Source organism: Protopterus annectens, chromosome 1.part1, assembly GCF_019279795.1.
Source record: "Protopterus annectens isolate FY-2018-M chromosome 1.part1, PAN1.0, whole genome shotgun sequence".
NCBI classification, from domain to species: domain Eukaryota; kingdom Metazoa; phylum Chordata; order Ceratodontiformes; family Protopteridae; genus Protopterus; species Protopterus annectens.
The window spans coordinates 1,097,713,445-1,097,785,533 of record NC_056726.1 but is presented as its reverse complement, the minus strand read 5'-3'; the positions used below and the strand labels follow the sequence as shown (position 1 = coordinate 1,097,785,533).

General features: G+C 38.6%; 1 long non-coding RNA gene across 1 annotated transcript; it reads left to right on the top strand.

Moving 5' to 3' along the window:
* Positions 1-11,881: 11,881 nt before the first annotated feature.
* LOC122813619 lies at positions 11,882-33,204 on the top strand. Its single transcript, XR_006366714.1, has 3 exons — positions 11,882-12,027; positions 12,120-12,188; positions 32,964-33,204. It is a non-coding gene; the product is annotated as an uncharacterized LOC122813619 (long non-coding RNA).
* The last annotated feature ends 38,885 nt before the right edge of the window (positions 33,205-72,089 follow it).

Sequence of the window (72,089 nt, the reverse complement as noted above, 5' to 3'; positions counted from 1 at the left end):
TTGTACTTTGTAGTGTCTCTGCTTGAACCACATTGTTATTGTTGCTGCATTTTATGCACAACCTGCAATTGTTCTATGCCACACTTTTATTGTTAATTATGATAGTGTGCTCACTGCGCTCACTGTTCATAACAGTGTTGTGCTTTGTAGTGTCTCTGCTTGAACCACTTCATTATTGTTGCTGGATTCTACGCACTACCAGCAATTGTCCTATGCCACAATTTTATTGTTAATTAAGATGGTGTACTCACTGTACTCACTGTTCATAACAGTGTTGTACTTTGTAGTGTCTCTGCTTGAACCACATCATTATTGTTGCTACATTCTATGCACTACCAGCAATTGTTCTATGCCACACGTTTATTGTTAATTATGATAGTGTACTCACTGCACTCACTGTTCTTAACAGTGTTGTGCTTTGTAGTGTCTCTGATTGAACCACATCCATTGTTGCACTTTGTAGTGTCTCTGCTTGAACCACATTGTTATTGTTGCAGCATTCTATGCACTACCAGTAATTGTTCTATGCCACACTTTTATTGCTAATTTTGATAGTGCACTCACTGTACTCACTGTCATAACAGTGTTGTGCTTTGTAGTGTCTCTGCTTGAACCACATCCATTGTTGTACTTTGTAGTGTCTCTGCTTGAACCACATCATTATTGTTGCTGCATTCTATGCACTACCAGTAATTGTTCTATGCCACACGTTTATTGTTAATTTCGATAGTGTACTCACTGCACTCACTGTTCATAACAGTGTTGTACTTTGTAGTGTCTCTGCTAGAACCATATCATTATTGTTGCTGCATTATATGCACTACCAGCAAGTGCTCTATGCCACACTTTTATTGTTAATTACGATAATGTACTCACTGCACTCACTGTTCATAACAGTGTTGTACTTTGTAGTATCTCTGCTTGAACCACATTGTTATTGTTGCCTCATTTTATGCACTGCCAGCAATGTTTCTATGCCACACTTTTAATGTTAATTACGATAGTGTACTCACTGTACTCATTGTTCATAACAGTGTTGTACTTTGTAGTGTCTCTGCTTGAACCACATCATTATTGTTGCTGCATTCTATGCACTACCAGCAATTGTTTTATGCCACACTTTTATTGTTAATTACGATAGTGTACTCACTGCGCTCACTGTTCATAACAGTGTTGTACTTTGTAGTCTCTCTGCTTGAACCACATTGTTATTGTTGTATCATTTTCTGCACTACCAGCAATGTTTCTATGCCACACTTTTAATGTTAATTTCGATAGTGTACTCACTGCACTCACTGTTCATAACAGTGTTGTACTTTGTAGTGTCGTTGTTTGAACCACAACATTATTGTTGCAGCATTCTATGTACTACCAGCAATTGTTCTATGCCACACTTTTATTGTTAATTAAGATAGTGTACTCACTGCACTCACTGTTCATAACAGTGTTGTACTTTGTAGTGTCTCTGCTTGAACCACATCTTTATTGTTGCAGCATTCTATGCACTACCAGTAATTGTTCTATGCCACACTTTTATTGTTAATTACGATAGTGTACTCACTGCACTCACTGTTCATAACAGTGTTGTACTTTGTAGTGTCTCTGCTTGAACCACATTGTTATTGTTGCAGCATTCTATGCACTACCAGCAATTGTTCTATGCCACACTTTTATTCTTAATTTCAATAGTGTACTCACTGCACTCACTGTTCATAACAGTGTTGTACTTTGTAGTGTCTCTGCTTAAACCACATTGTTATTGTTGCAGCATTTTATGCACTACCTGCAATTGTTTTATGCCACACTTTTTTTGTTAATTTCGATAGTGTACTCACTGCACTCACTGTTCATTACAGTGTTGTACTTTGTAGTGTCTCTGCTTGAACTATATTGTTATTGTTGCAGCATTCTATGCACTACCAGCATTTGTTCTATGCCACACTTTTATTTCTTATTTCCACAGAGTATTCATTTCACTTGCTGTTCATAATAGTGTTGTATATTGTAGTGCCTTTTCTAGAACAGGATAAAGCTTTATTTTAACTATTTTTTCTGTATGCTGATACCACTCCTAAGTGGATGTGGGATAGCTCATTGAACACCATTGTATCTTGGTTTTTAGCAACAGTAATTTAGGACCGCCGAAACTACACCAGTTAGCAACTGCTCCCTAACTTTCTACATAGAAGCTGTATCTGACCTATGGTCACAAAATACAATGTCTGCACACAAAAAGGTTGCTACCTGCGACACCCTAAATTTACTGTGCCAATCCCGCAACTGTCAATACCTCCTGAGTGCATTTGTCAGTGCACATAGACATCACAAATATTATTGGGACGTTCTGTTAAAACTCCTAATTGCTTTCCCTTACCGTATTTTCTTTCTGATCTGATGCACACGTAATATCATGAATGGCCACTAGTTGGTGGTATTAAACTACAATATAAGCCCAACATCTATAACTAATAATATCCCTTACTCCAGTTGCTAACTATTCTTTACCCCTTCAAATTTATCATAGTATTTAGATAGTATACAGATTCAGCTAACTTTTGAATACCCTCATTACAGACATATAGCTACAAGTAAATATTGCTTATACTGTTAATTTCCATGCTTAGATAACTTTATTTCTAACCATTAAGCTCAAACAGGGCAACTGTAATTTTTTCAGGTGTAGTATCTGAGCTGCATGCAAGGCTAGACAATATAATTTTAAACCAGTATGCTCAAACTGGGTGACTGCCTTTTTTAGTGTAGTATCTGATCTCCTTACTACCTAATCTGAACAATTGGATTAAGCATTGTTAACATACCTTTCAACCTCATAGAGCAAGGAAACTGGACAAAGCCATAAATAATGAGGGGGTCAAAGGCCACAAAATAGGGACACTTTTTAAATATTGCTCTTACAAACTTAGAAAGTTGTAAGAATAACAGGTTTTGCATTAGCATGATTTTTCTGAATGGTATAAAGTCTGAAATTTAAATGCCTATCATTATTTTCTGACTTCAACCCTCAATAATCTGCCAATAATTTTCCAGAAAACAACAATTTTATAAGAAACAGACCAAAAATATGAGGCATAAATCTGGACATTCTGTGAAAATCTGTGCAGTTGAGAGGTATGATTGTTAATTGTGAACCAGGAACCTCTGTATTAAGCTACTGATAACCTGCATTACTACCTATTAGAGCTCTGCAGGGTCCCACCTATGCATTTGCATGCTGTAAGCCTTGTATATACCATGCAGACAACTAAGTTATTAACCCTTTCTCTCTGTTTCAACTGTCCAGCTAGATCCCGTTATCAGTACTGTATTAAGTTAACATATATTCTCTCTACTCTCATTAGGAGGTACTCCCAAAAACTGGGCTCTCCCTTCACCTCAGCTGATGCAGTGAATTCCAAGCCAAGTCTGGTCCCTGAGAATCTGTAGTTCTATCAGTGGAATCCTGGATCTTGCAGCCTGGAGCCTGTCCTTAAAGAGTGAATGTATGTGCATAAGTTCTGGGCTAGCAAATTACGGACACTGTACCACACCCTCTTACTCCTGATTCCCTTTGTACAGCACTACTCCTGTTCTCCAAGCTCCCTCAACTCCATACTGCACTAATCTTCCCTGCTTCTTCAGCCCAGTACCTCCTTCTCCCTCTAACTGGTAGCTATCAAACAGTTGGCATAGCACCCTGACTATACTTCACTCCTACCTTTACCCCTCTAAATAGGACATCTTAGTTATTAAACGTTTAGCCCTCTGTTCCTATCACCTAGTCTATTTTGCCCTTCTGTCTCTTTCCTGCTAATACCTATAAAGACACCACCCTCTACCCTTTCTTACCCAGTGTTTCAAGCTCTCAAATATAACTCACCTTACTGATTGTTTTTTTTTATATTCTCCTTGCAGTGCTGCACAAGGGTACTGGGCCATCCTACTCCATTCTACCTCGCTTTGCTCAGGGTCACTCCGCTTCCCTACTCTACTCAATTCCCACCCACCCCGATATCAATTACATTTATAGGAAACCGTAACTCTACCCACAATCAATCTACCAAACAACATACTCCCCAGTCAGTTAAATTAAATCCACCTACTACAATATAAGCAATTACAGTATCCCCAATCAGCTGAACTATACACATCTCTAACTAATTTGCCTAATCTTTCTCCAACTGCAAACATTGCCTTCTCTTAGTAGTCTTCTGTCCTGTAATACTGCATTCAACTCAACTCATCATGTCATTACTAACCGTGATATTAGTACTCTTTCCTCTTGCTCTCTGTTTTCTCCTCCTTCTACATCTCACACCACTACATCTTATACATAGACTATCTATAACCATATCCATTACTTCTATCTAACCTTCTAATCACCAATCTTATTCTGAAATATCCTCCAGCCTGTGTGCCAGTAATACATTGCTACTCCTCAAACCTATAATCCTTTTACAGAAACACAATACTCCAAGACCAACACTCCACTCAGCACAGTACAACTGTAAGCATAGACTATCTTTTATACAACTATCAGATAGTGCTACCACTTTACCTCAATGAGGGGACATCCACCCCAACCCTGGACCTACAGCTTTTGCTTCACACTCCGCTAAACCTCACAAATCCCTGAATGTCTTTACCAGTAACCTACAAAGTATCAGAAACAAGATCCCAGAATTCCATGCTTGGATATCCCATTCTAAACCTGATATAATTGCCATAACTGACACATGTCTAAAACCATACATAAGAGTCCAAATTCCTCCCCCTAGGTTTCCCCTGCTTAAGATTAGACAGGCTACACACGAAAGGGGGCAGAGTTGTACTTCTCTACCCCGACACTTTTACCCCTGTTCCCTTCTCTAGCTCTATTCCCCAGTTCTCTGCAGCTGAGGTCATTATTGCTCATACATCTCACTAGGTAATAATATACCCATATTAGAAGAAATCTTAGCCTGGATCTCAACAACATCCACAATGAAAGAATAATTCTAGATGATATCAACATAAACTGGATAGATCTTGCAAATCCCTAGCAAACTAAACCCATTAATATTTATAACTTCACTCAGCTTATTAGTAGTATAACCCAGCCCAAGAAAAACAACAATGGTTCCATCTGAGACTGAATTTTAGTGTCAAAGCCCGACAAAATTTCCTCAGCAGGAACTCTGCCTTGCAATATCAGTAACCATCACCCTGCCTACATAATAAGCAATATGCCCACAACTTTAAGCCAACACCAATACAAATCCACTAGAAATCTAGCTAACTTTAACCCTACAACCTTGAATGAAATACTGAGTAAAACTGATTGGAGCAATCATAAATGTCTATTCTTTGATGAAACTGTTTAATTTTTCAATTCAACATTCCTAAGTATACTCAATAGAACGGCCCTTCTCTGAAACAAGCGAATAAAAACAAATCATGCTATCTGGTTATTTAGAGATATCAAAAAACTATGACTACCAGAGAGAGAACATGGAAAAAATGGCAGAAAGATAAAAAACCCTTAGATCTCCAGCTATATAAACAGCTCCACAATCAAGTAAAATATCTAGTTATTAAAGATAAAAACACTACTACCTTTATCTCCAAAACAATTGCTACCAAAATCCAAAAAAAAAAAATTGGAACTCCGTCTCCACTCTATTAAACCCTGGTACCAAGAGCAATCATTGCCCAAATCCTGACAAAACTCCAACAGAAATAGCCTCACTTTTCAACTCCTATATACTTTATAGAGACTATATCTAAACTTGCCAGCACTTTTCCTCAAACAAGTCACAATCACAACAATAGAAACTCAATACTTCTCAATAAACCCTTCTTCCCGGCTTTTTTCTTTCTCTTCGATTCCTACCACTACCATAACTAAACTTCTGCTAAAGCTCAAACCTGGCACCACTGCCCCAGACAACTTACCCCAGAATATCTACAAATTTCAGCTAGATCTATCAGTTATCCCATTAGCACTCTCATAAACAGATCTATACTAGAATCCTATGTATCCTCCATCTGCAAAAAAGCCTACATCCTCCCCTACACAAAGGCAGTAACTACACTGACATCTCTAATTTCCATCCTATAGCCATACTATCCCCATCTGTAAAATAATGGAAAATGTATTCAAACCCAACTTATGAATTATCTAATCCAAAACCAGCTCCTTTCCACTACTCAGCATGGTTTCCGGCCTGGATATAGCACCACTACTGCTCTCCTATCCTTCTTAAACACTGTTAACAATGACTGTAATGAAGGTAAACATGTATCCGCACTCTTCTTTGGTCTCTCAAAGGCCTTTGATAGCATCTTCCATTCTCTCCTCCTCTCAAAGCTCTCACACCTGGGCACGTCCACTCCTGCTCTAGACTGGTTTTCCAGCTACCTTACAAACAGTCTAGCAAATGGCTTCACTCCTACTCACCTTTCCTCACTACTTCCACAGGAGTTCCCCAAGGGTCCATCTTAGGACCTCTACTCTTTAGCATTATCATTAATAACTTTCACTGCTCTCTCTCTCATAGTTCTGCAGTTCAATATGCAGATGACTCTACAATCATCTGCTCTGCCAACTCAGGATAAGAACTTCTGTCTAAGTCCCAAAACATGTTTTTGACAACCAACATTTGGATAACCAACAACCCTAAAATAACAAAGATCCTTCTTTTCACCCCACCAAAAATATCACTATTAACAAATCTGATTTTTATCATCTACTCTTCTAACAAAACTGCAGGAGAGTTACCTCCCTATACCAAGCTACTTGGCATTACCATATATGAAAACGTAATATTTGATCAGCACATCAACAATAACATTAAAAAATTACCAAAAACTAGGCACCCTTTATAGACATAAACACTTTTTAAAGTACTCCACTAGAAAAACCCTGGACTCAACATTTCTTCTTTCTTGCTTCCTATACAGCACCTCCATTCTAACAAATATCCAGGCCTCCATAAAAACTAAGATGGACACCAGTTATAACAAAATTATCAAGTTTGTAACAAATACAAAATATTCATCCAATTATTGCCATTCACTACAGTCCCTGAACTGGTTAGAACTCCCACAATATCTCACATACATACAACTACCTACAGCACACAAAATTATCTATAAACTTCTTGACTGGCCAGCCCTTGCTCCCCTTCTGACTCCTTACCAACCTAATAGGCAACTCAGATCTGGAAAATCAAGCTCTTATCCAAGTAAACAGACCAAACCCCCCTGCTGGTCAAAACCTCGACTCTTTTACCATAGCCAAACTCTGGAATGCACTTCCACAAGGTCTCCAGACCATCACTAGTGCCTCCTTATTCAAAAAGTCTCTACAACAATATATTTCTACTCAATGGCTCTGCTCATGCACGTCCCAATACTCTATAACCTGATTAGACTATAACGTGAGTAGACTACCTGTCTGACTCCATCAACTCTCCCAACCCAAGTGTCACCCATGAAAAGCACTTTCCAGCTCATTTATGTTCTTCTGGAATAAGAACAATTGTAATACTATAAGTGCATAGTATGTATGTATACATACATACATACATACTATAAGTGCATAGTATGTATGTATACATACATACATGCATACTATAAGTGCATAGTATGTATGTATACATACATACATGCATACTATAAGTGCATAGTATGTATGTAAACATACATACATCCATACTATAAGTGCATAGTATGTATGTATACATACATACATCCATACTATAAGTGCATAGTATGTATGTATACATACATACATGCATACTATAAGTGCATAGTATGTATGTATACATACATACATCCATACTATAAGTGCATAGTATGTATGTATACATACATACATGCATACTATAAGTGCATAGTATGTATGTAAACATACATACATCCATACTATAAGTGCATAGTATGTATGTATACATACATACATGCATACTATAAGTGCATAGTATGTATGTAAACATACATACATACTATAAGTGCATAGTATGTATGTAGACATACATACATACATAAAATAAGTGCATAGTATGTATGTATACATACATACATGCATGCTATAAGTGCATAGTATGTATGTATACATATATACATACATACTATAAGTGCATAGTATGTATGTATACATACATACATACTATAAGTGCATAATATGTATGTATACATGCATACATGCATGCTATAAGTGCATAGTATGTATGTGTACATACATACATACATACTATAAGTGCATAGTATGTATGTATACATACATACATGCATACTATAAGTGCATAGCATGTATGTATACATGCATACATGCATACTATAAGTGCATAGTAAATATGTATACATACATACATACTATAAGTGCATAGTATGTATGTAGACATGCATACATGCATACTATAAGTGCATAGTATGTATGTATACATACATACATCCATACTATAAGTGCATAGTATGTATGTATACATGCATACATACTATAAGTGCATAGTATGTATGTATACATGCATACATGCATACTATAAGTGCATAGTATGTATGTATACATACATACATAGTATAAGTGCATAGTATGTATGTATAGGTTCATAGGTTCATAGGTTCATACTAGGCTATCTGCCCGAGGGCATTTACAAGCCTAGCCCATAGTTTTGTGGCTTACGCCACCCCTTTAGTATGGGGAACTATACCCATTATTTTGCTGTGCCTCTGTCGAGCAGTGACACTGAGGTAATCCCTGGGGTATATCTGCGATCTCCCATCCATTGGTCAAGATTTCTCTTGAACAAGGCCAGCGAGGTGCTCTGCCTCACATATACCGGGATTTTATTCCACAGCATAGGGAGTCTTTGGGTGATGAATCTATGCCTCCAGCACGTCCTATTAATAGCCGTGTTGAGGTTTAAGTGTCCGCCCTTGTGGCTCTGACGGATCTAGATTTTTGAGGTGAAGCATATTCATCAAATCTGGGTTTGACATGGCCTTGTATGTTAGGCAAGGTCACCTCTGAGCAAGCGGTGGCGACTGAATAGAGCTGGAGTTCTTTCAGTCGGGCAGCATAGGACAGATGTTTGAGACCCTTTATCCTTTTGGGAGGAACTTTTGTGGCCTCTCCAGCTGCTGCAAGTGTCGGGTCAGATACATTCCGAATGGGGCATTGTACTCAATCATTGGTCTGATGAGTGATGAGTATAGGGAGACTATGACCTCCCTTGATCTAGATGAGAATCCCTTCATGATAAGGTGGGCAATATAGAAGGTCTTCCTAACTACTTTAGCTACATGGGTGTCGAATGACAGACTACTATCAACCTGGGTCCCCAGGTCCCTGATAACTTCTTCTGTGCTCAGTGGATTGCCACCTATTTGGTAGCTAGGGGTAACCTTGTTTTCCCGAAGGGTATGACTATGCATTTTTTGGCATTTAACTTTAGGCCATGGCTCTGGCACCAGTTATCCGTTTCTGTGAGACCCTTCTGAAGGATATCTGTGTCAGATGTGTTTTCTACTATGGCGCCCAGTTTGCAGTCATCTGCAAACTTTGTCAGCCATAACCCTCCTGTGTTTGCTTGTACTGGAAAAGTAGATGCCAAACAAGAGTGGGCCCAGGACTGAGCCCTGTGGTACACCACTTGTGACAGGCTTTGAGTCTGACATGGCGCCAGCAACTCTGACCCTGTGGGTTCTGTCACTCAGCCAGTTTGCAACCCATCTTGTGATGTATGCGTTAACATTTAAGCTGATGAGTTTTTCAATGATACCCGAGTGGGGTATTGTATCGAAGGCCTTCGCCAGATCGAGGTAGGCTGTATGGACTGCCTTTCCTCATCAATGGCTTTGGTGACTGTTTCAAAAGTCAACCAAGTTTAGAAGGCATGATCTGCCTTTGACAAAGCCAAACTGGGATGGATCCAAAGTCTGCAAATTCCCTATGTCTTTATTTATGAGGTCCATTATGATCCTCTCCATGGCTTTGCAGATAAGGCTTGTGAAGCTAATGGGCGGTAATTTCAGGGTCGGTGGAGGCACCGCCTTTGTGAAGTGGGACCACAGTTGCAGTGCGCCACTCCTGGGTGCGTATCCAGAGGTAAGACTATGATTAAACAGCTGTCCTAGCTGTGGGTTTAATTCCTCGTTGAGTTCGTGGAGCACACAGCCGGGACACCATCAGGTCCCATGGATGCTGTGTTTTTGATTTGGAGAGAGCAGTTCTCACTTGGGCGTTGGAGATGTTTGGGGGCTGCAATCGCTTGGTATAGATATCTCTCCTTTGGGGAGGGGAGAAGTTTGCACTGAACCTGTCAGCCAGTATGTTGGCAATGTCTGTAGGATCAGTAATCTTCACATCATTTTGAACTAGTTCTGAGCATATCTGGGAGTTTCCTCCCAGGTTTCTAACATAGCTAAAGAAGGCCTTATGATTGTCTTTTGAGTCTTTAGCTATTTTTCTCTCAAAATTTGCTTTGGATGATTTTATGAGAGCTCTTAGTTTTTACTTATAGTGATCAAGGGTGTCTTACCTTTTAAGGATTTTGCTCTATCTTGTAGTAGCTTCCTCCTTTTGTTGTAGAGTTTGTTTATGGCTGGGGTCCACCAGACTGGACGCTTGCCTTTGGTACAAAGAGTCTTTGTTTTGCTTGGGATTGCCTTATCCATGCAGTCCTGCAGGTGCTGGTAGAAGGCATTTGTAAGTGATTCAGCGGCTTGAGTACTGTTTTCCGCTGCTCAGGGGCCTTAAAGGAGACCACACTAGTCTTTAGAAGTGTGAAGTCGGCTTTTGAGAAGTTCTTTACTGTGGTCTTTTTTATTTCAGGTGGGGGTGGGATGAGGACCTCCAGCAAGATTAGTTTGTGATCTGATCTCAGCAGTGAGGGGTATACTTCCGGTGTTGAACATTGTGCTCCCATGTTCGTGATGATGAGATCAAGTATGTTTTCTCCTCTTGTGGGGATGGTGACTAGTTGTTCCATGGCATTTGAGTTTATGAATTCCAGGAACTTTTGGGCTAGGGTGTTTGGGCTTGAGTAGTGTTCCCAGTCTATATTAGGGTAATTGAAGTCACCTAGTATGATGGTGTTTGGTGATACATACATGCATACTATAAGTGCATAGTATGTATGTATACATACATACATACTATAAGTGCATAGTATGCATGTAGACATATATGCATACTATAAGTGCATAATATGTATGTATACATACATACATACTTTAAGTGCATAGTATGTATGTATACATATATACATGCATACTATAAATGCATAGTATGTATGTAGACATGCATACATACTATAAGAGCATAGTATGTATGTATACATACATACATACATACTATAAGTGCATAATATGTATATATACATGCATACATGCATACTATAAGTGCATAGTATGTATGTAGACATACATACATACTATAAGTGCATAGTATGTATGTATAGATACATATATACATACTATAAATGCATGGTATGTATGTAGACATACATACATGCTATAAGTACATAGTATGTATGTATACATGCATACATGCATACTATAAGCGCATATGTTTGTATACATACATACATACATACATACTATAAGTGCATAGTATGTATGTTTTGTCTGCTCAATTTTTTTTGTACTGTTTATTTTACCATGAGTCAAAAAGTCTTTTTAGCCACATAATTTGTATAAATGTTTCCAGAGAGTTTTATGTAGTTAACCTTCGTAATCCTTGTTTAACTAATGACTACTATCTTGTACTTTGTTTCTGGAGCTTTTCTCCCCAGCCCTCCACTGAAAATGGGTTCACTTCAGCACAGTGGATTTGGTCAACAAAACAAATAAAATACATACACAGGCTTCCAACGTAAGTCTGAAGCCTGGGATAGTTTGGCCAGGATCCTTACCAATGCGACTGGTATTCCCCTGCACTAGGGAGCAATGTCATCACCACTATGATGATCTGCACTACAGAAAAAGGAATACCCTTGATTGCTGGATCAGGGAGTGTCAGGCAGGGCACACCGCAGACATGTGCATGTATGCTTTCTATGTATTTCTTGTAAATATTCAATCTGAATATGGTAGAAACTGGTATTCATAATGCTTTTTCTTTTTCTCTTTTTCCACAGCTGCTGAAGAGTGGTCCTCAAATGTGAGGTCCCATGCCACCAGACTGGCCAGGATACAACAAGCATGTGGTAAGTGAGCATAATTATATAAAGTACTGTTATTGCAGCCTTAACAATTATAGGTGGATTAGTTGCTATATCATACAGTTGTATGAACTTGGGAATGCATGTCTGAACTGTAAAAGCAGGTATGCATGCATTACTGTGTAGCATAGCTTTCAAATGGACTTATTTCTGCTGAATACCCAGATTTAAGATTAACTGTTGTAAGATCCATGGTTGTCTGGCAAGTAACTTATATTGAAGTCAATAAATAAAGAGCATCAAAATGTATGTTAACACAAATCCTGTGCAGCTATCCATACGTATAATAGCAATATGTGAAATATGTTCCTAGTTATGGGTTATAGTACACCCATTAATTTATGATATGTGAAGGTATCCTGCTCTAAAAGGTGGATAGGTATGGTCTGTAACACAAGGCAACAGTTGCACATTCTCAGATAACAGTTGACTCTATAAAGTGTAAAAGAAAAGAGTGCTTGCTTTATGTTGTATTCCAAATGAAAAGTACAGTAATACAGTAGTCATGGCTTGTGGATTCTAATACTACACTCCCCAAATGTAAAGCTCAGGTGATTTCAATACTGTTTTAGCTTGTAATCAATAAAAGCTACCTTACTGTTAAGTAATCATCAGTATAGCATTTGAAAGGCATACCCTTAGGCCTCTATCTTGAGGGGTCTGCTCTCAGGTGTAATCCCTGAACATCTTTCCAGGTAATAAAAGAAAGTTTTTAGCCGTTGGTATTGTTATCAGTAGAATGTAAAAGACTAGAATACCTTAATTGTAGAGAGTATTGCATATTATATGTGAGGTTACTAATGTTCCTCGTTTTTCTCTCACCCCACCCCTTCTCTTTTTTTGGTTATTAATGGATGTTTTATATATATTTTAATTGTAGCATTGTATTATATATAAAATCAAATTATTTATTATTATATGAATTTTTTACATCTTTTTTTGTTTATTATGTATAATTTCATAATTTTTGTTTTGAAATACATTTTCTCATTTTTATGATTTATCATTCCATATTAATTGAAACTATTTATGTTGCTTTATAACTGTTTCTTTATGTTGCAGTTTTTCATTTAATTTATGTTTTATTTACTGTTTTGTTTAAATTGTATTTATATTATTATTACAGCACAGCAGGCTAGGCCGGTTCCCTGTGATCCACCTACACTCACTTCACCGTCTGAAGCACCAAGCCACAGCACTTCTGGGCTGCAGACTGGTGACAAACCCTCTACTGCCCCTGCCCTTTCTCGACCTTCAGGTCGTTCTACCCCAGGGGCCAGGCCTGTGGTTCACTCTGAGAGCAGAGGTAGAGGGGGTGTGTACATCAGCCATACAGAGTTGCTAACTGTGGTGCATAGGATTGTGCAGCAGACCATGGGCACATGCTTATGCTTATGGCAGATGGAGAGCCTGCTTTTCATCCTGGTATGGCAGACCAGGCATAGCTGCAGACATCAGCCACTGCAGCCAGTGGTGCAGTGATGCGACAGTGCTGATAGTCCAATGGGTGAGGAGTTTAGTTGCACTGTTACCGTGCTGATGTCCATGGGACCTCGAACCCCCCACCCCCACCCAATCCAAGGTGTTCATACCCCCTCTTGTGACCTTCCCCAACCCTGTCTCTTTTCTTGTATGTGTTGTCTGTCTGTAGATGCTTCCTCACCTTTCCAACTTTCCTGCCCCAGACTTGCCTATGTCCCTTGCCCAACATTCGACTCTCCTTAAAAAAAAATCATCCCATGTGTAGCTCTCAATTTCACTCACGTGTCCTGACACAAGTGCAATTGGTTCTACAACACAATTACATTGGGGTCACCTATGTCTGTGGTGGTGACAGTCCAATTTTTTTTGTTTGGACAAATATCCTTTTTTTTTTTTTTTTTCAGGAGAGAGTGGAATGTTGTGGGAGGGACATGGGCAAGTCTGGGGCAGGTGAGGAAGAACTTGTAGACAGACAAGACCTACAAATCAAGATACAGGGTCAGTGAAGGACATAAGAGTGGGTGAATACCTAGGATGGGGTGAGAGAGGAGGGATCACTGACCTATGGACATCATGTTTGGTGATAGTGAGAATCGAGTCCTCACCCACTGGACTGTCTTTACTCTCACCTCACTGTGCAATGGCCACAGTGTCTGATGTTTACATGTCCTGGCATTTATCAGGATGATGATGAAGAGGGGTGAGCACAACCCTATGCATGAGACCTGGCAGTTCAGCTCGGGTGATCTGCCCCTGCTCCCAGAAGGAATCACAAGCCTATCCTCTGGGGCAGAACTACCTGAAGGTCCAGGTAGCAGGAGGGGTGTCACAAGACTGCAGCCCAGAACTGCTGGGTCTTGATGCCGTAGCCAGTGGAGGGAGTGTAGGTGGACCATGTGGAACCAGTCTACCCTGCAGTGCTCTAGTAATAACATAAATACTATGGAAAAACCCATAACAAAATAAAACATAACACAAAAAATGGGCATAATAACATTAAATAAAATTTAAGTATATAATAATAATAAAGGAATACAAAAGTAATAAATAATAGAATTACAAACAGAATGAAAAATAATATGAAATGAAAATGTATTTAGCAGTAAAACAAGAGAAAATTATAAATAATAAACAAACTATAAGTAAAGAAAGAAGAATTATGATAATGAAAAATATGATTATATACATTAAATACTAATAACATTAAAATAATAATAACAAATATGAATAACATAAAAACAAGCAGAGAAAAAGGGTGGATTAGCAAAAAAATAAATAACATGAGTAATCATACAGATAATATATAAAAATATCGACAAATAATGTACAGTATTCTGATACATTTTACATACAATAACACAAAATGCTAATAACTGCATTTACTACTTTGAATGCTGCCCTGTTGACAACACAGACACAGTATAAAGCAGATCATATCACATCCAGCAATCATTCATGGGGGCAAATGTTGCACATATGCATGTTCCATGTACACTGATTACATTTGACACCAGGTCACATGAGCCACAACTATAGAGGTCTGCACTTATAATACTATCAATATGAATAAATAACAGTATTGTATTTTTATTGATGATATCCTAAAACAGTATTCTAAACAACTTTCCTTAAAAATGGGGAGTGTGGTATATGAACCCAAAAGGAGTGCTTATTGTAATACTGCACCCTTCTTTTGTAATACAGCATAATGGCTGCACTCTTTCCTTTTACACTTTATAGATACAGGTTGACTGTTATAATGATAACAATCTGCAGTGCCTTCTTGTTGTCTCTGGTATATAGGTCATCTTATAATAATAACAATCTGCAGCATGCTCTTGTGGTCTGTGGTATATAGGGCATGTTATAATGATAACAATCTGCAGCATGCTCTTGTTGTACCTGGTATATAGGTCATGTTATAATGATAACAATCTGCAGCATGCTCTTGTTGTCCCTGGTATATAGGTCATGTTATAATGATAACAATCTGCAGCATGCTCTTGTTGTCCCTGGTATATAGGTCATGTTATAATGATAACAATCTGCAGCATGCTCTTGTTGTCCCTGGTATATAGGTCATGTTATAATGATAACAATCTGCAGCATGCTCTTGTTGTCCCTGGTATATAGGTCATGTTATAATGATAACAATCTGCAGCATGCTCTTGGTGTCCCTGGTATATAGGTCATGTTATAATGATAACAATCTGCAGCATGCTCTTGTTGTCCCTGGTATATAGGTCATGTTATAATGATAACAATCTGCAGCATGCTCTTGTTGTCCCTGGTATATAGGTCATGTTATAATGATAACAATCTGCAGCATGCTCTTGTTGTCCCTGGTATATAGGTCATGTTATAATGATAACAATCTGCAGCATGCTCTTGTTGTCCCTGGTATATAGGTCATGTTATAATGATAACAATCTGCAGCATGCTCTTGTTGTCCCTGGTATATAGGTCATGTTATAATGATAACAATCTGCAGCATGCTCTTGTTGTCCCTGGTATATAGGTCATGTTATAATGATAACAATCTGCAGCATGCTCTTGTTGTCCCTGGTATATAGGTCATGTTATAATGATAACAATCTGCAGCATGCTCTTGTTGTCCCTGGTATATAGGTCATGTTATAATGATAACAATCTGCAGCATGCTCTTGTTGTCCCTGGTATATAGGTCATGTTATAATGATAACAATCTGCAGCATGCTCTTGTTGTCCCTGGTATATAGGTCATGTTATAATGATAACAATCTGCAGCATGCTCTTGTTGTCCCTGGTATATAGGTCATGTTATAATGATAACAATCTACAGCATACTGTTGTTGTCCCTGGTATATAGTTCATGTTAAAATGATAACAATCTGCAGCATGGTCTTGTTGTCCCTGGTATATAGGTCATGTTATAATGATAACAATCTGCAGCATGCTCTTGTTGTCCCTGGTATATAGGTCATGTTATAATGATAACAATCTGCAGCATGCTCTTGTTGTCCCTGGTATATAGGTCATGTTATAATGATAACAATCTGCAGCATGCTCTTGTTGTCCCTGGTATATAGGTCATGTTATAATGATAACAATCTGCAGCATACTCTTGTTGTCCCTGGTATATAGTTCATGTTAAAATGATAACAATCTGCAGCATGGTCTTGTTGTCCCTGGTATATCAGTCATGTTATAATGATAACAATCTGCAGCATGCTCTTGGTGTCCCTGGTATATAGGTCATGTTATAATGATAACAATCTGCAGCATGCTCTTGTTGTCCCTGGTATATAGGTCATGTTATAATGATAACAATCTGCAGCATGCTCTTGTTGTCCCTGGTATATAGGTCATGTTATAATGATAACAATCTGCAGCATGCTCTTGTTGTCCCTGGTATATAGGTCATGTTATAATGATAACAATCTGCAGCATGCTCTTGTTGTCCCTGGTATATAGGTCATGTTATAATGATAACAATCTGCAGCATGCTCTTGTTGTCCCTGGTATATAGGTCATGTTATAATGATAACAATATGCAGCATGCTCTTGTTGTCCCTGGTATATAGGTCATGTTATAATGATAACAATCTGCAGCATGCTCTAGTTGTCCCTGGTATATAGGTGTTGTTATAATGATAACAATCTGCAGCGTGCTCTTGTTGACCCTGGTATATAGGTCATGTTATAATGATAACAATCTGCAGCATGCTCTTGTTGTCCCTGGTATATAGGTCATGTTATAATGATAAAAATCTGCAGCATGCTCTTTGTCTCCCTGGTATATAGGTCATGTTATAATGATAACAATCTGCAGCATAGTCTTGTTATCCCTGGTATATAGGTCATGTTATAATGATAACAATCTGCAGCATGCTCTTGTTGTCCCTGTTATATAGGTCATGTTATAATGATAACAATCTGCAGCATGCTCTTGTTGTCCCTGGTATATAGGTCATGTTATAATGATAACAATCTGCAGCATGCTCTTGTTGTCCCTGGTATATAGGTCATGTTATAATGATAACAATCTGCAGCATGCTCTTGTTGTCCCTGGTATATAGGTCATGTTATAATGATAACAATCTGCAGCATGCTCTTGTTGTCCCTGGTAAATATGTCATGTTATAATGATAACAATCTGCAGCATGCTCTTGTTGTCCCTGGTATATAGGTCATGTCATAATGATAACAATCTGCAGCATGCTCTTGTTGTCCCTGGTATATAGGTCATGTTATAATGATAACAATCTGCAGCATGCTCTTGTTGTCCCTGGTATATAGGTCATGTTATAATGATAACAATCTGCAGCATGCTCTTGTTGTCCCTGGTATATAGGTCATGTTATAATGATAACAATCTGCAGCATGCTCTTGTTGTCCCTGGTGTATAGGTCATGTTATAATGATAACAATCTGCAGCATGCTCTTGTTGTCCCTGGTATATAGGTCATGTTATAATGATAACAATCTGCAGCATGCTCTTGTTGTCCCTGGTATATAGGTCATGTTATAATGATAACAATCTGCAGCATGCTCTTGTTGTCCCTGGTATATAGGTCATGTTATAATGATAACAATCTGCAGCATGCTCTTGTTGTCCCTGGTATATAGGTCATGTTATAATGATAACAATCTGCAGCATGCTCTTGTTGTCCCTGGTATATAGGTCATGTTATAATGATAACAATCTGCAGCATGCTCTTGTTGTCCCTGGTATATAGGTCATGTTATAATGATAACAATCTGCAGCATGCTCTTGTTGTCCCTGGTATATTGGTCATGTTATAATGATAACAATCTGCAGCATGCTCTTGTTGTCCCTGGTATATAGGTCATGTTATAATGATAACAATCTGCAGCATGCTCTTGTTGTCCCTGGTATATAGGTCATGTTATAATGATAACAATCTGCAGCATGCTCTTGTTGTCCCTGGTATATAGGTCATGTTATAATGATAACAATCTGCAGCATGCTCTTGTTGTCCCTGGTATATAGGTCATGTTATAATGATAACAATCTGCAGCATGCTCTTGTTGTCCCTGGTATATAGGTCATGTTATAATGATAACAATCTGCAGCATGCTCTTGTTGTCCCTGGTATATAGGTCATGTTATAATGATAACAATCTGCAGCATGCACTTGTTGTCCCTGGTATATAGGTCATGTTATAATGATAACAATCTGCAGCATGCTCTTGTTATCCCTGGTATATAGGTCATGTTATAATGATAACATTCTGCAGCATGCTCTTGTTGTCCCTGGTATATAGGTCATGTTATAATGATAACAATCTGCAGCATGCTCTTGTTGTCCCTGGTATATAGGTCATGTTATAATGATAACAATCTGCAGCATGCTCTTGTTGTCCCTGGTATATAGGTCATGTTATAATGATAACAATCTGCAGCATGCTCTTGTTGTCCCTGGTATATAGGTCATGTTATAATGATAACATTCTGCAGCATGCTCTTGTTGTCCCTGGTATATAGGTCATGTTATAATGATAACAATCTGCAGCATGCTCTTGTTGTCCCTGGTATATAGGTCATGTTATAATGATAACAATCTGCAGCATGCTCTTGTTGTCCCTGGTATATAGGTCATGTTATAATGATAACAATCTGCAGCATGCTCTTGTTGTCCCTGGTATATAGGTCATGTTATAATGATAACAATCTGCAGCATGCTCTTTGTCTCCCTGGTATATAGGTCATGTTATAATGATAACAATCTGCAGCATGCTCTTGTTGTCCCTGGTATATAGGTCATGTTATAATGATAACAATCTGCAGTGTGCTCTTGTTGTCCCTGGTATATAGGTCATGTTATAATGATAACAATCTGCAGCATGCTCTTGTTGTCCCTGGTATATAGGTCATGTTATAATGATAACAATCTGCAGCATGCTCTTGTTGTCCCTGGTATATAGGTCATGTTATAATGATAACAATCTGCAGCATGCTCTTGTTGTCCCTGGTATATAGGTCATGTTATAATGATAACAATCTGCAGCATGCTCTTGTTGTCCCTGGTATATAGGTCATGTTATAATGATAACAATCTGCAGCATGCTCTTGTTGTCCCTGGTATATAGGTCATGTTATAATGATAACAATCTGCAGCATGCTCTTGTTGTCCCTGGTATATAGGTCATGTTATAATGATAACAATCTGCAGCATGCTCTTGTTGTCCCTGGTATATAGGTCATGTTATAATGATAACAATCTGCAGCATGCTCTTGTTGTCCCTGGTATATAGGTCATGTTATAATGAAAACAATCTGCAGCATGCTCTTGTTGTCCCTGGTATATAGGTCATGTTATAATGATAACAATCTGCAGCATGCTCTTGTTGTCCCTGGTATATAGGTCATGTTATAATGATAACAATCTGCAGCATGCTCTTGTTGTCCCTGGTATATAGGTCATGTTATAATGATAACAATCTGCAGCATGCTCTTGTTGTCCCTGGTATATAGGTCATGTTATAATGATAACAATCTGCAGCATGCTCTTGTTGTCCCTGGTATATAGGTCATGTTATAATGATAACAATCTGCAGCATGCTCTTGTTGTCCCTGGTATATAGGTCATGTTATAATGATAACAATCTGCAGCATGCTCTTGTTGTCCCTGGTATATAGGTCATGTTATAATGATAACAATCTGCAGCATGCTCTTGTTGTCCCTGGTATATAGGTCATGTTATAATGATAACAATCTGCAGCATGCTCTTGTTGTCCCTGGTATATAGGTCATGTTATAATGATAACAATCTGCAGCATGCTCTTGTTGTCCCTGGTATATAGGTCATGTTATAATGATAACAATCTGCAGCGTGCTCTTGTTGTCCCTGGTATATAGGTCATGTTATAATGATAACAATCTGCAGCATGCTCTTGTTGTCCCTGGTATATAGGTCATGTTATAATGATAACAATCTGCAGCATGCTCTTGTTGTCCCTGGTATATAGGTCATGTTATAATGATAACAATCTGCAGCATGCTCTTGTTGTCCCTGGTATATAGGTCATGTTATAATGATAACAATCTGCAGCATGCTCTTGTTGTCCCTGGTATATAGGTCATGTTATAATGATAACAATCTGCAGCATGCTCTTGTTGTCCCTGGTATATAGGTCATGTTATAATGATAACAATCTGCAGCATGCTCTTGTTGTCCCTGGTATATAGGTCATGTTAGAATGATAACAATCTGCAGCATGCTCTTGATGTCCCTGGTATATAGGTCATGTTATAATGATAACAATCTGCAGCATGCTCTTGTTGTCCCTGGTATATAGGTCATGTTATAATGATAACAATCTGCAGCATGCTCTTGTTGTCCCTGGTATATAGGTCATGTTATAATGATAACAATCTGCAGCATGCTCTTGTTGTCCCTGGTATATAGGTCATGTTATAATGATAACAATCTGCAGCATGCTCTTGTTGTCCCTGGTATATAGGTCATGTTATAATGATAACAATCTGCAGCATGCTCTTGTTGTCCCTGGTATATAGGTCATGTTATAATGATAACAATCTGCAGCATGCTCTTGTTGTCCCTGGTATATAGGTCATGTTATAATGATAACAATCTGCAGCATGCTCTTGTTGTCCCTGGTATATAGGTCATGTTATAATGATAACAATCTGCAGCATGCTCTTGTTGTCCCTGGTATATAGGTCATGTTATAATGATAACAATCTGCAGCATGCTCTTGTTGTCCCTGGTATATAGGTCATGTTATAATGATAACAATCTGCAGCATGCTCTTGTTGTCCCTGGTATATAGGTCATGTTATAATGATAACAATCTGCAGCATGCTCTTGTTGTCCCTGGTATATAGGTCATGTTATAATGATAACAATCTACAGCATGGTGTTGTTGCCCCTGGTATATAGGTCATCTTATAATGGTAACAATCTGCAGCATGCTCTTGTTGTCCCTGGTATATAGGTCATGTTATAATGATAACAATCTGCAGCATGCTCTTGTTGTCCCTGGTATATAGGTCATGCTATAATGATAACAATCTGCAGCATGCTCTTGTTGTCCCTGGTATATAGGTCATGTTATAATGATAACAACCTGCAGCAAGCTCTTGTTGTCCCTGGTATATAGGTCATGTTATAATGATAACAATCTGCAGCATGCTCTTGTTGTCCCTGGTATATAGGTCATGTTATAATGATAACAATCTGCAGCATGCTCTTGCTGTCCCTGGTATATAGGTCATGTTATAATGATAACAATCTGCAGCATGCTCTTGTTGTCCCTGGTATATAGGTCATGTTATAATGATAACAATCTGCAGCATGCTCTTGTTGTCCCTGGTATATAGGTCATGTTATAATGATAACAATCTGCAGCATGCTCTTGTTGTCCCTGGTATATAGGTCATGTTATAATGATAACAATCTGCAGCATGCTCTTGTTGTCCCATGGTATATAGGTCATGTTATAATGATAACAATCTGCAGCATGCTCTTGTTGTCCCTGGTATATAGGTCATGTTATAATGATAACAATCTGCAGCATGCTCTTGTTGTCCCTGGTATATAGGTCATGTTATAATGATAACAATCTGCAGCATGCTCTTGTTGTCCCTGGTATATAGGTCATGTTATAATGATAACAATCTGCAGCATGCTCTTGTTGTCCCTGGTATATAGGTCATGTTATAATGATAACAATCTGCAGCATGCTCTTGTTGTCCCTGGTATATAGGTCATGTTATAATGATAACAATCTGCAGCATGCTCTTGTTGTCCCTGGTATATAGGTCATGTTATAATGATAACAATCTGCAGCATGCTCTTGTTGTCCCTGGTATATAGGTCATGTTATAATGATAACAATCTGCAGCATGCTCTTGTTGTCCCTGGTATATAGGTCATGTTATAATGATAACAATCTGCAGCATGCTCTTGTTGTCCCTGGTATATAGGTCATGTTATAATGATAACAATCTGCAGCATGCTCTTGTTGTCCCTGGTATACAGGTCATGTTATAATGATAACAATCTGCAGCATGCTCTTGTTGTCCCTGGTATATAGGTCATGTTATAATGATAACAATCTGCAGCATGCTCTTGTTGTCCCTGGTATATAGGTCATGTTATAATGATAACAATCTGCAGCATGCTCTTGTTGTCCCTGGTATATAGGTCATGTTATAATGATAACAATCTGCAGCATGCTCTTGTTGTCCCTGGTATATAGGTCATGTTATAATGATAACAATCTGCAGCATGCTCTTGTTGTCCCTGGTATATAGGTCATGTTATAATGATAACAATCTGCAGCATGCTCTTGTTGTCCCTGGTATATAGGTCATGTTATAATGATAACAATCTGCAGCATGCTCTTGTTGTCCCTGGTATATAGGTCATGTTATAATGATAACAATCTGCAGCATGCTCTTGTTGTCCCTGGTATATAGGTCATGTTATAATGATAACAATCTGCAGCATGCTCTTGTTGTCCCTGGTATATAGGTCATGTTATAATGATAACAATCTGCAGCATGCTCTTGTTGTCCCTGGTATATAGGTCATGTTATAATGATAACAATCTGCAGCATGCTCTTGTTGTCCCTGGTATATAGGTCATGTTATAATGATAACAATCTGCAGCATGCGCTTGTTGTCCCTGGTATATAGGTCATGTTATAATGATAACAATCTGCAACATGCTCTTGTTGTCCCTGGTATATAGGTCATGTTATAATGATAACAATCTGCAGCATGCTCTTGTTGTCCCTGGTATATAGGTCATGTTATAATGAAAACAATCTGCAGCATGCTCTTGTTGTCCCTGGTATATAGGTCATGTTATAATGATAACAATCTGCAGCATGCTCTTGTTGTCCCTGGTATATAGGACATGTTATAATGATAACAATCTGCAGCATGCTCTAGTTGTCCCTAGTATATAGGTCATGTTATAATGGTAACAATATGCAGCATGCCCTTGATGTCCCTGGTATATAGGTCATGTTATAATGATAACAATCTGCAGCATGCTCTTTTTGTCCCTGGTATATAGGACATGTTATAATGATAACAATCTGCAGCATGCTCTTGTTGTCCCTGGTATATAGGTCATGTTATAATGATAACAATCTGCAGCATGCTCTTGTTGTCCCTGGTATGAAGGTCATGTTATAATGATAATAATCTACAGCATGCTTTTGTTGTCCCTGGTATATAGGTCATGTTATAATGATAACAATCTGCAGCATGCTCTTGTTGTCCCTGGTATATAGGTCATGTTATAATGATAACAATCTGCAGCATGCTCTTGTTGTCCCTGGTATATAGGTCATGTTATAATGATAACAATCTGCAGCATGCTCTTGTTCTCCCTGGTATATAGGTCATGTTATAATGATAACAATCTGCAGCATGCTCTTGTTGTCCCTGGTATATAGGTCATGTTATAATGATAACAATCTGCAGCATGCTCTTGTTGTCCCTGGTATATAGGTCATGTTATAATGATAACAATCTGCAGCATGCTCTTGTTGTCCCTGGTATATAGGTCATGTTATAATGATAACAATCTGCAGCATGCTCTTGTTGTCCCTGGTATATAGGTCATGTTATAATGATAACAATCTGCAGCATGCTCTTGTTGTCCCTGGTATATAGGTCATGTTATAATGATAACAATCTGCAGCATGCTCTTGTTGTCCCTGGTATATAGGTCATGTTATAATGATAACAATCTGCAGCATGCTCTTGTTGTCCCTGGTATATAGGTCATGTTATAATGATAACAATCTGCAGCATGCTCTTGTTGTCCCTGGTATATAGGTCATGTTATAATGATAACAATCTGCAGCATTCTCTTGTTGTCCCTGGTATATAGGTCATGTTATAATGATAACAATCTGTAGCATGCTTTTGTGGTCCCTGGTATATATGTCATTTTATAATAATAACAATCTGCAGCATGCTCTTTGTCTCCCTGGTATATAGGTCATGTTATAATGATAACAATCTGCAGCATGCTCTTGTTGTCCCTGGTATATAGGTCATGTTATAATGATAACAATCTGCAGCATGCTCTTGTTGTCCCTGGTATATAGGTCATGTTATAATGATAACAATCTGCAGCATGCTCTTGTTGTCCCTGGTATATAGGTCATGTTATAATGATAACAATCTGCAGCATGCTCTTGTTGTCCCTGGTATATAGGTCATGTTATAATGATAACAATCTGCAGCATGCTCTTGTTGTCCCTGGTATATAGAACATGTTATAATGATAACAATCTGCAGCATGCTCTTGTTGTCCCTGGTATATAGGTCATGTTATAATGATAACAATCTGCAGCATGCTCTTGTTGTCCCTGGTATATAGGTCATGTTATAATGATAACAATCTGCAGCATGCTCTTGTTGTCCCTGGTATATAGGTCATGTTATAATGATAACAATCTGCAGCATGCTCTTGTTGTCCCTGGTGACTATGTCATGTTATAATGATAACAATCTGCAGCATGCTCCTGTTGTCCCTGGTATATAGGTCATGTTATAATGATAACAATCTGCAGCATGCTCTTGTTGTCCCTGGTATATAGGGTATGTTATAATGATAACAATCTGCAGCATGCTCTTGTTGTCCCTGGTATATAGGTCATGTTATAATGATAACAATCTGCAGCATGCTCTTGTTGTCCCTGGTATATAGGTCATGTTATAATGATAACAATCTGCAGCATGCTCTTGTTGTCCCTGGTATATAGGTCATGTTATAATGATAACAATCTGCAGCATGCTCTTGTTGTCCCTGGTATATAGGTCATGTTATAATGATAACAATCTGCAGCATGCTCTTGTTGTCCCTGGTATATAGGTCATGTTATAATGATAACAATCTGCAGCATGCTCTTGTTGTCCCTGGTATATAGGTCATGTTATAATGATAACAATCTGCAGCATGCTCTTGTTGTCCCTGGTATATAGGTCATGTTATAATGATAACAATCTGCAGCATGCTCTTGTTGTCCCTGGTATATAGGTCATGTTATAATGATAACAATCTGCAGCATGCTCTTGTTGTCCCTGGTATATAGGTCATGTTATAATGATAGCAATCTGCAGCATGCTCTTGTTGTCCCTGGTATATAGGTCATGTTATAATGATAACAATCTGCAGCATGCTCTTGTTGTCCCTGGTGTATAGATCATGTTATAATGATAACAATCTCCAGCATGCTCTTGTTGTCCCTGGTATATAGGTCATGTTATAATGATAACAATCTGCAGCATGCTCTTGTTGTCCCTGGTATATAGGTCATGTTATAATGATAACAATCTGCAGCATGCTCTTGTTGTCCCTGGTATATAGGTCATGTTATAATGATAACAATCTGCAGCATGCTCTTGTTGTCCCTGGTATATAGGTCATGTTATAATGATAACAATCTGCAGAATGCTCTTGTTGTCCCTGGTATATAGGTCATGTTATAATGATAACAATCTGCAGCATGCTCTTGTTGTCCCTGGTATATAGGTCATGTTATAATGATAACAATCTGCAGCATGCTCTTGTTGTCCCTGGTATATAGGTCATATTATAATGATAACAATCTGCAGCATGCTCTTGTTGTCCCTGGTATATAGGTCATGTTATAATGATAACAATCTGCAGCATGCTCTTGTTGTCCCTGGTATATAGGTCATGTTATAATGATAACAATCTGCAGCATGCTCTTGTTGTCCCTGGTATATAGGTCATGTTATAATGATAACAATCTGCAGCATGCTCTTGTTGTCCCTGGTATATAGGTCATGTTATAATGATAACAATCTGCAGCATGCTCTTGTTGTCCCTGGTATATAGGTCATGTTATAATGATAACAATCTGCAGCATGCTCTTGTTGTCCCTGATATATAGGTCATGTTATAATGATAACAATCTGCAGCATGCTCTTGTTGTCCCTGGTATATAGGTCATGTTATAATGATAACAATCTGCAGCATGCTCTTGTTGTCCCTGGTATATAGGTCATGTTATAATGATAACAATCTGCAGCATGCTCTTGTTGTCCCTGGTATATAGGTCATGTTATAATGATAACAATCTGCAGCATGCTGTTGTCCCTGGTATATAGGTCATGTTATAATGATAACAATCTGCAGCATGCTCTTGTTGTCCCTGGTATATAGGTCATGTTATAATGATAACAATCTGCAGCATGCTCTTGTTGTCCCTGGTATATAGGTCATGTTATAATGATAACAATCTGCAGCATGCTCTTGTTGTCCCTGGTATATAGGTCATGTTATAATGATAACAATCTGCAGCATGCTCTTGTTGTCCCTGGTATATAGGTCATGTTATAATGATAACAATCTGCAGCATGCTCTTGTTGTCCCTGGTATATAGGTCATGTTATAATGATAACAATCTGCAGCATGCTCTTGTTGTCCCTGGTATATAGGTCATGTTATAATGATAACAATCTGCAGCATGCTCTTGTTGTCCCTGGTATATAGGTCATGTTATAATGATAACAATCTGCAGCATGCTCTTGTTGTCCCTGGTATATAGGTCATGTTATAATGATAACAATCTGCAGCATAATCTTGTTGTCCCTGGTATATAGGTCATGTTATAATGATAACAATCTGCAGCATGCTCTTGTTGTCCCTGGTATATAGGTCATGTTATAATGATAACAATCTGCAGCATGCTCTTGTTGTCCCTGGTATATAGGTCATGTTATAATGATAACAATCTGCAGCATGCTCTTGTTGTCCCTGGTATATAGGTCATGTTATAATGATAACAATCTGCAGCATGCTCTTGTTGTCCCTGGTATATAGGTCATGTTATAATGATAACAATCTGCAGCATGCTCTTGTTGTCCCTGGTATATAGGTCATGTTATAATGATAACAATCTGCAGCATGCTCTTGTTGTCCCTGGTATATAGGTCATGTTATAATGATAACAATCTGCAGCATGCTCTTGTTGTCCCTGGTATATAGGTCATGTTATAATGATAACAATCTGCAGTGTGCTCTTGTTGTCCCTGGTATATAGGTCATGTTATAATGATAACAATCTGCAGCATGCTCTTGTTGTCCCTGGTATATAGGTCATGTTATAATGATAACAATCTGCAGCATGCTCTTGTTGTCCCTGGTATATAGGTCATGTTATAATGATAACAATCTGCAGCATGCTCTTGTTGTCCCTGGTATATAGGTCATGTTATAATGATAACAATCTGCAGCATGCTCTTGTTGTCCCTGGTATATAGGTCATGTTATAATGATAACAATCTGCAGCATGCTCTTGTTGTCCCTGGTATATAGGTCATGTTATAATGATAACAATCTGCAGCATGCTCTTGTTGTCCCTGGTATATAGGTCATGTTATAATGATAACAATCTGCAGCATGCTCTTGTTGTCCCTGGTATGTAGGTCATGTTATAATGATAACAATCTGCAGCATGCTCTTGTTGTCCCTGGTATATAGGTCATGTTATAATGATAACAATCTGCAGCATGCTCTTGTTGTCCCTGGTATATAGGTCATGTTATAATGATAACAATCTGCAGCATGCTCTTGTTGTCCCTGGTATATAGGTCATGTTATAATGATAACAATCTGCAGCATGCTCTTGTTGTCCCTGGTATATAGGTCATGTTATAATGATAACAATCTGCAGCATGCTCTTGTTGTCCCTGGTATATAGGTCATGTTATAATGATAACAATCTGCAGCATGCTCTTGTTGTCCCTGGTATATAGGTCATGTTATAATGATAACAATCTGCAGCATGCTCTTGTTGTCCCTGGTATATAGGTCATGTTATAATGATAACAATCTGCAGCATGCTCTTGTTGTCCCTGGTATATAGGTCATGTTATAATGATAACAATCTGCAGCATGCTCTTGTTGTCCCTGGTATATAGGTCATGTTATAATGATAACAATCTGCAGCATGCTCTTGTTGTCCCTGGTATATAGGTCATGTTATAATGATAACAATCTGCAGCATGCTCTTGTTGTCCCTGGTATATAGGTCATGTTATAATGATAACAATCTGCAGCATGCTCTTGTTGTCCCTGGTATATAGGTCATGTTATAATGATAACAATCTGCAGCAAGCTCTTGCTGTCCCTGGTATATAGGTCATGTTATAATGATAACAATCTGCAGCATGCTCTTGTTGTCCCTGGTATATAGGTCATGTTATAATGATAACAATCTGCAGCATGCTCTTGTTGTCCCTGGTATATAGGTCATGTTATAATGATAACAATCTGCAGCATGCTCTTGTTGTCCCTGGTATATAGGTCATGTTATAATGATAACAATCTGCAGCATGCTCTTGTTGTCCCTGGTATATAGGTCATGTTATAATGATAACAATCTGCAGCATGCTCTTGTTGTCCCTGGTATATAGGTCATGTTATAATGATAACAATCTGCAGCATGCTCTTGTTGTCCCTGGTATATAGGTCATGTTATAATGATAACAATCTGCAGCATGCTCTTGTTGTCCCTGGTATATAGGTCATGTTATAATGATAACAATCTGCAGCATGCTCTTGTTGTCCCTGGTATATAGGTCATGTTATAATGATAACAATCTGCAGCATGCTCTTGTTGTCCCTGGTATATAGGTCATGTTATAATGATAACAATCTGCAGCATGCTCTTGTTGTCCCTGGTATATAGGTCATGTTATAATGATAACAATCTGCAGCATGCTCTTGTTGTCCCTGGTATATAGGTCATGTTATAATGATAACAATCTGCAGCATGCTCTTGTTGTCCCTGGTATATAGGTCATGTTATAATGATAACAATCTGCAGCATGCTCTTGTTGTCCCTGGTATATAGGTCATGTTATAATGATAACAATCTGCAGCATGCTCTTGTTGTCCCTGGTATATAGGTCATGTTATAATGATAACAATCTGCAGCATGCTCTTGTTGTCCCTGGTATATAGGTCATGTTATAATGATAACAATCTGCAGCATGCTCTTGTTGTCCCTGGTATATAGGTCATGTTATAATGATAACAATCTGCAGCATGCTCTTGTTGTCCCTGGTATATAGGTCATGTTATAATGATAACAATCTGCAGCATGCTCTTGTTGTCCCTGGTATATAGGTCATGTTATAATGATAACAATCTGCAGCATGCTCTTGTTGTCCCTGGTATATAGGTCATGTTATAATGATAACAATCTGCAGCATGCTCTTGTTGTCCCTGGTATATAGGTCATGTTATAATGATAACAATCTGCAGCATGCTCTTGTTGTCCCTGGTATATAGGTCATGTTATAATGATAACAATCTGCAGCATGCTCTTGTTGTCCCTGGTATATAGGTCATGTTATAATGATAACAATCTGCAGCATGCTCTTGTTGTCCCTGGTATATAGGTCATGTTATAATGATAACAATCTGCAGCATGCTCTTGTTGTCCCTGGTATATAGGTCATGTTATAATGATAACAATCTGCAGCATGCTCGTGTGGTCCCTTGTATATAGGTCATGTTATAATGATAACAATCTGCAGCATGTGCTTGATGTTCCTGGTATATAGGTCATGTTATAATGATAACAATCTGCAGCATGCTCTTGTTGTCCCTGGTATATAGGTCATGTTATAATGATAACAATCTGCAGCATGCTCTTGTTGTCCCTGGTATATAGGTCATGTTATAATGATAACAATCTGCAGCATGCTCTTGTTGTCCCTGGTATATAGGTCATGTTATAATGATAACAATCTGCAGCATGCTCTTGTTGTCCCTGGTATATAGGTCATGTTATAATGATAACAATCTGCAGCATGCTCTTGTTGTCCCTGGTATATAGGTCATGTTATAATGATAACAATCTGCAGCATGCTCTTGTTGTCCCTGGTATATAGGTCATGTTATAATGATAACAATCTGCAGCATGCTCTTGTTGTCCCTGGTATATAGGTCATGTTATAATGATAACAATCTGCAGCATGCTCTTGTTGTCCCTGGTATATAGGTCATGTTATAATGATAACAATCTGCAGCATGCTCTTGTTGTCCCTGGTATATAGGTCATGTTATAATGATAACAATCTGCAGCATGCTCTTGTTGTCCCTGGTATATAGGTCATGTTATAATGATAACAATCTGCAGCATGCTCTTGTTGTCCCTGGTATATAGGTCATGTTATAATGATAACAATCTGCAGCATGCTCTTGTTGTCCCTGGTATATAGGTCATGTTATAATGATAACAATCTGCAGCATGCTCTTGTTGTCCCTGGTATATAGGTCATGTTATAATGATAACAATCTGCAGCATGCTCTTGTTGTCCCTGGTATATAGGTCATGTTATAATGATAACAATCTGCAGCATGCTCTTGTTGTCCCTGGTATATAGGTCATGTTATAATGATAACAATCTGCAGCATGCTCTTGTTGTCCCTGGTATATAGGTCATGTTATAATGATAACAATCTGCAGCATGCTCTTGTTGTCCCTGGTATATAGGTCATGTTATAATGATAACAATCTGCAGTGTGCTCTTGTTGTCCCTGGTATATAGGTCATGTTATAATGATAACAATCTGCAGCATGCTCTTGTTGTCCCTGGTATATAGGTCATGTTATAATGATAACAATCTGCAGCATGCTCTTGTTGTCCCTGGTATATAGGTCATGTTATAATGATAACAATCTGCAGCATGCTCTTGTTGTCCCTGGTATATAGGTCATGTTATAATGATAACAATCTGCAGCATGCTCTTGTTGTCCCTGGTATATAGGTCATGTTATAATGATAACAATCTGCAGCATGCTCTTGTTGTCCCTGGTATATAGGTCATGTTATAATGATAACAATCTGCAGCATGCTCTTGTTGTCCCTGGTATATAGGTCATGTTATAATGATAACAATCTGCAGTGTGCTCTTTGTGTCCCTGGTATATAGGTCATGTTATAATGATAACAATCTGCAGCATGCTCTTGTTGTCCCTGGTATATAGGTCATGTTATAATGATAACAATCTGCAGTGTGCTCTTGTGGTCCCTGGTATATAGGTCATGTTATAATGATAACAATCTGCAGCACATTCTTGTGGTCCCTGGTATATAGGTCATGTTATAATGATAACAATCTGCAGTGTGCTCTTGTGGTTCCCTGGTATATAGATCATGTTATAATGATAACAACCTGCAGCACGCTCTTGTGGTCCCTGTTATATAGGTCATATTATAATGATAACAATCTGCAGAAGGCTCTTGTCATCCCTGGTACATAGTTCATGTTATAATGATAATCTGCAGCATGGTCTTGTTGTCCCTGGTATATAGGTTGTGTTATAATGATAACAATCTGCAGCATGTGCTTGTTGTCCCTGGTATATAGGTCATGTTATAATGATAACAATCTGCAGTGTTCTCTTGTTGTCCCTGGTACATAGGTCATGTTATAATGATAACAATCTGCAGTGTTCTCTTGTTGTCCCTGGTACATAGGTCATGTTATAATGATAACAATCTGCAGAAGGCTCTTGTGATCCCTGGTACATAGTTCATGTTATAATGATAATCTGCAGCATGGTCTTGTTATCCCTGGTATATAGGTCATGTTATAATGATAGCAATCTGCAGTGTGCTCTTGTGGTCCCTGTTATATAGGTCATGTTATAATGATATTAATCTGTAGCATGCTTTTGTGGTCCCTGGTATATAGGTTGTGTTATAATGATAACAATCTGCAGCATGTGCTTGTTGTCCCTGGTATATAGATCATGTTATAATGATAACAATCTGCAGCAGGCTCTTTTTCTCCCTGGTATATAGGTCATGTTATAATGACAGCAATCCGCAGTGTGCTCTTGTTGTCCCTGCTATATAGGTTATGTCATACTATAGGTCATGTTATAATAACAATCTGCAGCATGGTCTTGTTGTCCCTGGTGTATAGGTGATACTTTACATTGTAATATTTTTGTCAAATTAAATGAGTACTGTTTACTTTGGACATGTTGTTTTCTAAATTCCCACCCCGTCTACTCTGTAATACTGTACTGTTGTTCTAAGTAACATACTAATGCATCCATCCTTTTACTTTACAATGGAAAATGCATACTCAACCTGATACAAGATTTTAGCACAATAAGCTGTATTTACTCCTATAGTGCTGTATTTACTCCTATAGTGCTACAATAACAGTACTGCTTGAAAGCACACGTACAACTTGCATCTCTCATCCTTCTCATTCTTTCTTCATAGGTTTGCACATTCAGTGCCCTGTCAGTATCAGCTGTGGGAAAAACTCCAAAAAGCCATGACAAACTGTTGAAATTAAAAGCTGGAAGATGTGAAGCCCAAATGCAAAAACCACCGCCAAATTTAAAAACACGAAACTCTTTAATGTAAGCGCTTTCGGAAGAAATGGTATTCTTCCTTCTTCAGACAAACAACTTTACAAACATAACGGTCTTTAAATAAACTTTCAAGTCATGTGATCAGATTGCCAAAATAATTGAATAAATGATTGATTAAATAATTGATTAATTAAATGCATTCTTTTTACCTACTTTTGAAGCATATACGTTATTTTACGCATAATGTTATGTATACAATAATAATAATAACACTATATTGAAACACTGTATTAAAACAGAACTTCCAAAAAGTGTTAATAATTAAATTGGTACATAATTTTAACTTTGATTTTAACCAAACTATTCAAACGTTCGAAAAGCCTTGTTGTTATAGGCTTTATATATTCTAAAAGAGCTTTATAGGCTTTACTATATTCATGACATAAAATATAAAATATAGGAAATATGTGGGAAAAACAGAACACATCAGAATACCATTAGGAACACCAATAATGAACACATGCAGCTGTTACCCCCTCAAGCAGTGCCTGTAAGTTATCCTTACACATCGGTGGGGTCCCATCATTCCTGCATTCCTCAATCCAATGGTCAAGGGTATCCCTCTTCCTCATCCTGAGGTCTCGGTAGTGATTTCTACACTGTTCCCCAGTGCAGTGGATACTGGTAACACTGGGCAGATCCCAGTCCAAACTCTTCCATGTATCTGATTTGTAATCTGATTCATTATAGTGCTCCTGCAAAAGCCAGGGACCATAATCCTTCACTACGAGTCCAACAAACACTTTGGACTCCTGCAATCCCCAGCTTTGAGACCGAAATCTCAGAATGTCTCCCTGAACAACAGACATGTCCAGTGTAGATGAACACCAGGTATAATGACTTTTCCCACCAATTCCAGTTATGACAGGTAGTGAGAATGCTCATAACTGGAATTTGCAGCATTTGAAAATGGTGTGCACTGCTTAGCATCATGCAAACATGCTGCCCCTGTTTGCACGATGGGAAACAATAAGATGAAGTTCATTAACACAGTTATTATCATATCATTACACAACTGATAATATTAATGCATCATGCATCAGGTAAATACTTAGGACATGAGAAATACTAGGAAACTATAATGTGAGGTGGGATACTATTGAAAAAATAGAGATGTCTGCTGTAGCAGATACATGGACCTTATACATGGTACTCCTACACTCACAACTATTGCCTGTTGAACGATTAAAGAATACATGTGTACATTTAATTACATTGCAATGTGATGCAAGAAAACATTAGTAAACTACAAATTCCAATCCTTGTATCAAAACCCAGGGCCATGTGAACTTCTGGCCAAAACTTAACATCCACAGCCACAGGAGAAGTTACATAAAAATGTACTGCATTAATATTTATCCTGAGGTTCTCACTGTCACTCAGAGAGCAATGGCACTTACCGGATTTCTGCTATGCAGACTGACATTATGTGAATGCATCCCAGGTCTATTTTTAGATGTCTAATTTCCATCAGCTACCTGGGTGGTCCACTTCTACAGTTTGTACACTGCCGCTGTGCATGTGAACCAGCTGTACATAGCAGATGTCATTTGTGGTACATGCAGCAACGTACAAATGCCAAATATTGAGATAAAAAGAAGTGATAATACGAAGAATACAAAATCAATGGTTCACATGCACTACTACACTATGCGGGTTTATATTATATATTCGAAGCTCAAAATTTCGAACCTCACATGTTCGGCAACATATGAGTGAAACTTGGATCTTTGAATATATTAAAAATGTAATACAAACAACACTTACCATAATGCTCTGAGCAGGGGGGAAAGCCCCCCTGACCCCCCACACCCCCACTTAAATATACCAACTCAAAAACCGCACTTCAGTGCAGAAAAGGGAAATTTTCCCATTCTGTATGTATGGAGCTATTGCCTTTCACCTTCTAACTTTTCAAAGTTCGATCATATGGTGTTCACCATATGACATTCGAACTTTGAAACGTTCGATAATTTAATAGGGACTCGTTCCATCCAACTACACAGGAAATATCCCCACATTGCTCCACAGTCCAATTCACCATCCCATGCACATGTCAAACACAGAATGGGTACCTTAATCCTGTGTTTCACACATACACCTTTGAAGAAAGCAACAATAGGCATCCAGCACCATACCTCTCAACCTGTTTGAGCAAGGAATCTGGACAAAGGCACAATTAATGAGGGGACAAGGACCTGTAAATAGGGACACTCTTTAAATATTGCTGGACATACTTAGGAAGTAGACAACATAACAGGTGGTTATGCATCTCTCCTTTTGTAATTTCTCCAAATCTTTTGGGATTCTAATACAATGACAGGAATGAATCCCATTCCTAAGTCAAAGTACAATTAAAGTTCATGAAATTAGTATTGTTTCAGTCATTGATTTCAGGCAAAAGTGCTCTTTGCAGCACCCACAATGTGCCCAGTAATGATTCCTTCTGCAATTCGTATGGAGTTACACGTACTGGTAACATAGCTAAATATGATTGTAAATTCTTATTTATAAAACCTGTTGCTCCTACTGCTATTGGAGCTGTCTGGGTATTTTTCTTCCACACATTGCTCTCATTTCTGCCTGCAAATCCTGATATTTTATGACTTTGTGTCTCTCTGTACCCAGGACACTGTAGTCACTGGGTGTGGCAATTTCAGTGATCAAGGCTATCTTTGTTTTCTTTTCTTGGACCACTATATCTGTTTTTCCTTGCATCTGTCTTTTGAACTGTTGGTAATGGGTGATCTCATGTGATATAAACTTCATCATTTTCTATGATGCTTTGTGGCTCATGTTTCCAGTGTTTTTCAGCCACTTCTGGACCATAATGTTTGCACAATCCCCAGTGCAACTGTCTTGCCACATTATTATGCCTTTCAGTATACAGTCCTTCTGCCATTAGTATGTCGCAACCAGCAATGTGGTGTGCAACTGTTTCCAATTCTGTTTTATAAAACCTTCATTTGTCTGTTTCCCCACATGCTCAATGGACTTTGTTAACCAACTTGTATGTAGTCCACTGTCTTGGGCCACCAGTATTAACCTTTCATCTCTTGGTTTAAATTCACCTCTCTTTAACTATTCCTGCATTTGTTCCTGATCAACATGAGGTTCTTCCAGATGTTTTATATACTTGCAACTATAATTATGCATTTAACACATTTCTTGCCTTTTCATCTGGCCCTTCACCTTATATTCCTACTTTTCTTTTTTGGACCATTCAGTTGCTGCCTGATTTTTATCTACTTCTGGTTTGATTTCCATTCCTGCTTGACACCAATATGCTTCTGCTAGCCTAAGCAGGGAAGTCATCTTAGATTTATACTCCTCATGTTTCAAAACTTTCACTTCATTTGGATGTTGTGAGGTCAGCAGATACGTGTTGAGTCTCCCAATTGCAGATCTATACATGTAGTCAATTTCAAGGAGGCCCATCCCTCCTTCAGACTGGGTCATCATTAAATTGCTTATTTTGTGCTTTTCCTTTATATTTATCTGCGTATCTTCTAAGTGTTTCTGCCTGTGCTAATATTTTTAGTTTATTTGTAATAGTGCATGATAGATCCTGTTCTGTTATAATATTGTGCATTGCCTTTATCACGTCTATCTTTCTGAGTATTTTTGTTGATCTGTTCCCTCTTCTATACTTCTCTGACAGTGACACTTCTTGTCTTATTTACTTTGCAGTTTTCTCTATTTGATGCTTCCATGATGGTATTCAAGTTCTCCCCTTTCTCTCCCTCACTACCCTATGTTATTGTGGTAGAACTTTATCAGTTATTAATTTAGCTGCACAGTAATATATCCTGTTTATTTCTGTTATATTACATGGATCTCTATGGACAGTCCTAATTACTGTGTTCATTTGTTTTATCAAACTTCTGATTTTTTTTTTGGTTTTATTGATCTTCTGTAGTCTATTTCTTTCATTGATCTTAATATTTCTATCTCCATTAAGTCAAGCAATTCTTCTCTTAGCTCATTTTCTTCTAAACTGAGGGCACATTTTTTGTTTTCCATTTTCTGCCGGATTCTAGAGAAAGTTATATTACATCTTCCTGTGGCACATTCTCCTCAGTTTCATCCTGTGCCATCTGTTGCTCTATCATATGGGAACTCACTGGTCTATCACTCCTCAACATTAACTGCGTCAGAGTTTCCACAGTTTCCTGTTCCTTCCCTTGCTGTCCAGTTTCAAGTGAACATTTATACTGGTTTCCTGTGGAAGGCTGCAAAATATCTTCATATGGCACCTGACTGATTGCTTCCAGTTCCTCTGGTTTCCCCTTAATTTGGAGGTCCATTGCTCTATCCTGTTGTGGTGCTTTCTGGTTTAGATTTTCTATACATAATCCATCACTTTGGAGGTACTCCATAACCTCAATTTCTATTTATTTAACTTCTCCATTATTAATCTCCTTTTCTACTTTTCATCTTTGTCTTCTTATTTTTGTATTGTAAAGTTTTCCATGTGCAGATTTTTTTGCCTGTATTTCTCTTCAAATATCTTTGGTGCTGTTCTATTTTTATTGATTAGTTTTGCTTTCTCCTTTGTATAAATATGGCACCATATTAAATCTCATTTTCTTTCCGAAGTCCATGTTTCCTCTTCTGATGTCTCCTGATCTTCCTGTATCTCCTTACTTCGGGGACTTGTTCCATCATGCTGTGATGTAACCTGTTTTAGACCTTCTACATTAAATCCTTCACTTCGCAGGCACTCCGTAACTTCAACTTCTATTTATTTAACTTCTACATTAATAATCTTCTTTTCTACATTCCCTCTTTGTGATATTATTTTTTATTGTGAAATTTTCCATATCTAGATGCCTTTGATTGTATTTCATCTTGAATATCTTTGGGGCTGCCTTCTTTATGTTGATTAATCTGGCTTTTGCCTTTGCATAAATAGTGCACCATATCAAATCTCTTATTCTTTCCTATGTCCATATTTCTTTTTCATACTTTTCAAATATCTCTAGGTTTTGGTGTTTATATTTTCACACTTCCTCAGATGCTCCTTTTTTCCAAACAGATCAAAGTTTCTTGGTCTATATACTGTTTTTCACAAATCTGTTGTATTAATGACCACAAATTTTTATTTGAAGCGTCTGACAGTTTTTCTTGTGGAACTGTTTTTCTTTCCTCTAATTTCTTTCTTAATCTTTTTGTATATCTTGTGTCTAGAAATTCTGGGCTTTTTGCATAATAACAATAATACATAATTTCTTTCTTATCAATTGTCCACCCTATTGTCTTTATGGCTCCTCTTTGTCCTACCATTTTTTGTAATTTTTGTGGACTGCTACTTCTTTCTACAACAGGGGGCCATCCTCTCCATGGGCCTGGCCTGGTCCCATTGTAGGAATGTTTCTGTATTTTGAGGATTCTACACTGTCATTTTTTCCAGTCCTGGCACCAGGATTGGGCACTTTTTTTATCCTGGGTCTTGTGCACCCAGCGATCTTTTTTAAATTTTTACCTACTTTGGTCCATGATATATGCTATATAATTGCAGTCTATATATCAGTGTTGCCTTGGTGAGATTTTGTGGGAAAAAAAAAAACAGGGTCCACTTTGTGAAGGTACTCACCAAGACTTGAGGATGAATTCAGTTTCAGCAATATTACTCTCCTTTTCTTGCTGACTTTTCATCTCTCCATTCAGACCCCAGTTATGCATTGACATGACAGTCCTGATAGATATGAAGTCTGAAACTCAGATCTGTGCCATCAGTCGATGACCTCAGTCCTCAGTTATTTGCTAGTGATTTGACAGACTGCAACAAAAGAATGAGACACAGACCAGATATATGAGTCCAAAATCTGGACAGTCAGTGCAAATCTGTACATTTAAAAGTGAGCTCTCGGATTATGTGGACCACTTAGGTTTGACCCTAGCCCTGAGCAAAATCCTACTGTCGCCCAGAATGATACCGCAGTACAAGAAAAAAATGATTGACTTCAGCAGTTGGCTAAGTTTCTGGTGTCATTCTTAGGGGCTCCAGTATCTGTCTGCTTGAAATGACATGATTGTCTGACCTTGATGCTTTGCCAGAGATGGCCTGCATCTGTAACCCCTGGTTTTCTGGATACTGGCTAAGGTTCTTGCCACTCCTATAGTGTCTTTTTTTAGGAGATGTTCCATAGACCAAATTACCACCATAGCAACTATAAATAAATGCAATCATGTTGCCCAATGTTAAAAGTCTAAATCTCAAGATGCACTTTCTCAAAGTACTCCTCAAAATGGAGAACATCCACATTTGTGCTGTAACAGAGAAAGCACCCCTGCACTACCAAGCTATAAATCATTCCACACCTTTTGGCCCCAGAATATGCACCGAAGCTCCAAAGGCGATGGTGTCTCTATATTCATAAAACATTTTCACACCCCCTGACTAGTAGCCCAGCATAATGCATCTGAGATACTTCAGGTGCAATTAACATTGGATAAGATGGGGATTCAGGTCATAGCCTGCTATAGGTCCCCAACCATGTCCCAAGATTCTCAGTCCATGTTCCTAAGCACCCTGGAAACTTGTAGGGTCCAACCCAGCACTCTCATACTAGGTGACTTCAACTACCCCTCCATCAACTGGGAAAACTGCTCATGCACCAATACACGGGCCCAACCTTTCCTGGAAATCAACATTTCCAATGGCCTGGACCAGCTTATTCTTACCCCCACTAGAGGAAGCAATATCTTTGACCTAGTTATTACAAATGTGGCCAACCATTACTCTACACCAATAATCAATTCCTCCCTGGTTAGATCCAACCACAAACTAATCACCATGGAAATCCACATCTCACCTACACCCCCACAAAAGTAACCACCATGAAAAACTTCTCCAAAGCTAACTTTGGGCTCCTAAAAACAGAGATGGCTAACTTCACGGCACACACGTCAATGGAAAATAGATGCATGACTGCCAAATCATACACCAATGCACTGTACGAACACATACATAAATGTATGGAACTAGCCATACCCAACAGAACCAAGATGCTCTACTCCAAAAAAGGAAGCCAATCTGGTGGTTCCCTGCCATTAATAAACTCTACAACAGAAGGAAGAAACTGTTGCAGAAAAAGGTGAAGTCCCAAGATTGGAAAAACTCCCTTATTACCCTCAACAAAAAGTTGAGATCCCTTATCAAAACCTCTAAAGCCAATTATGAAGGCAGAATTGTGGCAGACACTAAAAAAAAACACAACGCCTTCTATAGTTATATCAAGAATCTCCATGGCTATACCCAGGTTTGCTCTGCATTACTGCACAATGGTACCTCCTATACTGAGCCAGCAGATATTGCCAACATACTGGTCGACAGATTCAGTGCCAGCTTTTCCCCTCTCTCTCCCAAAGGTCCAATCACAATACTGGACGAATACCAGACACCCAGCATTACTGCAGCACAGATTAAAGCTGCATTGTCCAAGGCCAAGAATACAGCTTCCATGGGACCTGACAATAGCCCTGGATGTGTTCTACATGGACTGCAAAGTGAACTGGCACCACATCTGTGTGCCCTGTTCAATCACAGCCTCACCTCAGGCTTTGTCCCTACAAAATTGCACACTGCTACAGTCATCCCTCTCCATAAAGGGGGAGCAACTACAGATCTTGGGAATTACCACCCCATTAGCCTGATGAGTCTGATATGTAAGGCTATGGAGCACATCATCATGGACCTAATTAACAAGGATATAGGGAATCTCCAAACTCTAGATCCCATGCAATTTGGTTTTGTGAAAGGTAGTTCATGCCTGCTCAACCTGGTTGACTTCTTTGAGTCAGTCACCAGAGCTGTGGATGAGGTCAAGGCAGTCATACAGCTTACCCGATCTGGCCAAGGCCTTTGATATCATTCCCCACTCAGGAATTATTGATAAACTCACCAAGCTAGTCATCAACCCCTATATCACTAGGTGGGTTGCAAATTGGCTCACAGGTAGACTCCACAATGTGAAAATAATGGACTCCAAGTCAGACTGCTGACCAGTCATGAGTGGAGTCCCACAGGTTGTGGACTTGGGTCCTCTCTTGTTTGGCATCTACTTCTCAGAAGTCCAGGCCAACACGGAGGGACTGTGGCTGACCAAGTTCGCAGACAACTGTAAGCTGGGAGCCATTATTAACTCCCCAAGTGATGTAGACATCCTACAGAAAGGCCTCACTGAGACCAATGACTGGTATCGAAACCATGGCCTTAAGCTTAATGCCAAAAAATGTGTCATCATCCCCTTTGGGAAAAACTCAGTTCCCACTAATTACCACATCGATGGGAGCCCACTGAACACTGAAGGTGTTATAAGAGATCTGGGGACACAGGTTGACAGAAACCTCTCCTTCAACCACCACATTGTCACTATGGTCAGAAAGTCCTTCTGTGTGGCACATCTCATTATCAAGGGTTTTGCATCCAGGAAGAAAGAGGTCATCTTCTCTCTCTACTCTTCCCTCATTAGGTCAATCATCATGTAAAATGCCCCATTTGGCATGTACCTCACTAGACACATGCAACCGCTAGAAAGGCTACAAAAGTACATCACAAAGAGAATCCTAGGCCTTAAACACATGTCCTACACAGACAAACTCAAAAAATTCCAGCTATTCTCTGTCTCATATCATCTTCTAAGAGGTGATCTCTGCTTGACTTACAAGCCATGTCTGACCCAGATCTGTTAGAAATGCAACATCTAAAGTAATCCCAATCCCTCCACACTCCAGAGATGTCAACCTCATTACCACAATCAACAGAACATACTGGAGGGACAGGTTCATAACGCAGAGACTGCCCATGCTCTGGAATAGACTTCCCATACATTTCAAGCAGAGCACCTCACTGGCCTTCTTCAAGAGAAATCTTGATGAGTGGATGGTAAATAGAAAGTTCACCCCGGGGATCACACCAGTGGCTCTACTTGATAGCAGCACTGGGAACTAACTTTGGACGGCACAATGCCAGGGCACTTCTATGGGCTAGGCTTGTAAAGGCTCCATGGTCATTAGCCTAGTACACACCTATGAACCTATGAACCTATGATTGTCAGCACACAATCAAATTGAAAATAATATAGAGTGGTAACAAAATTTTGCAAATTACATGCACATTTTGTGGCATGTTTCACTTTTACAGTACTGGAGTAACTGATTACACACATCATTATGATGTTCACTTGGAAATATACAGCACTATTTTACATGTCTCTATTTCTTAGTCAGTCATCAGTTATCTGTCCAGTAGTCTGGGACATACAGTGTGTACACCATTCAGTATCATTGCATTTACAATGTCAAATGATATTGTGTTGGACTAATATAATATGCAGCTGCTACTAAGGAAAGACAGGTTGGATGTCACAAGCAAGCTTTGACTGTTCTTTTGGGGGTGGGGGTGCAAAGATATGTGTCTGCTATGGCACTAACAAGACTGTGTTTTTCTGGTTGGTCTACATGTCTGGCATCCTGCCTGTCATATGATTTAGTTATGGTTGAGAACTGTCATCTGTAATGCACCCCTACTACAGATGTATAGTAGGGTGGTTTTAGCCTCCTAGATGTTGAGTCAGTCATGCTATGGCTTGCCTCATAACCAATGCAGGGACTTACTGATCATGACTAAGTCTGCCTATGGCTACACCTGCTGCTGGTTCCTCCTTCTGGTCATCATTGGCCTGTGGCTGTTGCTAGGATGTGTTCCCCATCTCCTTAATTATTTATTTATTTACATTTGTTTACCAGGAAACTCCGACCAATGATCTTGCTGCAGCTGTTTCCACTATATTAACTTGCATGTCATAGCACATACTATGAGTACTGAGGGATATATCACTGGATTGTAATGGTAACCTCAGACAGAGGTATGTAGGTACTGGCACTGTGACGGCAGTAGCTGAAAAACATGCTCTGTGGCATTACTGGTTGGACTGTGGTCTCATTGAGTGTGTGTGTGTGTGTGTGTGTGTGTGTGTGTGTGTGTGTGTGTGTGTGTGTGTGTGTGTGTGTGTGTGTGTGTGTGTGTGTGTGTGTGTGCGCATCATTGATGGGTTTCCTTAGCTATGAGTCTAGTGCATAGCATGCATGCATACCTAAGTGAGCCTTGAAGATACCCCCCCATAGGACACATCTGATGCAATTGATTAATGTGGCACATATGGAAGTCGTGCCAACTGTAAGGGTTCCCAGCAAACACATACCACATAATTCCCATGATATTACACATGACTTGGCAGTTGTTTGATTGGTAGACCTTAAGTTTAATGTATACCCTACCCTGTTCCCCAGGTGTTGTCATCTGTGCATGACTGTAATATATGGCACACATTACTGGAGAGTAGTGTGATATATGTTACAAATGTAACATACTTTTGACCCTCTCATCTGAACTTGTGTTAAAATATATGTTCCCTCTGCCATGTTGTAGGACAGCATGCAGAAATGTTTGGATGATCCCAGATGCTGATGCCTATGAAACACCAAACATGTTCCCTGGTAGTCTATTAAGGGTACCTGTAGCTAACATGCTAATTTAAACACATACCTTATATTCCAGTATGACGGGTTCCCTGCATTTGGCTTTATATCCGAATCAAGGCTGCCAGAGGTCCTCCATTTGCTCTACTATGTTGTCCGTCTGCAAAGCCTTCACCTCCCTTGTCTATGGCTACTGGCACCAGCAGCAACATCAGCTTCAGCCTGTAGCACACAAATGTATGTAAAATGTAGCAGCCACTAACAATCTGTCAGTGGTTACATTGTACCTGTACTCCACTATTTCCTACCTGCACATATAAGAAGGGGCATGGTGTCTACATTGATGACTTATATTTTGTTGAGTAGCTTTATGTGTCTGGTTGATTAGCATGCGATTCAGCTGTGCCTGCTGCAATTAGTATCTAGAAGGCACAGACAGTTTTTTACACCATTATAAAAAGGCAAATGTGCAGCTAGGCAAATGGATGTGGATGAGAGTTGTTTCAAACTCAGTGACACATTTATTTTTGGAAAGTGTGTTTTCACAGAGGAGTATTGCACTCCATTAGGTATGTATGCATTTTGTTGACTAAGTAATACATATGTTGGAATGTACTTAGTAAAACACAACTAGGTTCCCCAAAGGACCAGGACTGCATTCCGAAAAAATGTTATTACTTAAACTCAAAACATAAAAAATAATAAAATCATAAAGTAGTAAGGTTAAGCGCTTTCGTCTTGTACATTAAAAAGACATCTACAGAAACATTACTAACAACATACTAATTACTTACACACCCTCATTTTTTTCCAACAAAACAGACCACTGTAACTAATTCATAACTTAAAGGAATAGCAGCAGAACTGACATTCTACTTAACACTAGTATACCTGAAACAAACCACACGGAAAGTTAACAGTATAGAATTTTACACAAAACTACATAGGGCAGTGTGCAAAAAAATGTTAAATTGTGTGTGATCTCTTCTTTAGTTCACTAACAATAGAAATATTTTTGTTTAATCCAGGAGGAACAGTTGCATTAAATCTAAGTTGCCAGAACATTTCTTTATGCAGAAGTTTGTTTTTCCAATCCCCTGAGTAAGCTTGTGCAGACATTTGTTCCACAGTCAAGAATTTGAACTTAACAAAATTAGTACATGCCAATGAGTGCCTAGCTAAAGCATTATTACTGACACCCTTTTGTATGCTATAAGTGTGGTGGTAAATTATCTTATTGAAAGCATTATTGCTTTTCCCAATATAAAATGGCTGACATGAGGAACATATTGTAAAATAGATAACTATTTCAGAGGTACAATTAAATTTACCATTCTAGCATATCTCCTAATTTTTTAATTTAACCAGCTGTTGAGATGAGTTTCAATGAAACTACATTGGTTACATCACCCACATGTTTGTGTTATAGAAAAGCAACCCTGGTTACAGGGAGGTGGAGTCTGTAAAATATTTTTAAAATTACTCCTCTTTTTATAAGTAAAAGTGAGTTTTGTACTATCAAGTTTTTTAGTGTTTCCATCACAATTAAATATGAACCAATTTTTAGATATGACTTTCTCAATACTTTTTGCATCCAACGAATAGTGTAGCACACTGTTAGTGTTAAAATCAAGGTCCTGTTAAGTCCTGTTTAATGTTGGGACTTGTATCTGGTAGTGCAATAGTGTAGTGGTTATAAAAGCATATGCTTTGCAAGCAGCCATTCCCAGTTAAATCCCCACTGTAACCAATTCATGTTTTGGGGTTAGGAGGGTGGTCTAATGGTTAAGGCATTTGCCTTACAAACACAAGCAGCATTTGATTCTCACAAAGGATAATTGGCTAGGCTTAAAATGGCTCACAAGGGCAGTTAGCCTAGTACTAATCTATGAATTTATTAATTTCAATTTTAATAATAGGGCCATATACACCTGCCATTCACTCCATACCTTCCCTGCAATCTCGTCAATTAGATGGCTGGGATAGTTTCATTCCAGAAACATCCTTCTTAGGAGGGAGAATTCTTCTGCACATACACTATCATCGGAGGTTAGCCTTGATGCTCTAATAAACTGGCTTTTGACAATTCTTTTTTGATGATAGGGGTGACAGCTAGAATAAGAAAAGAAAGGTGTTACAATAAGTAGGTTTTCTATAAACTTTTGTTTCAAAGACACCAGTATTGGATCACATAATTTTAATGTCCAAATAATTAATTGCTGTGGACTCAATATGATGTGTAAACTGCCAAAAATCGGTACTTAATTCAACGTGCCCTAGAAATTCTTTAAATTCATCTAGGGTACCTTGACATAGAATAAACCAATCAACAAGATATCTGTAATATGCCCTGCATTGTTGGAATAGTTGTAACTGAAAGAGACTATCTAATTCCCATTTATGTAACACCCCGTTTGCAAAAATGGAAGCACAAATTGCTCCCACTACAACACCTGAACATTACTTGGAAAACTCATTACCAAACACAAAAAAATTATTCGATAGGATAATGTCCATGAATTCCTGTGTAAGCACTCCATTATTTTCAGGTAATCTTCCAAATCTTTTAACAATGTCATCGAACCATAAAAGGCCCTGCTCATGAGGAATAACTGAAAATAGTTTTTTAATGTCACATGTAATCAAATAACAAAAATTACTAGCAATTTTGTGCAGTTTGTCAAGTAGGTTGCAAGAATCATGGACAATATGCTCAAATGGCTAAAAAATGTTCTTAAGTTTCATGTCAACAAACTTAGCAAAAGGCTCAGTAACAGAGCCTGCTGATGAAACGATTGGTCGTAGAGGTGGATCACACAAATTGGAATGCAGTTTAGGTATACCAAAAATCCTGGGAATCATGGAATCACGTACTGTTAAAAAGTTGCGCAAATCCAAGGAAATATGATTAAATCAAAGCAGCTCATCCAGTGCTACCCTAATCGCTCTATACGCTATATTAATCTCATTGAGAGAAACGGAGCTGTAAACATTGGTATCAGAGAGTAGTCTAAACATTCATAATGTAGTATGTTTCAGGTATACTGGTGTTATGTAGAGCATCATTTCTGCTGCTATTCCTTTAAGTTATGAATTAGTTACAGTGGTCTTTTTTGATTGTAGAAAAATGAGGGTGTGTTCCTGGCACTTTATTTAAAAAGTAGTTAGTATGTTGTTAGTACTGGTTCTGAAGATGTCTTTTTAATGTACAAGATGAAAGCGCTTAACCTTGCTACTTTACCATTTTATTATTTTTTATGGTTTGGTGTTAAGTACTAACATTTTTTTTGGAATCCAGTCCTGGTCCTTTGGGGCTCCTAGTTGTGTTTTACTAGTTTGATTTCTACAGGGATTGTTTTTGTTCTTTTTTTTTTTTTTAAACTTTTTTCCAGCACAGTTGGGATTCCAGTGTATGTTAATGTGGATTTAACTTTGCTTATACAACAGCTGACACAGCAAGTAACCTGCCAAGTCACCAGTGTTGCATGTCAGAACTGCTGAACAATGGAGGCTTGCATGAAGCTGATGCTGCTAATATTCAAAATAGAAAGAATGGCAATTTACAACAAAACGTGGAAAAAGACTGAAAGAGATCTGTCCATCTCAACTCAAGAGTTGGTTGGATGCACTTGTTTTAGAATGTAGAGATAATGAAGTTATTGCAATGGTAAGCACTTGACCCTAAGTGAGCAAATTTATGCACTTGGAAAGCACCTTGTTATATATAAATTGGTGCAAATTGACAATGCTTTTCTAGGGGAAAGTGTTAAAAGGGGTCATGTGCCAGAACTCCTCTGTGTGTGGAAATATCCACAAGGGGTGGAGCCAAACAGTGTGTTCCATTTAGAGCTCCTTGAATTATTTGATCGGACAGGCCTTGATCTTGTTAAAATTATTATGAGTGTGTTCCATTTAGAGCTCCTTGAATTATTTGATCGGACAGGCCTTGATCTTGTTAAAATTATTATGAGTGTGTTCCATTTAGAGCTCCTTGAATTATTTGATCGGACAGGCCTTGATCTTGGTAAAATTCTTATGAGTGTGTTCCATTTAGAGCTCCTTGAATTATTTGATCGGACAGGCCTTGATCTTGTTAAAATTCTTATGAGTGTGTTCCATTTAAAGCTCCTTGAATTATTTGATCGGACAGGCCTTGATCTTGTTAAAATTCTTATGAGTGTGTTCCATTTAGAGCTCCTTGAATTATTTGATCGGGCAGGCCTTGATCTTGTTAAAATTCTTATGAGTGTGTTCCATTTAGAGCTCCTTGAATTATTTGATCGGACAGGCCTTGATCTTGTTAAAATTCTTATGAGTGTGTTCCATTTAGAGCTCCTTGAATTATTTGATCAGGCAGGCCTTGATCTTGTTAAAATTCTTATGAGTGTGTTCCATTTAAAGCTCCTTGAATTATTTGATCGGACAGGCCTTGATCTTGGTAAAATTATTATGAGTGTGTTCCATTTAGAGCTCCTTGAATTATTTGATTGGGCAGGCCTTGATCTTGTTAAAATTCTTATGAGTGTGTTCCATTTAGAGCTCCTTGAATTATTTGATCGGACAGGCCTTGATCTTGTTAAAATTCTTATGAGTGTGTTCCATTTAGAGCTCCTTGAATTATTTGATTGGGCAGGCCTTGATCTTGTTAAAATTCTTATGAGTGTGTTCCATTTAGAGCTCCTTGAATTATTTGATCGGACAGGCCTTGATCTTGTTAAAATTCTTATGAGTGTGTTCCATTTAGAGCTCCTTGAATTATTTGATCGGACAGGCCTTGATCTTGTTAAAATTCTTATGAGTGTGTTCCATTTAGAGCTCCTTGAATTATTTGATCGGACAGGCCTTGATCTTGTTAAAATTATTATGAGTGTGTTCCATTTAGAGCTCCTTGAATTATTTGATTGGACAGGCCTTGATCTTGTTAAAATTCTTATGAGTGTGTTCCATTTAGAGCTCCTTGAATTATTTGATCGGACAGGCCTTGATCTTGTTAAAATTCTTATGAGTGTGTTCCATTTAGAGCTCCTTGAATTATTTGATCGGACAGGCCTTGATCTTGGTAAAATTATTATGAGTGTGTTCCATTTAGAGCTCCTTGAATTATTTGATTGGACAGGCCTTGATCTTGTTAAAATTCTTATGAGTGTGTTCCATTTAAAGCTCCTTGAATTATTTGATCGGACAGGCCTTGATCTTTTTAAAATTCTTATGAGTGTGTTCCATTTAGAGCTCCTTGAATTATTTGATTGGGCAGGCCTTGATCTTGTTAAAATTCTTATGAGTGTGTTCCATTTAGAGCTCCTTGAATTATTTGATCGGACAGGCCTTGATCTTGTTAAAATTCTTATGAGTGTGTTCCATTTAGAGCTCTTTGAATTATTTGAGCGGACAGGCCTTGATCTTTTTAAAATTATTATGAGTGTGTTCCATTTAGAGCTCCTTGAATTATTTGATCGGACAGGCCTTGATCTTGTTAAAATTGTTATGAGTGTGTTCCATTTAGAGCTCCTTGAATTATTTGATCGGACAGGCCTTGATCTTGGTAAAATTATTATGAGTGTGTTCCATTTAGAGCTCCTTGAATTATTTGATCGGACAGGCCTTGATCTTGGTAAAATTATTATGAGTGTGTTCCATTTAGAGCTCCTTGAATTATTTTATTGGGCAGGCCTTGATCTTGTTAAAATCCTTATGAGTGTGTTCCATTTAGAGCTCCTTGAATTATTTGATCGGACAGGCCTTGATCTTGTTAAAATTCTTATGAGTGTGTTCCATTTAGAGCTCCTTGAATTATTTGATCGGACAGGCCTTGATCTTGGTAAAATTCTTATGAGTGTGTTCCATTTAGATCTCCTTGAATTATTTGATCGGACAGGCCTTGATCTTGGTAAAATTATTATGAGTGTGTTCCATTTAGAGCTCCTTGAATTATTTGATCGGACAGGCCTTGATCTTGGTAAAATTATTATGAGTGTGTTCCATTTAGAGCTCTTTGAATTATTTGATCGGACAGGCCTTGATCTTGTTAAAATTCTGATGAGTGTGTTCCATTTAGAGCTCCTTGAATTATTTGATCGGGCAGGCCTTGATCTTGTTAAAATTCTTATGAGTGTGTTCCATTTAGAGCTCCTTGAATTATTTGATCGGACAGGCCTTGATCTTGTTAAAATTCTTATGAGTGTGTTCCATTTAGAGCTCCTTGAATTATTTGATCGGACAGGCCTTGATCTTGTTAAAATTCTTATGAGTGTGTTCCATTTAGAGCTCTTTGAATTATTTGATCAGACAGGCCTTGATCTTGTTAAAATTCTTATGAGTGTGTTCCATTCAGAGCTCCTTGAATTATTTGATCGGGCAGGCCTTGATCTTGTTAAAATTCTTATGAGTGTGTTCCATTTAGAGCTCCTTGAATTATTTGATCGGGCAGGCCTTGATCTTGTTAAAATTCTTATGAGTGTGTTCCATTTAAAGCTCCTTGAATTATTTGATCGGACAGGCCTTGATCTTGGTAAAATTCTTATGAGTGTGTTCCATTTAGAGCTCCTTGAATTATTTGATCGGACAGGCCTTGATCTTGTTAAAATTCTTATGAGTGTGTTCCATTTAGAGCTCCTTGAATTATTTGATCGGACAGGCCTTGATCTTGTTAAAATTCTTATGAGTGTGTTCCATTTAGAGCTCCTTGAATTATTTGATCGGACAGGCCTTGATCTTGTTAAAATTCTTATGAGAGAAAACGATAGGCTTTTAAAAGAACTTAAAGACACAGTGCAGAAACGTGTCAAATCTATTACACAAGACTTGATTTTCTTTCAATATAAGAGTCAATATGAGAAAACATTACACAGGGCAGAGCAGAAAATTGCTAAAAAGTAAAAAAGCTGATACGTGATGACACTGACTATCAAACCCCTTAGTCGGATCACTAATGCAGCTTTTGACAATGTTATTTTGGATAAGGAAAGTGAGCAAATGGAACAAGATGAGGACTCATGTACCCCTTTAGGGGATGTACCACCCAGATGTTTTGATTGTATAGCCCATCAGCAGAGGCAATCCACAGGTGCTAACAACTATGTAACACCCAGGAGAGGCCAGCCAGGTCAAAACCAGCAGAAACAGTGGGGCAACAGGAACTACCTGAGAAGAAGGTGATTACAGAAACAGCACATTCTGATCTTACAGGTACTGTTAAAATTATTTCATATCAGCAGTTTAATATTTACAACTTTACTGAATTGCTGATTGAACCAGACCACCACAGACTTTTTTTAAAGGGTTTAATTTTGTACCATCTAATCAGGCCAATGTTGAGCACACTTTACTAGATTTAAAACTGTTCTCACATAAATTGAACCTTGATCTTCTGTTAAGTGGGGACAAAAATGTTATGGAAGTGAACATGAATCAGCTTAAAAGAAAAAGTACAGCAAATCCTCCCTTGCACCCGGTAATTCAAATGTTTGAATGAGTGGGTGAGACAGAAATTAGAGGCCTTTTACAAAGACAATGTGTAAATCAGTTTTACAATCTTTCACAACATGATAAGGAAGTGCTCACTTCTTTAGTCCATGATGCTGACATTAGATGTATGCGCCCTGATAAAGGTGGTGGATTGATAATTATGTATAAATTGGATTATCAAGGCTGAATACTTAGACTACTCTGTGATACCAATGTTTACAGCTCCGTTTCTCTCAATGAGATTAATATAGTGTATAGAGCGATTAGGGTAGCACTGGGTGAGCTGCTTTGGTTTGATCATATTTCCTTGGATTTGCACAACTTTTTAACAGTATGTGATTCCATGATTCCCGGGATTTTTGGTATACCTAAACTGCATTCCAATTTGTGTGGTGCACCTCTATGACCAATCATTTCATTAGCAGGCTCTATTACTGAGCCTTTGGCAAAGTTTGTCGATGTGAAACACAAGAACATTGTTATGCCTTTTGTGCATCTTGTCTGTCATTCTTGGGACGTACTTGACAAATTCTGCAAATTTGATAGTAATTTTTATTATTTGATTAAATGTGACATTAAAAACCTCTTTTCAGTTATTCCTCATGAGCAGGGCCTTTACAGTTCGATAAAATTATTAAAAGATTTGGAAGCTTACCTGAAAATGATGGAGTGCTTATACATGAATTCATGGACATTATTCTATAGAATAATTTTTTTGTGTTGGTAATGAGTTTTCCAAGTAATGTTCAGGTGTTGCAGTAGGAGCAATTTGTGCTTCCATTTTTGCAAACGGGGTGCTACTTAAATGGGAATTAGATATTCTCTTTCAGCTACAACTATTCCAGCAATGCAGGGCATATTACAGATATCTTGATGATTTGTTTATTCTATGTCAAGGTTGCCTAGATGAATTTAAAAAATTTCCAGGGCAGGTACCAATTTTTATGCAGTTTACACATCATATTGAGTCTACAGCAATTAATTATTTGTACATTAAAATTATGCACTCCAATACTGGCGTCATTCAAACAAGGGTTTATAGAAAACCTACTTATTGTAACACTTTTCTTTTTTACTCTAGCTGTCACCACTGTCATAAAAAAGGGGAATTGTCAAAAGCCAGTTTATTAGAGTATCAAGGCTAACCTTCGATGATAGTGTATGTGCAGAAGAATTCTCCCTCCTAAGAAGGATGTTTCTGGAATGAAACTATCCCAGCCATCTAATTGACAAGATTGCAGGGAAGGTATGGAGTGAATGGCAGGTGTATATGGCCCTATTATTAAAATTGGAATTAGTAAAATACCAGATACAGGTCCCAACGTTAAATAGGACTGTGATTTTAACACTAATATGGTGCTACATTATTCTTTGGATACAAATAGTATTGAGAATGTCATATCTAAAAATTGATTCATATTTAATTGTGATGAAAACACTAAAAAACGTGGCAGTACATAACCACTTTTACTTATAAAAAGAGGAGTAATTTTCAGAATATTTTAGAGAACCCACCTCTCTGTAACCAGGGTTGCTTTTCTATAACACAAAAATGTGGGTGATGTAACCATTGTAGTTTTATTGAAAGTCAACACATATGCTAGATATGCTAGAGGTGGTAAATTTAATTGTACCTCTGAAAAAGTTATCTATTTTACAATATGCTCCTCATGTCAGGCATTTTATATCAGGAAAAGCAATAATGCTTTCAATAAGAGAATTTGTCAGCACACTTATAGCATACAAAAGGGTGTCAGTAATAATGCTTTAGATAGGCACTCATTGGCATGTACTAATTTTGTTAAGTTCAAATTCTTGACTGTGGAACAAATGTCTGCACAAGCTTACTCAGGGGATTGGAAAAACAAACTTCTGCATAAAGAAATGTTCTGGCAACTTAGATTTAATGCAACTGTTCCTCCTGGTTTAAACAAAAATCTTTCTATTGTTAGTGAACTAAAGGAGAGATTGCGCAAAATTTAACAATTTTTTGCACACTGCATATGTACTTGTGTGTAAAATGTTGTATTATTAACTTTCCATGTAGTATGTTTGAGGTATACTGGTGTTATGTAGGATGTCAGTTCTGCTGCTATTCCTTTAAGTTATGAATTAGTTACAGTGGTCTTTTTTGATTGGAGAGAAATGAGGGCGACTTCCTGGCAATTTATTTAAAAAGTAGTATGTTATTAGTAATAGTTCTGAAGATGTCTTTTTAATGTACAAGATGGAAGCGCTTAACCTTACTACTTTATGATTTTATTATTTTTTATGTTTTGGTTTTAAGTAATAACAATCCAGTCCCGGTCCTTTGGGGCTCCTAGTTGTGTTTTACTGGCTAATTTTTACTGGGATTGTTTTCGTTCATTTTTTTTTTTTGGAATGTACTTAGGAATGATGTGAAGTAAATCAGGAAGCATTTGTTAGAACTGTACTCATGACATGGCCTTGTTTACCAGCCATCTGGAGAGGTACAGATGATGTACAGTAAGCCAAATGTCTAATGCTGTGTGGTAACTATGCAAACATGTTTAATGGATAGGTCCTTTGAAAGCACCTTTAACATTACACTGCTGATTGGTTATCATGTTTGTCTCTTAGCCTGTTATATTGTTTTTTTGTGTGTGTGGGGGGGAGGATAAGTTCCTGCTTTGGCACAAACTAGAATGGACTGTTGTGTTGGGTGTGTGAGCATAAATATCTGTAATGGCACAAACAAGGATGTGTTTATCATTCTATTCACTTTGTTATGTAGCCCCCATGTTATTTGCTGACACTGTGGAATCTTTAAATTGCAATCAAGTGTTGAATACTGAGAGCCATCCTGTACTGCCTTATCTGTAGACAGTTTATTTTTACTTATGTGATCCTTATATGTGTTATCATTAATTTTGTCTTTCAATAAACAATATACCCACTCGGAGTAGGGCACCTTTTTCAGAGGCAGCGAATCACCTTCTCATTGAAGCATTAAGGCAGCATCATGCAATCCTTATGTCTAGGGGTTGGGCCAATATGTCACAATGTGCAGCCCTTTGGAATGAATTGGTACAAGGGATATATGCAGCTGATCATCAAAATCTCAGCGTTGAGCAGGTGTGACACTGACCACGGACATGATTCATGCTGCAAGGAGGTGTGCTGCTGAAGTGGTACATGATCATCACGTCACTGGTGGTGGACCGACAGCAGAAAAAACACTCACTGCCATTGAGGAATTCCTCATAAATATTGCCACTCAGGAAAGCTCCCAGAAATCCATCAACCAGAATGTTCTGGATGTGGGTGCCACTCCTGCATCTCAGGAGGAGCTTCCAGGCAGGCTTTGTTAGGTCATAAGTAGAATACTGTTGCATTCATTATATAATAGTGTTTATAGTTTTAATGTGTGGCAGGTTGCTTTTTTGGTGGGTGCATGTAAGTTGGCTGCTGTTTTCAGGCCCTTTAGAGGTTGTCAGTCACAATCTTGTTAACACTGCAGTTACTGTAGATATAGATTATTGAAAGTATTACCCAATGTTATACTGCTAAATAAGATGCTGTTGCTTTCCAGGGCCATCAGGAATTTAGAGATCAAAGCCTTCTGCAGTTGGTAACAGAATACATTTATGACAGTAATTTAGAAATATTCCAACATATCAGCTAAAGTATCATCTCAGGCCTGCTGTATGGATTGCTTTTCTGTTTGCATACTTGTCAACTGTACAGATTTTTGCAGAATGTCCAGATGTGTGACTCATAGGTCGGGCTGTGTTTAACACCATAATTATTTGGTTGTAAACTACTGACAGGTCATTATAGAGGGTAGACATAAAATAATGATGGATCTCACATTAAAAATGCATACCACTCATTAATGTCATGGTGAAGCATTACCTGGTATTCTATCACCTTTCTAGGTTTGTAAGGGTAATATATCACAATGGTGCCTTTTCTTGGACCTTTGTCCATCCATGATTCATGACTTTGTCCACATTCCTTGCCCTAAGAGGTTGAGAGGTATGAATGTCTGTAATAGCAACAGTTGTCTAAATTGCTTAACATATATTGTAGCACAGTAGTGCGGGTTGTGACAAATGGAGATACTGCCAGCAGAGTTAGCTGGAATATTGTAAATAATTACATGACATTTGTGAATATCAAACTAATTGATACAAGATACTGGTGTTACAAATGCAGAACTGTATGTCAGATAAGATGATTGTGTTATAAATGTATTAGAACTGTATGTTGTGCATATCAAACCTCTCTGTACAGATGTTTATGTTGAAAAGGTATTTGCAAAGTGCTTGTGTTTAAAATGTATCCACATTGTGCCCTACTGGAAGAGAACAGAAATATGCATGTGCTATTGTAACTGTTTAAATGTATATGTTAACAGAGGAAACTGGAGGGTTAACTTCAGTCCAGCAAATTTAAGAAAAATATTTGAAATTAAATCACTTTATAGGCTAGGTCATAAAAGATGAATGCCGCCAGAGACACAAAGTCTGTACTAGGAAGCTTTCTGTATTGTCTTTGGAGTAAACTAATCACTGCTCTGAAAGTATGGAGAATGCAATTGTTTTATGACTTCCAGCATCTGTCCAAGATCTGAGCAAAAGCTCTTGTCTGTATATTTTTACAGGTAGATGCTAAATGCTGCCAGCTTCCAGCAATGGAGATTTTGCCTGGGAACTACAAGTCAGATGACCAGAAATTATGTCATTCTGCAAGCTAGCATAGCAGTAATATTTGAGATATTATTTTGAGACGTCAGAGACACAGAATTTTGTATTCTCTCTTGGACCTGACAACAGCAACAGGAAAAAACATTCACCACATCTTTATTTATTTTATTTACTTTACATTTGTTAACCGGGATAGTCCGACTGGATACAAGTCCATTTTCAGCAGAGGCCCAGGGAGAAAAGCTCCACATTGCAAATAATTGACACTTAAGTATGTAGTTACATAGAAATCAACACATTTAAGAAATCACTAACAATTTATAGTCAAGGTTCCATCTAATTGAAGCAAACATTGTGGGTTTGTGGTATTCCTATAGAGATAACATTATACATGTTTGAAGTGTGTAAGACAGAAAGACATGTATTTCAAGGTTGAATGTAATGATGACAGTTAAGATAAAAGGTGGTTAGCTAAGAAGGAAAGTTTTTGTGAATAGAATATAGAGGGGGAGAAGAGCGTAGGCTCAGAATGGGTAGGAAACAAGCTATCTTCCTGATAATAGGATTCTAACGTTTGTAGAGAAGTGTATGTTGTTTGGGTTGGGGAAGGTTATTAATGGGTCACCTCTGTGAGCTAAGTTTATCTTACCTTTGTCTTTTTTTGGGGGTTAGTCTAGGTGGAGACATGGACATAACTATGTATTTTCTTACCTATTTGTTATTTTTTGGTAGTCTGGGTTAAGACATGGACATAGCCAATCCCTGTTTAGATAGATCTTTAGGGATGTTTTAAATTGGGGCAGGGAGGATGTAGTTGTTAGTTCAGCAGGAAGTGGGCTCCATTTTTTTCCAGCAGAGTTGGAGAATAAAGATTCACCAGCTGAGTTGTTGGCTTTGGTTGTTTGTACTAGCATTCTGTTAGATGAGCAGAGGGATGCTAGGTTGCTGTAGGGGGTAATAATATTAGTCAGAATGGGAGTTCTGGTAGGTTGGTAGAGGATATTATGAATAACTATGAGTTGGTTATAATGGAGCTGATTGGGTAATTATAGCCAGCATAATATGTGAAGATTTTGACAGTGGTGGGTTCTATAGGCTGACCATGTGGCAAATCTAGCTATATTGTTATAGGAGGTAGTGATTTTGTTAAGGTTTGATTTACTTAGATTTGTAAGGATGGGTGAGGCGTAGAGAAGGGTTGACAGCAGATGTGTCCGAGCTATGGCAGTTCTGGCAGATGGGGTTAAGAATTGTTTAATCCTATACAAGGAGCCTATTTTTTGTTAACTGTTTTTATGGTTTTGTCTATATGGGCGTCATACTTCATATTATTGTCAATGATTACTCCAAGTAGTTTAGTGTAAGGTTCAGGGAAGATTATGGTGCCATTGTTAGATGGAATTGTAATTTTTGGTAATGTTAACTTACGGGTAGGTGAGAAAAGAAGAAGTTTGGTTTTGTTTGGGTTAAGCAGGAGGTGACGATTATTCAGCCAGTTCTCTACTTTACTGAAGGTGATTTGGGATAGGGACTGTAGTTCTGTGTGAGTGGAGGCAGAGCAGATAAGTGGGGAGTCGTCCGCATACTGCATACAAGTTGTATCTGGGATAACATTGGGTAGGTCATTTATAAAAATAGTGAAAAGGAGGGGACCCAGTATAGAGCCTTGGGGTACTCCAAGGTTGACAGGTAGAAGGGGGGATAGATTGTCTTTCCATAGAACAGCTTGTTGTCTGCCATGGAGGTAAGAGTGGAGCCAGTTGATTACTGGGTTGTCTAAGGAAAGTGATTTTAGAGAGTCTAGGAGTAGGTGGTGATTTACTATGTCAAATGCTTTTGAAAGATTGAGAAACAGAGCAGAAGAGAACTTATTTTGATTACGGTTGTGATTTATTGTGTGAGAAAAGGAGAGAAGGGCAGTAGCTGTACTATGTGCAGGTCTAAATCCGTGCTGGGTTGGTGCTAGTAGTGTATTCTGAGTAAGGTGTGTTAAAATTTGCTTGTGTATGCATTTTTCCATTATTTTGGCTAAGGGAGATAGTATGGCTATAGGTCTGTAGTTAGAGAGTTCTGTGGAGTTTCCCCCTTAATGAAGAGGAATAATGTGAGAGATGTTCCAGATGGAGGGGATGTAGGATTTGTGTATAGTACAGTTGATTAGGATAGAGATAGGGTATGCTATTTCATTAGCAGATTTTTGCAGAAACTCTGTAGGAAGTAGGTCTGCTGCCAGAGTGGTGGGTTTTAGTTTCTTAAGCAATAACTTAATATAGTCTGTGGGTATAGGACCAAATTTAAAGGGAGGGATATTTGCCTGAGTGGGTGCGGTTGTAGTAGAGGAGATGGGAGATAGGTTGTTAGCTAGGGACTGGACTGTTTCTGTGAAGAAAGTATTAAAGGTCATTGCAACACTCTTAGGAGGTAGCTGTAGGGTAGCTGAGGGGGTGGGGGTTGCGGATTTGCCTGGGTGGAGCAGTTTATTCAGACATGACCAGAATTTTTGGCGTTGATTTTGGTGTTTTTGCTGTAAATTTAAATAGTAGTTTTGTTTGTCTAGCACAATAGACCTTTTTGTTTAATTTCTCATTTTTTTGTATCTAATGTGGGCTTGTGGGCATTTGGTGGCTCTCCAGGAGGTCCATGCTGTGTATCTAGCAATAAGTTTTTGACTAGTACTATTGGTTAGCCATGGAGCAGTTTTGTTTTTGGTTTTGATTGTTCATGTGGGAGCATGCCTGTCTAAGATGGCAAGGAATCTAGCATTGAATTCTGAGACTGCTTCGTCAAGGGGAAGTACTTTAAGATTGACCCATTTGCATGAGTTAAGTTTGGCTTGGAAACAAGTTAGGTTAAAGTTCTTTGTATACCTAAGGGTTTTAAAGGTAGTTTGTTGAGACATGGCATCCTTTTTTTCTGATTATATAGGTTAAGAGGTGGTCGCTCATGTCCTCAGGTAGGGTACCTGATTTGTATAACTGAGGGTTGTTATTTATTAAGATCCAATCTAGGATACATTCCTTATTGTTGGGTTTATTGATTCTAGTGGGGGAAGTAATTATCTGGGAGAAACCATGTAAGTTCATATGGATGGTGGGGAAGTTTGATGAACATGTTAGCCAGTTGATATTGAAGACATCTGCCTTGATCTATGAAGTAAGTTTTTAGGCAACATTATTATTCTCTTAGATTCAGTCATGAGTATAGTGAAGCTTGGGTTAGATTGTGTTTTTGTTTATTTGTTTAGCCTGTACTGCAATGTTATTTTAAATATTTCCTGTGGTTTTGATATCTGATGTTTTGAGAATACTTGCATATTTATTTTGTGACACTGTGTGGGCCACTCCTAATAGTCTTGATCTTAGTCAAACTACCATTTGTATTAGTAGTAGTAGGTTGGGAGGGTGGCCTAATGGTTAAGGTGTTTTCCTTACAAACACAAGGTGCAGGGTTTGAGTCTCACAAGGGATAATTGGCTAGGCTTAAAATGGTTTGCAAGGGCGGTTAGCTTAGTAATAATCTATGAACCTATGAACCAAGTAATATTACACAGTAAAACCCTTTGTTAAGGGCCTTAAAGTAGCAGATAAGGAGTGACTGGTGGCAGTGGTACCTACATTATAGTCTAGGCAGAAGGGGGGCATAGCTAGTAAACTTGTGCCAGCCTTTCCCATGGGTTTGTGTGTCTGTAAATCAAACCTCAAAGAGTGTGTGTCTGTCAGCTACTTGGGCAGGGACACAAAGCATGGGTTGGACAGACAGGGTGCTGGAGATCTTGGCTTGGTCACTCAGTTGAGATCTCAACTCTATAGTGGTGCCAGTGGAGAGTCTTACTGGGGATATGGAGGCAGAGGGAGAAACCAGCCCCAGACTGACTGTGGACTCTGTGTGCTCTTAAGGGAAATTGCACTTGATGCAGAGAGCTGCATTTGGAAATACTGTTTGTATACCATTTATCTCCCCAGTGAATTTCCCCCACTGTTGCCATTGTGACAATTGAGGCTCTTTGATTTCTGGGCCAGTGGTGGGTTGTCACACTTGGTTGGCAGTGGTGGGATGAACACATCACATATTGGGATTCAGTGGTGTGGATATTGACCGCCTGTAGCCTTTAAACAGTGGTCTCTGAAGGAGGTGTTTGTAGTATCAAGCAGCCACATCATGGTAGACATTCCGAATTTCGTATCACAATAGTTTTATTTATTTGTTGTTGGCTTAGTTAATCGGGGAGAGCAGGCAAGGATGCCAACAGAGGATTATGGCAAGCTGACAGGGAGCCAGTTGGCTGAGATGTGCCAAGCCAAAGGACTGGTGCATGCCGACCTGATTAAAGTGGAAATGGTTGTAGCCTTAACCACAGTTGTATCATAGACCAGCAACCAGGAAGACAAACAGACTGGCCTTGGGAAGTACACCTCACAGAAAATGCACAGTTCATCTCTGCCTCAGAGGATTTAAAAATCCCTCTGAAGTTAACTGGAGGCCAAAAATTTGAAAACAGAATCAGCAGAGAGACTGAGATGTCTGGAACCCAAAGAAAATAAGAGGCAGAGGCAACATGAACAGGAAATGATGACTCTTCATCAGGGTCATGGAGGTAATGGGGAGGGGAATAACTGAACCCCAGAAGCAATAAAGGTCAATAAATTTCTTCCACAATTTACAGAGGGTGAGCATTTTGATAGTTTTATTCATATGTTTGAAAGGATATGTAAACAGTATAATGTTGACTAAGGACTCTGGGTAGGGTTCCTGACCCCATTACTCCATGGTAAAGCTGTAACTACTGTTTCTAAATTGTCTGATACCGATTCCTTAGACTATAATACAGTTAAAATTGTTTATTAGAGTGTTTTAAATTAACACCTGAAGCGTATAGAAAAAAGTTTCATGAGCATAGACCCAAGGCAGATGAAAGTGTGTGAAATTATATTGCTGAGTTAGGCACCTATTTTCATAGGTGGGTGAGTGAGCGTCAGGCCACCACTTTTGAAAAGCTGGCAGACCTTTTGGTGAGGGAACAAGCTCTTAGCAATTTGTCTGAAGACATGATAATCTGATTGGCACATAGAGAATGCAACACTGCAGCTGAGTTGGGGGAAAAGGGGAGACCTATACCTAGCAAACAGGGCATTACTGCACAAGAAAGGGGTACCCAGTGCTGCACATGGGTATAAGGTGACCCATGTTGGGGAGCCTAAACTGCCCCAACAGAGTCTGCCAGTAACTGGGGAAGCCAAACGTTCAGGTACATGGCCAGGATCAAGGGTTAAATGTTTTAAATGCAACCAGTGGGGCCATGTAGCATATAGATGTCCATGGAGGCAAGGTGGGGAGCAAAAGATAAGGGACCAGCAAGTGGGAGTGACAGAATACTAATGGTAAGTAGTCTGGAGACAACAAAGGTACCAGATGCCCCAAGAGGTTATATTCTGTCTTAGTAGAGGGGAAACAGGCCTCTGCTAAGAGACACACAGTTTCTGACCTAACTGTTGTGAAGCCTGCAATAGTTAAAGGGGAGCACTACTTGTCTGGGCAGTCTACTCTAGTTAGAGCTTTAGGAGGGACTCCATTCCAAATACCTTTGGCTAGTGTTCACCTTGACTGGGAGGGTGGAAAAGGAAGCAAGCAAGTTTGATGATATGCCTGCAGCTGTCCTGATAGGGAATGATTTTGATAATGCAATACCTCATGTGCATGCCATGACAAGCAGTCAGACCTGGAAGCAGGCATGTTGGTCTGGTAGACTGGGGGGACAAGACAGACCTCACACTTGAAACCAGGACTTGTGAGGTGGCTACTTCAGGGAGGGAGCTACACTGTAGCAGTGAGACTGAAGGTGAGTTACAGTGGCTAGTGGGTACTGATGTTCCCTTGGACAGAGTGACTGTAAGGGTGGAGGTGAGTAGTAGTATCCAGGCTGACAGTGAGGCACTACTGTCAGAGGATACAAGACTTCCTGTGGAAAGGGAGCTAGGCAGGGTTACAAAGAGAGAGAGTTGATACAGTCTCTGCTCTCAGACCATAGGTTACAGGGCTTGAGCGAGGTAGCCAGAGTGGCAGCTGTTTCTCAAGGAAAAGGAGAATTTGTATACTGGCACAAAGAGTTACTGTAGTGAGAGTGGACCCCCTGAGGGAGGGTTAGAGGATGAAAAAATACATTAAGTTGGTAGTGTCCAAAGCCTACCATTTAGAACCTCTAGCCATAACCCATGACATTCCTTTTGCAGGACATATTGGCATAAAGCATACCAAGAGACGTATTATACAGAACTTTTATTGGCCTGAGATTTCCAGGGATATAACAGGGTAGTACAGGACCTGTGAGGAATGCCAAAAGGTAGGCAAGGTAAGAGACAAGGTTAAAGCTCCTTTGGTGCATTGCCTGTGACTGAGGATCCATTTCAGAGGTTAGCTATGGATATTGTGCGGCCTCTGAGTACCCCATGTTCCACAGTGAAGAAGTATAGCCTAGTGATAGTAGATTATGCTACCAGATACCCTGAGGTGGTGGTTCTGTCCTCCATTGAGGCAGAAAAGGTGGCAAATGCTTTGTTAGAGATTTTCAGCAGGGAAGGTTTCCTAAAAGAAATACTAACTGACAGAGGAGCCAGTTTCATGTCAGACCTGCTGGCATGATTGTGGGAGTGCTGTGGGCTGAAGCACCTAAAGACCACCAATACCACCCCCAGACTAATGGTCTGGTGGAGAAGTTAAACTCTACCCTAAATACCATGCTACAAGAATTTGCATACCAGTTTATGAGGGAGTTGGACAAATATTTATCCCATCTGTTGTTTGCTTACAGAGAAGTGCTCAGGAATCCACAGGTTTTTCACCCTTGGAGTTGCTGTGTGGGCATAGGGTGAGGGGACCTCTAGATTTCATTAACAATGAGTGGGAGGGTGAGTGTGAATTCCACAAGGAGTGTGTTGTGGCATATGTCCTAAATCTCAGGACAAGGCTTAGGGTACCCATGGGCTTGGACTGGGAGAACCTGACAGAATCCCAACAGCAGAAAAAGGTCTGGTATGATAGGAATGCTCAAGCTAGAGAGTACGCTGTGGGCACAACAGACACAATAAGCTGCAGGCAGCTTGGGAGGCAACCCTCAAAGTTGTAAGAAAGGTCAGTGATGTTAACTACATGGTAGAACTGCTAGGCAGGAGGCAGTGGTGCAAACTGTATCATGTTAACACCATGAAACCTTACTGTGATAGGGAGGACCTGGTGCTAAATATTTTCAGTAAAAGGCAGGACGAGTCTAAAGGGGATCTGTGGCTACAGCAAGCTAGCCAGAAAAATCACTAGCTACTATGGTGGAGCCTAGGGTTGCAGGCATATGATATGACAGTGCAGCACCGTACTGGGGTCAGCAATGCCAAGGCAACTTGAATCTCCAGACAGGTAATGGGGTAATATATTCCCAGTTAGACTCATCCATGTCAAGCAATGTTTCTCAAGGGTCACTTCAAAAACTAGCTTGGGTCTTTGAAGGAGGAAGAAGTGTGATGAAAGGAGATACTGCCAGCACAGCTACCTGGAATTTTGTAAATGATTATATGTCATTTGTAAATATCAAACTAATTTATACAAGATGCCGTTGTTACAAATGTATTAGAACTGCATGTCATATAAGATGCTTGTGTTACAAATGTATTAGAACTGTATGTCATGTGTATATCAAACTGGTCTTACAGATGTTTGTGTCCAAAAGGTATTTACAAAGTGCTTGTGTTTAAAATGTATCCACAGTGTGCCCTACTGGAAGAGAACATAAATGTGCATGCACTGTTGTAACTGTTTAAATGTATATGTTAACAGAGGAAAATGGAGGGTTAACTTCAGCCCAGCAAACTTTAGAAAAAAATTTGAAATTAAATCACTTAATAGGCAAGGTCATAAGAGATTAATGCAGCCAGAGACACAAAGTCTGTACTAGGAAGCTTTCTGCATTTTCCTTGCAGTGAACTAATCACTACTCCGAAAGCATTGAGAATGCTATTGCTTTATGACATCCAGAATCTGCCAAAGATCTGAGCAAAAGCTCTTGTCTGTATATTTTACAGGTAGATGCTAAATGCTGCCAGCTTCCAGCAATGGGGGTTTTGCCTGGAACTAGAAGTCAGATGACCAGAAATTATGTCATTCTGCAAGTTAGCCCAGTAATAATATTTGAGATATTATTTTGCAAAGTCTCTTAGTGAGACATAACATTCTGTATTCTCTCTTGGACCTGACAACAGAAACAAGAAAAACATTCACCACATCTGCCTTGCTCTATGATGTAAGTTTCTTGGGAACAGTATAAGTCTCTTAGATTCAGTCAGGAATATGGCTAAGCTTAGGTTAAGTTTTGTTTTTCTTCATTTGTGGGAGCCTGTACTGCAATGTTATTTTAAATATTTCTTGTGGTTTTAATCTTTGATGTCACTGTGAACATATATTTACTATTGTCTTGTTCTTTTATTATTTATTAGTAAATATATTTAAACCTTTCATTATGGCTGATCTTTGTAGAGCTATTTAAGTTTTTAAAAGAGAGGGTCACTTGGTGCATTTGATAATGGTAATTAAAAAAAAAAAAAAAATAAATTATGTTAAAGGATTTGTAGCAGTAGACAGTATTGCTTTCCATAATTACACATGCTCTTGTGTGAGTCCATTTGGGAATTCTTTATCCAAGCATGGAACATTGGCAGATCTAAGCCTACAGCAAGCTGTCTTTGAGTTTTTTCAATTTGCTTAAGTGGGTTGGATAGTATTCCAAAGCATACATTGGTGGAATATGGGTGGGACAGTATTCCAAAGCATAAATACATTGGTGGAATAGAGAGTATCACTAGCTGTGTTTTGAGATTTTTTTCTCCTAGTGAGCAAAAACTTGTCTTATGAGTGTAGATTCCCAATTGAATTTTAATTGACTATTGACAATTGAATTTTAATGGACTAAGGGTTCACATGCAGGGCATTTATCTAGGTTTTATATTATACTGTGTATGACCAAGAGTTGAGATTTGGTGCAGAATGTTTGGAAGATCCAATAACTTTAACTGTTTAAGGATTAGACTGTTGGTGTGGTAAGAGGACTTAGCTGCAAAGTTTTGCACTCTTGTGGTAACGTTGTTTGAATTTTGTTCTCTGAAAAGCAGATAGGTTTGTAAAGATTTGGAAAGTATATAATAGTGAGAGGAGGAAGTATGGTTTTATTACTGTTTCTGTGGCTCTTTGTATAAGATATGGTTTGGCTCTATACAGGATGCCAAGCTTTTGGTGTGTGTTTTTTTTGACAGCTTTTTGGATGTGGGTGTCGAATTTTATGTAATCATCGATTGTTGCCCCCAAGAAGGTTAGCGCGTGGTACATATTCAATCTTTTTGTTGTTGGATGGTGTTATGGTGAGCTTGTCTTTCTTTTGAAAGTAAGATTTGGGGGTAGAGAACAGGAGTTTGGTCTTTTTGGGATTCAGCAGGCTGTTAGTCATTCATCCAGCTTTCGACTGATGTAAATGATTCTTAGGTTAGTTCTTGCAATTTATTTAAGGTTGGGATAGAGTAAACTATTGCAGAATCAACATCATATTGAACTAGATTCAAATGTTTGGCTGCTGTAAAGAGGTTATTTATGAATACATTGAATAGTTATAGGCCAAGTGCAAATCCCTGGGTGGGGGGTTAGTATAATGATTAAGGTGCTTACCTCACAGACAAAGAGCACAGGGTTTGATTCTCACCTTTGAAATGGAAATTGACTAGGCTTAATGTAGCTCATAGGGCAGCTAGCTTAGCACTTACCTGTGAATCTATGAATTGTGACCAAGAAGAAGGAGGATCATTTATTTATTTATTTATTTATTTTATTTATTTGACATTTGTTAACCAGGTTAGTCCAACTGAGGTAAAGCCTATTTTCAGTGGAGACCTGAGGGGAAAAGCTCCAATTAGTTCACAATCTTGTAAAAATTAGAAACATAAAAGAAGAACAGTTGTGCAGAAGACATAACATGAGGAATATCAGCAACAGTTAACATCATTACATACTGTAGATGAGATAAAAATAAAAGTAACAATAAGCAACAAGCTATGAGATGCACGTAATGCATTTGACAGAGACATGGTGCTGATACATTTATTATGTTTTAAATTCAGGAATATATTTTGAATATAAAATCCAGAAAAAATTATATAGAATTACGAGACAGAGAGAAGAGGAGAAAGAAGGGGGGGTATAGATTAGATGAGTTGAAAATGAGCAAATGATAAAGTTGTCATGTGGGGGTTAGACACAGGCAGGACCAAGTCCTTAGTAGATATTTGTTAAGTTCATGTTTAAAAAGGCATTTTTGGGAGATCTGTCTTATATTAAGGGAAGTGTGTTCCAGGCATGGGCATTTGGTTTGTTATTTAACAGCTTGGTCTGCAAGGTAGCTATTAAACCAAGAGGTAGAGTTGAGATAGACCTAAAGAAATAAAATGTAAAGTAGTACTTGATGTGAATCCATATCAAAAACCCTGGACAGGTCAAGAACAAACAAGGAGAATAAATTGCCAGAAGTTTTGCTGTTGTTAATGGCGTTAGTAAATCGAAATAAGGCAGTGGTAGTAATGTGACAGGATCAGAGCCATGTTGTATAGCAGAGAGCAGTTTATTGGTTGTCAGACAGTTAAGTAAATGTCTTTGGATGGATACATATTTCTAAAACTTTGGATACGGGGATAATATTGCTATTTGTCTAAAGTTGGTGTAGTCATTAGGTGACCCCCTCCTTATGTAGAAGTATAATGTTTGCTTTTTTCTCGATGTTGGGAATGTGGCATTCCATGATAGACCTATTTAATGATATGGGTAGGGGATATGCAATGGCATTAGCACATTTTTAACTACTCTGCTGGGAGACCATCTATTGTGAAAGTGGTGGCTTTTAGTTTAAGAATGTTTTTTTTACTGATTGTGTAGAGACAAGCTTTAGAGAAAAGGTGGCTGAGTGATGGCTGGATGCTTGAAAGGTTATGACATTACAACTAATACTGTTTTTCAGTACAGAAGTGACAGGGTGTATGAAGTGATTGTTGAATTCTTCTGATCTTTCAAATGGTAGATACTCAGGAGTTGGGATAGGTTGTATACTATGACCAGGATTTAGTAGTTTAGAGACTGATTTTCCAGAAACATTTAAAGTTACTAACCACTGGGGATGTCTTCAGTGGGTTGGGGCTAGGGCTGTACTCTGTGGCCCATCAGTGTTCAGCAGCCTGGACATCTGATTACACTATGAGCTTCAGGACCTGGTTGGGCCAGCAGATGAATAGGCAGTGGAGAAGTGCCTTCAACCTACACAAACTCTCCAACCATCGAACCACTAGAGGCCTCTACCTCTGGGTCTGTGGTTATTCATCAAATGGTAAAATTATCAAATGACATATATTGTCGAGCATGCCATTCATACAGACATGCTGACTAAGATCACATTATGGTAGGGATCAGGAAATTTGCCCTTTATCCACTGTAGTGCGATTTTGGAGTTGGTATATAGAATTAGCAGGGGGAGTGGGGGCAGCACTCCCCACATGAGAAGCTTTTGATGAACAGCATTTACACTGTAATGCAGTTAGATGCTTTTACCATCTGATGAATAACCATAGACCCTCTAACTCCACGCCACTGAAGTCACCATCTGAAAGTCCATCACGGAGGGGATAATTTAAATCCTTCAGACCAGGGTGTAACCTGTTCTTCAGATTTCATCTTCTTCCTCTTTTGCATCTGTCTGCGATATGTATGTCTTGTGCCCCCCTGCAATGTCAGCCCACCATTGTATTCCTGTCTGTCTTGTCTGTCCTTTATGTTTTGTGAATTGTTGAACTCTTCCCTAAGCCTGTCTCCTACATCCTCTTAACTTACATCTTCACAAACTTCTATCTTATATAAAAATATGAAAACATTGGGGGTTTATCCCCCACACAAGTGCAGTGCCCCAACTATCTCACCATCTTCAGAACACCCCTACATTTATTACATAAAACCTAATAGCTGTTTAAGTTTACAACTGGCTAGCAGTGTGTAAAAAATTCGGACAGACCTGCTACCACTTCCAAATGATGGAAATACCTCCCCAGAAATAGTGACTTTGCACTCATTTTGTTTCCACTGCACATTATCACAATAGTTTTAATCCACTTACAATGTTTACAGTGACCCAGACTGTCATGGCCATTTCAGCATAGTGCTGAGATTTTGTGAGTCATTCCCAGTTCTTCGTGTCTGATTTGTATAACGGTACAGTGTCATTCTTCACAGATAGGCCTGGCACATTTGCAAGACTATCAAAGCCACCCAAAGATTTATAATCATATAAATAACACCACTTTATCCATTTTGGATAAAGAAAGACACTTAATACAGTCATAGCAACCTATGTAAAAAGCCCTAATATCCCCATGTATATAAAATATAGCACCTGAGCAAAACTCTGAAGCAAATGAATACAATAATACCCCCTTAGCTTCATTCCATAAATCATCTTTCAAAAAAAGACAGAAACTCTATAACCTACAAGACAAAAATCATCAACTGTCTGTTAGTGAAGCTATGGGAACCTTGCCAGACATCAATCAAGTTAATGTAAGCCATTGACATTATAACACAGTAATTCTGGATACTCTTTTTATTAGCGTGGTTATTCTTTATGGATTTTTTTGTCTTCCTAGCAATATTACCAGTCACAGGCCATTCTGCTTGATACTAAACCTGATTAATAAAATGTTCAAAGCCCTTATTTTCTCCTGTACTCCTCAGCACAAGAAAAGTGTTAAAGTGCACTACAGGTAACGCATTATGGCCATCACCTTCCTTGTGGATCTCCATTCTGTTTTTGTATATCTTAATAGTTGGATCATCAATGAATTGTCGTCTGCATAGAACAGTCCAGCCCAAAATGACCATCCTGCTTGTATTTCACACACACAGGTATAATATCCCATCTAGCATGTCCTGAACCTCTCTGAAGAACATTCACAAAAGTTTCCAGACAGCTTATAAAGATAGCAGTTGAGAAGCTGTCCTCTATAATGTCACACATTTTTGTTCCTTTTAATGTTAATGATATTATCAAGATGTAAGTAATAACTATTAGCAATAAGAACTTCCACCTGGCTTCCCATCACTCAGGATAAATACCTGGAACATCAAGTAATTTAAAAAGTGATGAAACAGGTTTATAATGTTTAATAAGGTCATTCCTGATGACTCTGTCTCTTCATTTCCTACTTTGTGAGTCTGAGCAAGTCACTTAACCAGGCAGACTTCTACATTACCTCTTGAACTACATGTCTAGTAATGACCTATGAAGTGTACAAATCAGCAAATGCATGGCCATCACTACTCTCTGTCTGTCTCTCACTCTGTCTCTGGAATGAAGCCAAATAGAAAGATCTGGGGCATTTCTCTGGCAACTTAAGCAAATTACTCCATTCATTATGAATATCACTCCAAGTCTCCAGTAAAAATAGACCATTCCCACTGGGGTTAACCCCATAAACAAAAGTGAAGCCCACTCTGGTGGCATAAAAGGATAAAGCCCTGGCTACTGACCTTGGGTAACTGAAATGACCAGTGAGCAAGGATGGTGGGACCATCATGAGAGTAGAGCAGGGTGGTTACTGCCTACTGCCACAATCCCTCTGCGGAAGTGAGGTGATATAAATTTGCAGCCTGATGGTGGACACTCGCCCATTAAGCCACCGCTTGCTGCAAACCTTTAGTATGGGTGTGAGAAGGCACACACACACACACACACACACACACACACACACACACACACACACACACACACACACACACACACACACACACACACACAGAGTAGTGTTCACATAAGTAGTGATACAGACCACCTGTCTCCTGTTAAGTGATAGGGTTAAATCATTACAGATACCTTAATTGCAGGAATACTGGCAAGGGTACAGAGCACCCTCCTACCTACATGAATGATTGCAGTACTGCACTTTCTATTGTCTACTGCCTACCTTAATACTGTGTTTTAATATCGTAAACTAAACTGCACTGTTCTACTGCATCTGTCTTCCTTACTGTGCCTGTTAAATCATACTTTGTTGCTATTTTCACTTGCAAACGTTTTTTCTATTTTTAATGTTTGTTAAATAATTGCTGGTACCTTCCACTGTTTGCAAAGCAATTTGGTCTGTTTGGTCCGTTTTCCCACCAAGCAATGTTTTAAATAACTGATTTGTTTGCTGGTTTAAACTTTCTTAACAGTCTCCTTGCTATTTTTCTGCTGTTTAAAACATTTTTTAGTGTCTCGCTGCTATTTTTCTGCTGTTTAAAACATTTTTCAGTGTCTCGCTGCTATTTTTCTGCTGTTTAAAACATGTTTTAGTGTCTTGCTGCTATTTTTCTGCTGTTTAAAACATTTTTTAGTGTCTCGCTGCTATTTTCTGCTGTTTAAAACATTTTTTAGTGTCTCGCTGCTATTTTTCTGCTGTTTAAAACATTTTTTAGTGTCTCGCTGCTATTTTCTGCTGTTTAAAACATTTTTTAGTGTCTCGCTGCTATTTTTCTGCTGTTTAAAACATTTTTAGTGTCTCGCTGCTATATGTCTGCTGTATTAAACATTTGTTTGTGTTTCCCACCTAAATTAGTGTAGCTAGTTGCTGTAGCATAGTCCAGACACAGGTTTGCTGCATCTGGGTCAGTTTGTAGTGGCTGTTGTATTCTGAGCACATTATCCAGGCCATCTTTGATTGGAAAGGGCCCTTCTGCACTCTAGTGAGAGATTTGTGTTGACTGGTACCTGTCTGGTGAAGGCTCATTGGTCTACGGCTTGGAGTAAGCACCCACATTGGCTCTTTTGAACTTTCTTAACTTTTTTAGTTTTTCACTTCTGGTGTTTAAACCCTGCATTTAAGTGGGTTTCTGCTTGTTTGTGCACAGCGCAGCACTGCTCACTGTCTGGCAATTGTGTGCTATAGCCGGACAGATAATTTTTACAACTTTTCCGTAACTTACAGTTGCAGCACATTAGTGTAGTTCTCATCCTTAGTACATTTCCAGTCTAAGAAATACAGCCAGTGAGCTGTGACCTATTAAACCATCAGCAAAAAAAACATATGAGAAATATTTATTTATTTATTTATTTGCATTTAGTTTACTGGGAAAATCCACTGGGCCTACAGAACTCATTTTCAGTGGAGCCCTGGGGAGAAAAGCTCCACAGTACAAGAAATTAACAATTTGAATTCCAAAATTGAATTACAATATCCATCTATAGAGCTCCACCTTGATTAGTCCTGAAAAGCTTCCCACCCCCTTTATGACATAAGTCCTTCAAACCTAGCATTACAGACAGTTGGACTGTGCTTGTTTCTCCTGCTAACCTTGTTGACTTGCATATACTGAGACAGTGTAGCAATTGCTTCATGTATACTAAGAACCCTCTATTACTAACTCACTCTAGTACAAGTGCGAGAGATGTAGCTTCACTAAAAATCTTCAAACTCTGCTCTCTCACTCTCGAAACAGCAACACTGAAGAGGTTGTCAATCCACCCACCACTCCTCATGCACATAGTACCACTACTCATACACACAGAATGCATCAAACACATAAATCAACATAAGCGGAGATTTTGACATAAACTTACCAAAACACCAGAAGCCTCCAAAACACAAGACTGCTACAACTACCACAGTTTCCAAAGCACCCAAGTCATATGGCAACACCAGTGTCTCACTTAACAAGCCTTTGCAAGAGATAGTTTGCACCTGGCACAACTAGGCTTTTGGCTGCTGGGAAAGGCTCTTGCCTCCCCATAGTGCCTTTCTTAGACAAGATCTTGAAAACAAGCTTACCAATTGAAAATCGCCAGTCACAACAAAATAAAGTTATGTTTCTAAATGCTAGGAGCTTAAACCAAAAACTGCACACCCCGGAAGCACTTCTATCACTTCACTGGTGGATGTGATGTCTGTGCAGTCACAGATACCTGGTTCAAGGCCTCAGAGAATACCCCAGCCTTGCAAGACTAAAATGCCTTCCACACCTTCAGACTACAAAACAAATGCGTGAGAACCAAAGGAAGCAGTGTTTCTATCTATACTACAGATACATTCTCCACACATCTAGTTAGACTGGACAACTCCATGGAGTTACTCCAAGTTCAGATTAGATTGAGTAAGACCCCTAATTCAAGTCATAGCTAGTTATAGTTACTCCTCCATTGGTCAAAATGCACATGAAGCCTACTTGATCAAACTGGAGTCAATGCAAATGTTACCGAAAACTCTGGTTATGAGGGATTTTAATTATCCCACCAATTACTGGGAAACCTACTGTATCCC